Below are 72089 nucleotides of genomic sequence, written 5' to 3'. Positions count from 1 at the left end.
GTCGCGTTTGCTCCTTTTCTTCTTCCACTGCAGTTGCAGCTACCAAGGCTTGTTGGTGCCTCTACCGGACACCGACCACCTAGACACCGACACCTGACGTGGGGCAGCTAGTGCACAGCTCCTGGTCTTTCTCAGCATTGCCTGGTCCGCACATCTGCAATGACAAGGTCCCAGTAAACCTTTCAGAACCTCCCGACATCGGTGGGCATTGTGCTTATAAGCCTCCTGGTCACATCTGAGTTGCATAGACTCTGTCCCCTCTGCTTGAAGGTTCTTCAGTTCCAGAATCCACCATTGTACTTCACTGGGCTCCTTCGACATCTTCATCAGAGCCATCTTCTTTGAGGTATCCCATTGCATGTCTACAGCAGGTTCCAAAGTCCCTTCACCCCTATCTACCCGGCTTCTCTGGTGCAAGTAACCTGGTTTCTTGGGCATTCATGGGTGGGGTGGCTTTCAAAACTGCTGTCTTCCGAAGGATTTCCTCTGGGTCCTCCAGGAAGGGTCCTTCTTTAAACATGCAATCGCAACTTCTCCATTGACTTCTAGAAGGCCCCCAACTGTTTCCCACTCTGCACACAGCCTCCGTGAGGTTCTGGGGTACTTACCATGAGTGGTTCCTTGTGTCCCCAGCTCCTCTGGGTCTTCTGGTCCAAATCCTGTTCTCCCAAGCAGTTCCCATTGCACTTTCTTATTATATAGTTTGGTCTCCCCCTGGAGACCAGTGTATACTTTTACTACTTACCTGATTATTGCAAAGTATTCTTGTGCATTGTGTTGATATCTCCGGGTAAGAGATATACCAATGTGCTAGTGAGTGTTGTGTAATAAATACTTATTTATATGTATACACTGTGTTGTTCTTTTTCGTTTAACCAACACTACATGATTAGATCTGGTTAAACAAGCTGCTTAACACTCCTTCAAGATAAGCCTAAAGGCTGCTCTCCACAGCTACCACTTAGAGAGCTTTCTATGGTTGTCTAAGACCACTAAAATCACCATAAGGGTCATCTGGATTAGTGCAAGGTGCTTCACTTAAATAAGTGTGCACCATCAACTAAACTAGCCTCCTACATTGGTGTGCAGCAGTTGGGATTTAGGGCCAGATGTACGACTATTCCAAATTGGGACTCGCAATTTGCAATTGCTAGTCGCAATTTGGAACGTACAACAGTGTCAGAGACACTGATTGCAATTCCCAATGGGATCGCAAAATGTGAGGCTCATGAATATTAATGAGACACTCACAATTTGCGACCCCATTGGGAACGGCTGGCCCCCCCAGGGATGGTGGCCTGCTGGGCTAAGCAGACCTCCATGTCTAGGACTAAAGCAAGTTTTAGTATTTTTCAATGCAGCCCGTTTTCCTAAAAGGAAAACGGGCGGCATTTAAAAAAAAGAAAACAAAATGTTTTTGTTTAAATTTTTAAGGGCAGGTAGTGGTCCCTGGGACCACTGCCTGCCCTTCAAAAATATTTTTAAAGCCAGTCACAAAGGGGAAAGGGTCCCATGGGGACCCCTTCCCATTTGCGACTTAATCACGCCCTCTTGAAGAGGGCAGTAAATTGAGAGTGTTTTGCAACAACAATTGCGTTCACAAAACATTCATACATGGCTAGAGAGTTGCTATTAGGAAGGTAAAGCCCCTTCCTAATAGTGAGTCGCAAAATAGTGTTTGTACCATGTAGGTTTTTGCGTGCGAAAACATGTCGCTAACCCGTTTGCACACGCAAACTTGTTGTACATCTGGCCCATAAACCTTGTACTGTTTTACCAGCTCATCTAGGTGTGGTTTGATGAACAATCATCACTAGTATTAGGCACACATAAAATACTTTTTGTAAGTAGTAAGTTCTATTGAATTTGTGGATTGGGAGTCAAGGGTCCAACACAACCCTTTCTCCAGTCTTTGGAAGTTTAGTCTCTCTAGGGTAGGTAAGTGCAACACCACACTACACCTAGTTACCCTGTCTTTAATTGGGGGAGCCAATGGGTCCCAACCCTCTAGATACAGTGGTCTTGTGTTCCAGGAACATAGGACCCTGGCTGTAACACAGAGCAACTGTTAGAGATGCTCCTTGAGTATGACCTCCAGTATCCTGAAAGGCCAGAAGAGGAAGATAACTCTGGGCTGAGGGATGCTCCGGAAGAAGGGTCAGGGGTTGCTCAACCCAGTGACCCCAATTCTGAACATGACCAGGAGTCTGAAGACCCCATACTGGTAAATTATGTTTCTCCCAGGGAATGGGTCAGATGACCCAGAGGACGTCCCTAGAGGTACGTTCCCCTTTATTCCTCCTGGGAGGGTGAAAAGAGTTCAGGGGTGGTCTAGGTCCTCTTCTGTCAATTCCAATGCCTCTAACACTTCAATAGAGACCCCCATCTCTAGCAAGTGGGAGGACTCCATAGAAAGGGAATATCAGCTACTCAATTGTGAGAGAGCTGAGCTCAGACTCAAGAAGGAGCAGTTGGCCCTCGATTAGGAAACCCTGGAAGTACAAAAGGTTAGGAACAAAATTGGGACTAGGGTTCCACGGTGGCAGCACTAATGAGCCTAGGGTCAGGGAGAAATCTTTTGATACTAGGAACCTGAGCAGGAAAGTCTCTCCTTACCAGGAGGGGGATGATATCCATAAATGGATCACCGCCTTGGAGAGGGCCTGTAAAGTACTGACGGTCTCTTAAGGGCAGTGGGCATCTATCCTGTGGCTCTACTTTGATAGGAAAGTTAGAGACAGACTCCTCAATGTCAAGGAGAAAGATGCTGACAAAAACTCAGTAATAAAGAGTGCCCTCATAAATGGGCTTGGTTTAACCACTGAACAATACAGGGTTTCGTTTAGTCACACATAGAAGGCACACACCAAATATTAGGTTTACTTTGTAGACAGTGCTCTTAAGGCTCTGGAAGTCTGGCTCCATGCAAGTAATATACATGAATATGAGGGACTGTACAATTTATTGATGAGGGTGCATGAACTGTCCAAATCAGAGGCCGCACCAGTACCTGGTGGACTCTGATCTGACCTCTCCCAAAGAAATGGGAAAGAAAGAATACAAATGGGTCCACACCATGGTCATGCAGAAAAGCAATGGTGGTGGAGATGGCCAGAAGAAGCAAGATTCTTCTAAGGTCCAAGAGAAGGGTGGAAAGAAAGGTAAAGACAGAAAAAAAGTCTTCACAAGATCCCCAAAAATCTCCCTCTGGGGCGGGTCCCAAAACACCTCTTCCTCTGGCAAGAAACCTTGGTGCTACCTACATAGGGAAAAAGGCCACAGAGCAAGGGATGCCAATTGCTCTAAAGCTAACACCAATAAAACTTCTATGGCCTCTAAGGCAACTAGCGATCCTAGCACCAGCACAAGTAGTAGTAGTGCCCCCAAGGGATTAGTAGGATTAACCTTGGGTTCTGGCCTAGTTAGAACACCCACTCAGGCTGTCCTTGTCTGTGACAGTGGCATGGGACATGCCACTTTACTTGTAAGTGCCACTAACTTGGGAAAGTACAGGCAACAGCCTCTGATTAATGGTCAGGAATCTGTGGCATACAGGGACACAGGAGCCAGTGTCACTATGGTGACAGAGAAACTTGTGTTTCCTGACCAGATCATACTTGGTCAACTTTACCAAGTGACCAAATACAAGCAAAGTCATGACTGATCATTCTTTGGTAGTTGTGAATCACTGGAGAGGGATAACTGGCCCTAAAAGAGCTGTGGTTTCCCCAGAAGTACCTGTGGACTGTCTGTTGGGCAATGCCTTACAAACTTCAGCCTGGTCTGAAGTGGAGTTCAGCACACATGCAGAGATGATGGGAATCTCTGGCAGTTCATTTGCTGTTACTAGGAATCAGGCCAAACAGTTAGGCACTGAGGGAGCACTGGATCCTGGAAACATGGGCAGCTAGCTTCTACAAGAAGGAGCAGGAAGGACAATGAATTACCCTCCTCCCAGACTTCCAGTGAGGATCAGTCTCCTGAGGGAGATGTCCTTAACCCCTGCGAAGGAACTGTCCCAGAGAAACTTGGGCCTGACACAGCAGAGTTCATGGGGGCAGGGTGCCCATCCAGGGCACACTGGAGTCTGGAGCAGAAATCCTACCCCTCTCTTGAATAGCTCAGACAGAAATCTTCTGCTGAGGAAGCTGAGAATGTCAGTGGGACCCATAGGCTCTATTGGGATGATGGGCTCCTGTTTTTGGAGTGTAGCGACCCCAAGCCTGGTGCCACCAGGAGGTTGGTTATACCTCAGAAACTCAGGGGTTTTCTCTGTCTCTTGCGCCTGACATTCCCCTTGCAGGAAATTTTGGGCAAGGCAAGACTTGGGACAGGCCTGTCCCTCACTTTCATTGGCCCCACATGTCTGAAGACACCAAGGAGTTTTGTCGCTCCTGTGTCACTTGCAAAGCCATTGGTTAGTCAGGTGGCACTACAAAGGCCCCATTAATTACACTTCCGGTGGTTGGAGTTCCCTTTGATAGTGTAGGGATAGACCTTGTTGGTCCCTTAAACCATCCAAGAGCATCTGGACACAGTTGCATCCTGGTGGTGGTGAACCATGCCACTAGGTATCCAGAGGCTATTCCACTTAGGATTACTAAAGCTCCTGTGGTGGACAGGGCCCTTCTGGGAGCCTTTTCCAGAGTGGGGTTTGCTCAGGAGGTCTTCATGTCTAGCTACGTAACTGCTGTGTGGAAAGAGTGTGGTGTAAACTACAAGTTTACCATACCCTACCATACACAGTACAATGGGCATGTTGAAAGCTTCAACAAGACCCTAAAGGGTATGATCATGGGACTCCCAGGAAAAGCTCAGACGAAAATGGGACGTCTTACTACGTTGCCTTCTCTTTGCCTACAGAGAGTCTCAAGTGGATAGGCTACAGCCTATTTGAACTTCTGTTTGGACACCCAGTTGGGGGTCCACTGTGTATGATTAAGGAAGGCTGGGAGTAGCCTCTCAAACCACCTAAACAGGACATTGTGGACTATGTCCTTGGCTTGTGTTCACATATGGCTGAGTACATGAAGAAGGCCAGTAAAAACATTGAGGCCAGCCAGGCGCTTCAGAAAGCTTGGCATGACAAAAGGCTGTACTGACTGTTTACTAGCCAGGATAGAAAGTGTGGGTTATGGAGCCTATGGCCCTAGCAGCTCTCCAGGAGTAATGGAGTGGACCCCACACTATCCTTGAGAAAAATTGTGAGGTCACCTACTTGGTTGACCTAGGCACTCCAAGAAGTCCTCACAGAGTTCATGTAACCACCCTAAAGCCTTTTATTGACAGGGCTGACATGAGATTGCTCATAGGAACTGATGAGGGAACAGGAGGAAGTGAGTGACCCTCTCCCTAGGTTCCTCTCTCAGGACCCTGTTGATGGGTCAGTTGACGGAGCAGCCTTGGCAGGCAGCTTCAATGACCACCAGCAATCTGATTGTAGGCAAGTCTTCAATCAGTTTCCCCATGTGTTCTCTCTGACTCCTGGTCAAACCACCTGGTATACCCATGAAGTAGGCACAGTGACAGTCTGACTGTGAAGAGTAAAGTCTAGACAGCCTGACCATGTCAGAGACTGCATCAGAACTGAGGTCCAAAGTCCAAAAGATGCTGGAGTTGAGGGTCATGCCTATAGTGCATAATGTCTAGATGATAGTACTGTCTTTAGCTCCACCTGGGAGGATCATCTGGTCCACCTTAGGAATTTTCTGGAGGCCCTGCAAAAGGAAGGCCTCCCTATTAAGGCCACAAAGTGCCAGATAGGGCAGAGAAAGGCTGTGTTACTTGGGCCACCTTATGGGTGGAGGCCAAATTCAACCATTGGAGAGCACAATGCAGACCATAATGGACTGGGTTGCTCCTACTACCCAGACTCAGGCCAAAGCTGTCTTGCCTGACTGGGTACTACAGGAGGTTTGTTAAAGGGTATGGGTCCATAGGTCCTCCCCTTAATGATCTCACCTAAAATAGAATGCCTTAGAAAGTTCAGTGGACAGTTAGCTGTCAGAAGGCATTTGATGACCAAAAGCAGGCCATATGCACAGCTCCCATTCTGCAGAGTCCTGATTACTCCAAAACCTTCATTGTCCGTATAGATGCTTATAAGATAGGGGTAGGCGAGATAGGGGTAGGTGCAGTTCTATCTCAACTTAATGTAGATGGCCAGGATCAACTAGCAGCTTTAATAGCAAAAGGTTGACCCAGGGAGAAGCGTTGGTCAGCTTTTGAGAGGGAGGCCTTTGCTGTGGTTTGGGCCTTGTCGAAGTTGAGGCCATACCTGTTTGGTACTCACTTCATTGTTCAGACAGACCATAAGCCCCTCTTATGGCAAAAACAAACAAAGGGTAAAAATCTCAAACTTTTAAGGTGGTCCATTTTTCTACAGGGGATGGACATTTCTGTGGGACCTAGACCTGGGAGTAACCATGCCAACACAGATGGACTCTCCAGATATTTCCACTTAGAGAATGAAGGCTCAACTGGGCAAGGTTAGTCTCATTGCCTTTCGTTTGGGGGAGGGGGTTGTGTAGGAAAGTAAGATCTGCTTTCATGGTTACCCCTACTTTTTGCTGGTGTCAGTATATTTTTGTGACTAGTCTGACTGAGATCCTGCTAATCAGGACCCCAGTCACTGTGCTTCCTACCTAAATTGACTATGGTAAGTACTTCTGTACCTCCACAATTGGCTATTGGTGTACCCTTATAAGTCTCTAGAGTATGGTACTGAGCTACCCAGGACATAGGTATACCAGGGGTCTCCCATGGACTGCAGCATGTATTGTGCCACCCATGAGGGATCACTCAAACTGTGACTACAGATCTGCCATTGCAGCCTATGTAAGCTAGTGATAGCACCACTTACGACAGATATACGTGTTCTTACTACATTTAAAACCTATAAGTCACCCCTCTGGCAGGCCCTTCAGTCCTGAAGGCAGGGTGCTTGGTTATAGGTGTGAGCAGGACACCCCAACAAACCCAACAGCTGATTCTCCAGGTTTTGTAAGTGCGGTCAGCCATTTTAATACATATAATGGACATCAGTCATTACAAGATGTCTAACTAAATAGTGGCTGCACCCAACCCGGTCATGTTTCATATCAAACATGTTGGAATCATACCTCAACCCCAATTCCAGTGTTGGAAGTATGATCCCATGTACTGGGGGGCTCGAGTTGGGTACCCCCTCTGTACTCCCTGTTACAGCCTTTCAGGGTCTGATAGCAAAATAGTGCTGCTGGCAACCACAGACACAATTCTGCCCTCCGGCTGCTTAGCCAAGATCGAGCAGGGGAATGTAGAACAATAGGTTTCCAGTTGCAGGGACGTGTGACCACCTCCCAGACAGGACTTAGTTGATTGGGCTCTGGTAGGGGCGTTTGCCAGCACCACCAGACTGCTTTGAAGGCACATTTGGTGCCCTCCTTGCATGCTCCAGTTGGAACTAGTTCTGGGAGCCATTGGCTCTCAATATGGTGAGAAACAGGACAAAGGACATTGAGTATCCTCCCCTCTGTCCAGCCTCTCCTCTTGGAGGGAACCCCTGAGTCATCCTAACCTATTTCCTAGGGTATAAAAGGGCTTACCTGTGGGTGGGTCATCAGATTCATCATAGGACAAGACTGACGCCTGAAACCACGTCACTCTTTGACCATCTGGACACTTGGACTTTGTCTGGAACCGAGACTGCATCAAGGAAGACTCCTGCTACTCCTGTTACCACTGTTTTGCAAATTTTCTTTGCCTGTGTCTGTGCTTCTTCCAGGACCTTCAACAGACCTGTGGGCATCAAGGACACCTGAAGTAGTCTCTCTTGGAGTGAAGGAGTCACCCCCCTGCATCTGCAGGCGCTACAACAAAGCTGACCGGTCTGCTGCTCCAGACGTCCCACGGGCTTAGAAAGGCTCAGCAACACAGGTGGTGGTTCTGCAACTCCTTTGAGGTCTGACAATTGATTAATGCCCATTACTTACCTGAATGCTCAGTTGTAGACTTGGTTAATGGAGTAGTGGCCCCTCACACTTCATCTCATAAAATGAAAAGAGATCAAGCCCTAGTAAATATTACAGACTTCCCAATTGTTGATGGTATCCTTTGGGATAAAGTACCATTCTATAACCATGGCCTGACCGAAACTTTACAAATTCCATAAGTATTCCGCGTTTCTTTAGGCGATGTGATGTTGCCTGGAATACACTCTGATAACTGGGATGTTAATGCTGTTTATTCATTGTTTTCTGACTTGAAATATTATACTGCTTTTGACACATTTGTATTTAAATTCTGCAAATTATACAGATTTATTCTGTTACCAACATTATGGCCATGATTTCTTTTTACACAAAACCAATACTCAGAGACCACATTTTGATTATACCCAGTGGGAGCATTGCCCAATCCCATTACAGGGGAGGTCAAAGACCCAACGGAGTAAATTTATGTATTTTACGGGCTACAATCTTTCTGACCCTGAATCCTATTTTTATAAATTGAAGATGCTTGCCCGCACCAAATTTATGCTGACCCATACTAAATCGGTCTATTCCTCGTCCTTAGTAACCGATTTATCCATGAAAGGTTATGATTATTGGAGGGACACGGTTGATTTAAAATCTATTTGGGGGACCAAAGATTGGCAAGTGCAAGGCACTGAATCATTGCATCGCGCATGCTTGATACTGTCTCAGCTCACTACTTGTTTTGGTTTGGCCGCAGCTAAAAATGTAAATACTCCCTCCATTCCGTTATTGGCTGCTTTTGACACATGGCATACACATACCAACTATACGATTGAGGACTTAACGGTCATGTTTCAAAACGGTACATTCAACTCTTCCAAAATTGACCCTTTGGGATGGTTATTGTGGCCAATGTGCTCAAATGTCAATGGCGTTTTTTGAGTTCTACAAAAGGGTTTACAAAGAGTAGACCTGATCCTCGTTTTCCACATTCTCATACAGTTACCACATATTCTGTTGGTAATTTATGTCAGCTATGGTTGGAACATTCTACACTGTCATCTGTGATTTCCCTTTTATCAGGTGAGATTCATCTTGCAGATTTTCTTTTGGGTCCAAAGTCCCCTCGAGTTAAACGTTTTGTTTATGCCGCATATAATGAATTTTGAAAGCTATCGCAGATAAAAGCTGCGGTACGCCTACGTCAAATTGACCAAGATAATTTAGAAAAAGTTCTTGCAGTAGTCAATAACAGTATTAATACACTGTCTTCTTGTGTATATATTCTGGATAATATTGTATCATCTGTAATTGACATTGTTCAAAATGAAGTGTCTGTTTTGTATCATGGTCAAAATCAGCTGCATTCTGTTATGCAATTTGGTTGGACCTTGCAAACACTCAAAAATGGGAAAGTACCATGAGATTACCTGAGTGCTTCCGCACTGTTTTTACCATTTAATTTGAGGGATAAACAGAAATTGATGTCAATGAAAGATGCAACATATACAATGTTACATATTGAAAAACTAGAACAGTTACCATTTTCTGTGGCAGAAACTGGTTTAGCTGTGTGGTTAATATGTTATGTTATGTTAAAAATATTTATAGAGCGCTCGTACACCAAACGGTTTCATGGCGCTAGTGGGAGAGATGCAGCAGAAGTGTAATAGTCATGGCTTACGCATATGCCTGTGTGAATAAAAGGGTTTTAAGAAGGGTTCTAAATCGGGAATAAGAGGTTACTAACCTGAGCTCAGTAGGGAGGGAGTTCCAGAGTTGGGGGGCCAGGAGAGAAAACCTAAGGCCGCCGTGTTTTTTCCGCTTGAAGGGAGGGACGACAAGCAAATTTTAGTGAGAGGAGCGGAGAGCGCGTGAAGGTGTGTAGCGAAGTATCAGAGATGAGATAAAAGCTGGGCCTAGGTCGGCTAGGGCTTTAAAAATAGTACAGCCCAGTTTAAATGCGCAGCGGTTTGCTACTGGAAGCTAGTGGAGGCTCTTCATCAAGGGGCGGACATGTTGATGTCTAGGTTGGTGGAAGATGAGTCTGGCTGCTTGGTTCTGGACCAGTTGTAAGCGGTGAAGCTGGTAAGCCGGAATGCCAACATACAGTGAGTTTGCATAGTCAATACGGGAGATAACTAGGGACAGGAAAACCAAGGTAAGGGCCTCAGTGGTCAAAAATCTAGAGATCTTTCGGATTCTGCGAAGGTGAAAGAAGCAAGATGATACAACGGCGCCGATTTGAGCTTTCATGGACAGGTCTTTACTTATAATGACCCCAAGGCTTTTCACGGAATCAGCAGGTTGGGGAGGGTTGCCTAGGAGAGGGGGCCAATAATTGGTGTTCCAGGGGTTAGAGGTACAACCAGTCAGAACAAGCTCAGTTTTGTCAGGATAGAGTTTCAATTGACTAGCGTTCATCCAGTTACTGATGAGACATAAGGTGGACTGAATACTGGAGACAGACGTGATGGAGGAATCAATTTCAAACACTAGTTGAAGGTCATGGGCGTAGTTAAAAGTGGCCACCTCGCAGTTACGTAGGGAGCGGGGGAGCGGATAAGGGGAAGCATGTACAAATTAAAAAGAAGGGGGGAAATAGAGGATCCCTGAGGGACTCCGCAGGTCAGACTTGCCATCCTAGCTGAAAAAGTGGCCAGGCGGACTGCCTGGACCAATTTTCGAGAAAGGAGGAGATCCATTTCAGGGCGGTTCCCTGGATACCGGCGCTCCCGACACGGTCGACCAGAAGATTATGGTCGACCGTGTCGAACGCGGCAGAGAGATCCAGGAGGATAAGGGCCTGAGGGATGTTGTTATCGGCCCCCTTTCTGAGTTCGTTCATGACTGCAAGTATGACCAGCTCTGTGGAATGAGCTGGTCTGAAGCCAGCCTGCTGGGGATCGAGAAATAGCGAGAGTTCAATAAAGGAACTGAGACATTTGGTGACATGAGCTTCTAAAATCTTACTGAGGTAAGGAAGTAGGGAGATCGGACGAAAGTTGGAGGGAATTGAAGGGTCGGCGTTGGGTTTCTTAAGGATGGGGACAACCTCGGCAACTTTAAAAGAATCGGGAACTAAGCCTAGTTTCAAAGATTTATTGAGAAGTGCTAAAGGGGGATCAGGACAAGTGGAGAATGTGATGTAAGGAGGCAGACCGGTTTATGATTGAAAGGCGATATTTATTACGATGTACAGAGAGCCGTCCCAAGCACCGTCAAGATACTCAGAGCAACTGTCACTCAGCACATTCCACGCTGGTCAGAGAACACATTCTGAATGACCTCACATAACATGAACATTCCAGAGGCTAAAGCACATCACCACACCTCCCCCCTTTTTAACGAGATGAGAAAAACAGAAGAAGAGAAAAGAAGAAGAACGAAAGAGAGCAGGAAAAGCATAGAGTTCAATATAAGCACAAGTTGAATAAACTTTAAACATAATCTTGCAACTTCCGTGGTTTTGCACAAATCCTAGAACGTTTCCTAACACAATGCTTCTTGAAGGAAGTGAGGAGGACAGGGGTCTGTAGGGGAGCCAGATCCACCTTTCTTTACGAGTGCAAGAAATTCCTCTTTCGAGATCAGGGGTATCTGATCTATCACCTGCGGGTTCTTGAACGAGGTCAGGGAGTTTGTAGGGAGAACGGGTGGGGGGATGCTACTTTCGATAGTGGCGATTTTCTTCAAGAAATAGTCATTAAGAGCATCGCATAACAGTTGGGAAGGGAGTGGTTTAACAGTTACTCTGTCAGACAGAGATAGTTCATCCACAATAGCAAATATGTCTTTGGTTTTGGTTGCTGAATTGATGATTTTCAAGGAGAAGTACGTGGATTTGGCCTGAATAATGGATTTTTTATAGTAATTTAAAAGACTAATAAACGTAGTTTTTCTTTCCAAGGAGTAATTACGTCTCCAACTGCGTTCCGCCTGTCTGAGCGCTAATTTTTTTGTTTTCAGGTCATTAGAGAACATGGGGTTATTTCATTGCCTATCTCACTCTTCCAGTTTACGGCCTGCATGAAACATTATCCAGTTGGTAGATATGAACCCCTCGAGAGTAGCTACAGTCATGAATTATGGTCCTTGCCTTTCAAATTTCGGTGTCAATGAGCAGATATGGAGGTTTTCCTTACAGGGGAGGATAGTGATTCTACAGTAGGACACTCCCTAGTCTGTAAACAAGTGAAACTTCACGGTGCTGCAATGTTTCGGCCCCTAATCTGGCTTGTTTATTAAAAGGGACCCTGGTCCTAGCTATTATTCCCGCACTGACTTTGCTTTCTAACGGCAGTTATCTTATCCTAAATAACCACAACTGATGCGTCTTATGGGCAGGCATCCCGTGTATAGTAACAGTTTCACAACGTGTTACATGTTGCAGCAATGTTCTCTTTCCACCCCCACACGGTATTGTAGATAGTTCGCTGTGGCCTTCTATTTCAACTTTGAAATCAGATTTCAATAAGCTAAGCCCTATTGTTTCAACATGAAGTGGCTCTCACATCAGCTCGTGAGACCTTCGAATTGCAGGTGGCGAGAACAGCGAATGAGATTCAGTCACTGCTAAACAAGAATCTCGTCCTACATTTTGGAGAATTAATTCACCAAACATTTAATGAGTCTGATACAGAGTGCCTGGCCCACTTTTTTAATTTTGTGTGATCCGGCCTTGTCACCTCCTTTCAGACTATTTTTGGAGTAATACCAACTTTTATCCATTCTATATTTTCCAGCGCCTTCGGAGGGTTTGCCCTACTGCTACTTATGATTTGCGAAATACTTGTACTTTTACTGCTGCTCTGCAATGGCTGCTCGACCTGTGCAGCTGCCAAGCCGGGTCGAGTTGCAGCTGTACCGTGATCGGTTTTTTGGTTTGATGCCATTAGAAGCTCTTAACATTTACTATTGGTTGACCTTCCATTATGCCCACCTTACCTGCCTGTGTTCTACTGCCTCCAGTGCCCTTTTCAATGGGCCCTGAATGTCTGCCTCTCCAATACGTCACACACTGCCCTGGATTATGAACTGTTGATGGGTCAGTTGATGGCCCATGACCAGGGCCTCGGTCTCTAATATTTTCCGTACTTAGAGTACATATTGAATCAATTATTCGGTCAACTTACTTAGGAATGACATATATTTTACAAAATGATGGTCAGTCACATACTTGGTGACTTTACGTGTATACTAGGACCACTTATAATCAAATGCTGACCGCGAAACTAACACCATTAATAGAAGCTTTAAGAACACTATAGAAGGACCTGTTGACAATACCGGGGGCGGAACAGACATGAGGAAGAGGATGTTATTGCTCTAGTCATTCCAGAGCATTGACGGATAAAATGGTAACTGAAGCGGGAACTTCTGCTTCCGGTTCACAGTAAATTACGCGATCACGGATACCATTGGGAACTGCAAGCGTACTCGCTTACAGGTATGTGACCTAAATACGCCGGGGCGCTTGTGAGGAGGGGTGGACTCTCGGCACTTTGACAGACTAAAGTCTCCATGTCATTTTGTTACATTGACAGGAGATGATAGAAATTTAACAATTCATGGAGTAGCGTCCCACACCAGAATCGGCAGTATGGTGACACGCTAATCTGCACACAGGTAGGACGTGTGGGGTTATGCTGAATGTCTTTAAAATTTGGCTTGGATACTGGACGGAATTGGGCAGTAAGCTATTGGTTTTGATCAACAGGATTTTGATATAAGAAGAATTGCTTAACTTTACCAAGGAAGGACATATATTTATTTATCCAGCCAGGTCGGAAGTAGAACCGGCGGAGAGGTAAGGGACAGGAGAATACATACAAGGCTCTTCATGTGTAGAGCCATTGTTATCTTTAATATACAGTGTATCTCCAATATAATTGAGGAGTTTGGTTATATTCTCAATCCCTATTCTAGGAGAGGAGTGATAAGACAAGGTGACGAGCCTGACAAGTAGGGAGCCATAATAGGCAACAGGACTGGATAGTTGGTGCGAGTCACGGTATTGTCCGGGTTTGATAGCTATTAATGGTGTATTATTGGATGCAAAGTGAGAACCATACGCCTTGCGATACGACGTCACTAGCATGATAAAGGTGGAGATTTTATTCACATGATATGTCAACTCATTTAATTTGGAGAGGATGCACTGACACCACACAATGCAACTATGCCTCCCTAGGTTCACTTCACACGTCACACACTCTAGGGGGTGTGTGCCTCAATGTTTGTCGACGCCTTGATATAGGACCAGAAATTGCATGGGTGTCAACGATATGAAATAATGTATGACAACTGTATTGACACACTATTATCCGGGTTTCCACATAGTGGTGATGTGTATTCACCATGTATCATATGTTGAACTTTGAATTTGTTTTGAAATTGGCGTTATTACATTCTTCTAGCCCTGAAGAAGTTGTGGGGTCTTCCCCTTTCGACGAAATATGTGTTGGCTGGGCATTGTGAAATAAAGACAAAGACAAGAACACAACAAATGTATCTTTCTTACATAATGAAGAAATGTTAATTTTATGTTGAATTTGTGCGTGTGCAGATGATAGCCATTGCTTTTGTGAATGACCTTAGGGTCAGAACAGTGGAGGGTCTAGGGTGTTTGCCCCCCCCCCCCTAGCACCGCTGAGAATCGTAGCATTTCCTAGCGAACAGACGTAACTTTGTGAGTGCCTGCGGGGAGAGCTATTATAAGTAAATAGGATTAGAGTAGAGATAGGTGGTATACAGTGAAAACATTTTACTTTCATTTTAATATATTTCTTTTTGACCTCTCTACTAGTTCATATTTGGGCCTCCGAGGGTAACTGAAGTCCATACTGCATGTGACTTTCGCTCAAGCTCAGTAACCACCAGCCAGAAGCCATGATGCTGTCATTGAAACCCGTCCAAATCCAACTTGTGTCCTGGGAACCTGACGGACATCCTCAGTGCTGAATGGAAGTGAACGCTAAATGTATAAATTGTTGTTGATAAAAATGTGAATACAGGTGGGAAATAAATTAATGGGCGGGAATATTAAACAAAGAACTAAAGAAAATTATTAAACTTAGCATGGTGTGATGATCATCCCCCCTTGCCTGTCCAATCAGAATTAGGAGTTTCATAAAGTCGAAACATTAAGGGGTGGAACATGCCATTAGAAAAGTATAATTGAGGTAGTTTAGTTAGTTAGTTATGCTCATGTTGCTGAGATGCTGAGAGACCAGATGCTGTTAGAGTGCTGAACAAATGCTGAAGAAGAATCGAATTGCAGAACTTAGATCTTAAACTTAATCAGAATTAGAAGAAGATCGCGGAAGAATCGAGGAGGGAAATTAGGCAAAGAAATAGAAGATGATCGCGGAAGAATCAAGGAGGAAGATAGTGTCAGAGAGGGGTGTGAAGCAGGCGTCGGATCTAGAAGAGGTCACTTATCCTGTCCTGTAACCTGTCCTGAAGCTTTGTCACCTGATCTTCCCACTCCTTTGCCAAGGGGTTGGTTTCCACACCATCCTAAGTAACTATATTTCTGTGTAGTATGTCATTTGTATTGCTCTCTTTTTTCTCTCCTCTCCAGGTACTGTCATTGTTGGTAATATTGTTTAAATAGATGATTGACATAATTGATTAAATTGTCTTTCTTCCTTGGAGAAACGAGTTCTTACTGTATATGAATATGCTCTCGTGAAATTAACCAGATAAACATTTAAAACTTTCCCGAGTCTGTGATTATTTCAAACCAGAAAGAAATTAGATTTATGTTATTTCACCATCAACTAGTTCCAACTAAAAGGTCCATTGACCAGAGGAAATAATGTTTTGATCAGTGAAAGATTAGTTAAATTAGCAGGTAACTAATCTAGAGTAATCACAAAAATTGACCCCCAGTGGGATTTACTAGCCTATGTGAATGTGTGTGAGTTTATGGGTCCAGGTGAGTATATGGTAGTTGAGTACCTGAGGTTGGTAACCCGCTGGATCATTGGCCCCACCCTGTGATGCCCATAGAGGTCAGTGCCTCATGCCCTGTGGCTGTGACGTTCTGTCTCCTCAGGACATGATGCACTTTTTAATGTTTTGTAGTTTTTATGATGTTCCTAGAAAGTCTTTTATCATCCCTATTCTTAAAAAGGCTTGTTTTAGGAAGGTGCGATCTACTTTTTTTTTTTTTTACAACGACTTTCAAACGATATTGTATACGCTCAGCTTTTTAAGGGCTGCCATCCGATTTAAGTCAAGCTGTGATTAACTTTGATAGTGGGATTTATTTGTAAACTGTAATTAGATCACACTGGCCACATTGCTTGGTTATTCTGTACATATGTGGAGTTTTATTGATGTTTGTATGACTTTTAAGGTTTTATCTGTAAAAAATGAATAAAGTTCGATTTGATTTGAACTCCACACTTAGAACATTTTTCAAGGAAAAACATTCATTGTACTCCTATGGAGAGAAATGAAGTTACCGGTTAACAGGTAAGCACTTTGTTGTGGGAGTTGGTTTTCTGGGGTTAGAACCAGGGTTCCCCCAGAGTCAAGGATGCACTCTCAAAACACCCTCAGCGGCACTAGGGCGGCCCTGCGCAGAGTGCTGAGGCCCAATGTTTTCCAATGGGAGATAGGGGGCCTCCGGTTGGTAGCTGCTCAAGAGCAGGCCACAAGGTTTTGGGAACAAATCTCCTCGTGTTAGGCTCAGGGCAAAGGGAGATCTGGTTTAGCACACAAAGCGCACCAGCAGCGGCCCTGGCGCATCTGGGTTCAGGGTGCTGTTTTGGCGTCGGGTGCCTTGTTTTCAATGGGAGTTGCCGGTTTTGGATTTTGGCTGTAGGCTCGGTCCAAGAAGACTTACGGGAGAAACCAAAAGATCGGCAGGTAAGTTGGAGGGCTCGGGGACATAGGTGCACTTCAGGTTCTCTTCTCCAGGGTGCAAGGCGGCTCGATGCAGGGGTGTCGTTTGAGGCCAGATTTCATCTTCCCGGACCACCTGTGGATAGGGGGGATATCTCCGTGCAGAGGCTGCAGGCAATGTCGGGGAGTCCTGGAGGGGTCAACGCACTGTGGACTCGGGCTCTGGAGTGCTTGGGGACCTCACTGGGACTGGTGGGCCACCTGGATTTGGCCATAGGCATCGGGTGCAGTGGTGGTTCCAGGCATTGGGTTTCTTTGTCCTCAGCAGGCTCAGAGTCTGTCTTGGTAGTTTCTTTTGAACAGAGCTGCTGTTCACAGGAGATCCGGTCTTTGTTGAAGGCAGTCAGTCCTCACAGGGTTCTGGAGGTCGCTGGCTGCATGACAAAGCAACTTTTGGTGCAGGATCTCTGGAAACTGCAGCTGGGCCGGTAGGGCTGGGGCCAAGTCAGTTCTTCTCTGCTAGGCGTCTCGTTCGTCATTCTTCTTCGTAGGTTGCGGGAATCTGTCATCTTGGTTCAGGGCTGCCCCCTAAATACTGTATTTAGGGGGCATTTTAGGGGCTCGAGGTCAGTAGCCAATGGGCTAATGACCCTAATGACCTTAGGGTCGCTACACCCTTGGTGTACTCACCCCATGTGGGAGATTAGGCACGTTCCCTTATCATGATTGGGGAGTTCCTGTCATCTGCAAGATAGCGGGCACAGAACAGTGGGCTTCACCTCGCTTCCCCGACCTGAGGGATGGGGTTGGCAGAGGTGGCCACACCTTCTGGGATGGCTAATTTTTCCTGCCTGTCTTCCCGCCGAAAAGGAGGGGAGACGGAAAGGGAGCCTGCTCGGGAAAGCAGGAGAGGCTCGGTGTTGCATTACAAGGGAGGCAAGGCCTTTGCAGCTCCCCTGCCACAGATGGCTCTTCCTGACCTGGGGGAGGTGTGAACACCTCCACCCGGGAAAGGCTTTGTTTCTGGGCTCAGTGAAGGAAGGCTTCCACCCCAGGGCTCCAGAAACATGTCTCGTGGTGGCAGGCTTATATGTACCAGTGAGGGAACCCACCAGAGGCTGGCCGTTTTTCAGGGGGCATCTCTAAGATGCCCTCTGAGTGCATTTTTCATTAAATCCCACACTGGCATCAGTGTGGGTTTAATGTGCTCAGAAGTTTGATACCAAACTTCCCAGTTTTCAGTAAAGTCATTATGGTGCTGTGGAGTTCGTAATGACAAACTCCCAGCACCATATACTCTTAATGCATTACTGCACTTACAATGTCTAATAATTGGTCTAGACATTGTAGGGGTACAGGACGCATGCACCTGTGCCCTCACCACTGGTATAGTGCACACAGCTAGAGGGGTGGCTGACATATGCCAGGGCAGTGGGTTGAAGGCATGGCATGCAGGGATGTGTGCCATGTCGACTCTTCACTTTGTTCTGCACCAAAACACATAGCCAGCAAAGTGTGTGTGTGTGTATAAAGGTACAGGGCCTCTAAGGGTGGCACAATAAGTGCCTCAACCCTTAGAGGCCTTCGCTGGCCACAGTGTCCTTGATACCCATGGCACCTCTTACAAAGGACTGACATGAGGCCAGAGAGGTGTCAATTGGGGTTACGAGGTACAGTTTTGGGAAAGAATACAGGCCCTGGGAACCAGGGCACATAGAGTCAAAGAGCATCAGTAGTCTGGCAAAAATGGGGGGAGGCCTGCAACAGAAACCCAGCTTCCTACACTTAACACCAGAGATGAATTACTGAGATGCACTGTGACCGCGAGCAAGGAATCTATCACCTTCCTTGATTTAAGGATATGGTCAGAAGATGACAAGCCGAAAACAGAAGTGTTTTACAAACCAACAGATGTGAACAACCTACTTCACTACGATAGCTCTCACCCAAAAGCACTTAGAGTCAATCTACCAATTTGTCAATCCCTCAGACTGAGGAGGAACTGCACAGAAAGGCCAACTTTCGAGAATCACGCAGCAAAGTTGGTGAGTAAACTTAAAGCGAAATTATACCCCAAACACTTGATCAAAAGAGCGATGAAGAGAGCTAAATACAACCAAAGAGAGTCCCTGTTGGAAACTCATGCCAAACCTCAGAACAACAGACCTGTGTGTGTTACCACATATGTAACACTTGCAAACACATTGAAGAAAATAATCTTACGACACTTGAGGATCCTAAACTTAGCCACTTCAAAACAAGAGAAACCCATGTTTGCCTTCACGAGGGGCCAGGCATTGAGGGACCTCTTGGTACATACACGACACACTACCCCTGTGGTAGCTGCAACATTCATGGGCGGTTCCCTGTAAGCCGGCCTCGTGGAGTCTGGCAGTGAGTGTGCGATGGGAGACGATGTCGAAGGCTGCCGAGAGGTCGAGTAGGATCAGGGCTGCGGTGTGTCCTTGGTCGAGGAGGGTGCAGATGTCATCTGTGGCGGCGAGTAGGGTGGTCTAGGTGCTGTGGTTGCTGCAGAATCTAGATTGGGAGGGGTCGAGGATGGAATTTTCTTCGATTAATTTTATTAGCTGGGCATTGACGATCTTCTCAGTGACTTTGGCTGCGAAGGGGAGGAGGGAGATGGGTTGGTAATTCTTGAGGTTCATCACGTTTGCTGGGGGTTCTTTGAGCAGAGGTCTGACTTCTGCCCATTTCCAGTCATTGGGAAAGGTGCCGGTCTTGAAGGTGGTGTTGATGGTGCGTCGTAGTTCTGGAGCGATAGCGGTGGCGGCCCTATGGTAGATGTGTGGTGGCCAGGGGTTCATGGGGGCCCCTGAATGGGTGCCTTTTATGGTCGAGGTGGTGTCTTCATGGTGACTGGGGTCCAGGAGGAGACAGTGGGCTGGCTGGCGTTGCTGGAGGAGGAGGCGGTTTCGGAGTCAGATGTCTGATTGTTGAGATTGTCGTAGAGGCCCTTGATTTTCAGATGGAAGTAGAATCCGAGCTTGTCGCAGAGGTTTCGCTAGGGGTTTGGATGACGCTGAAGAGTTCCTTGGAGTTGCTGGTGTTGGCGAGGATCTTGTTTTGGATGAAGGTCCTTTTGGTGGATCTAATGCGCTGGTGGTATTCCGTAATGGCGTTCTTGTAGGTGGTGTAATCTGGCATTTTGCTGTTTCTCCAGTTCTTCTCAAGGCGTCTGCAGGTGCATCTGGATTTTTAAAGGTCGGTGGTGAACCAGGTGGCCTTTCTGTATACATTATTACATGTAAGTGCAATTTAAGTTATGTGGGGATGACAACGAGGAAAGTCAGAATGCGCAGTGAGTTATCAGTAATCAATATCTCAAGTTGCCCATGAATAATGCCAGCCAGTATGGGTAAACATCAACTCTGTAGTGTGGATATAGGTAAAGTAATTGAATTTTTAAAAAAACTTCACTTCCCAGCACCCTTGGGAAGGTGCGCCTATGATGTAGTCGTCGGCGACACCAGATAGCGGGAGATTCGGTAAAAGCAGACCGCCGCCCCGATTGCAGACGCCTGGCAGTGGTCTGTGAGGGGACACTAGGTACTTCTACAGTGTCGGATCTTTGACAAAGTCATTCAGTATGGGTGAGAAGAAGAGTGTGAGATGCGGACTTAATATGAATTTTGTGGCATGACCTGCATGAAAGGTAGAAGTTAGAGCAAGTGGGACGCCTGGTGAGATTTTTTGCCCCGTATATCCATAACTTGAAAGCGGGTATTTGTGTATACTTTACTGATTATTACTACCTCTTGTTTTGAACTCCCTGCATATTCGACAGCCCCTGGCGGGAGCTTTATCGAGTTATTAACAACTAAACCCAGAGTGTGGTATGAACCCACAAATGAGGGTAAATCGCGATAATAAGGAACTCCTGCCCATCACAATAGGGACGGTGGCTATAGAAACATTAAATGCAGGACTTGGCCCCTGTCGGAAGCGGCATCGAGGAATGGCTGATAGAGTCTTTTTGAAGTATAACTACAGCTAAAAAACGTTGAGTGCATGACATGGCCCCTGCTGGGAGCACTATCAAAAGCTATTCCACACTGGGCATATAAGGCAGGTTGATACAAACAAATGTACTGTATATCAGTTTTACCTCGAAGGTGGGACTTCCGAGACCGACGCAATCACATTCTTAAAGCATGCAAACGAGAAATGACTAGGTTACACCCAGTAATAAAAAAGTGAGACTGTGTATTACCTAATTACGATGTAACAACAAACACAACCCTCTTTTTTCTTGAAAGAGTGTGACTAAAAGTTGGCACTACTCGTAGGAACCGCATGACCCTCGGCATCTGAAACCAAAGGGTAAGAAGAGCTTGTGAATGTATGGCGCAGAGCACAATATTTCACATAAAGGTGTCTTCGCACAGAATATTGTCCAATAGCATATTAAATACATAGAGACACAGACAGAAAAAGGATTCAGGACTTTATCTGCTTTTATAGATGATTTCACAATCCAATTCACTTGGGAGCACCACAATCACTACTTAAGAGGGTTGAAGATCCAGTGTTTATTTGGCGTTTGTAGGCAGGTGTGGATTAAAATTGTATAACTTCAAGGTAAAAGCATGATCTAGACCACAAGCCTATTTTAGGAAAGTTCACCTAAAGTAGCTACGCTTCTTTTTAAATGACCTTTTCTGTCTTGCGGGAAACCCCTCTGGACAGAAGACTGAGACAGGTGAGAGCACTAGGCCTCACGAGTGTGCATGGAGTGCATGCACATCTGAGCAGGGATACACATAATAAAACCTTGACGATGGCCCCAAACCCGAGTGGGCTCTAGGAGTGGGCCAAAATTTGTTGGCACAGGGGGTACAATTGAATGATTATTTTTTTATTAAACCTTTTTATTGAGTTTTTCAGGTTCAGACATAGTATACAACTTACATCATCATTTGCGATTAATTATCTTTAAGTACATTAAGTTGTCACAATATAGAACAATTAAGTTGGATGAGTGCTTGGGTATGCATTGTCCGGCGCACACATCGTGCGCGTTTGAGAGTGGTCTGGGTCTATAGTAAATTATTTGGTTCTTGAGCTTCATTAGTGTATCTCTGCTATTGTTGTAGCTTATCTGCGAGAGTCATTTTCAACAAATCAACTGAGGGTACAACTTGGGAAGTAGGGTCAGTGGTGGGTTTCAGGGCTTATGGCGCCATGTTATTTTCGCTAGTCTGAGCTTCCCCAGGCACATCTCTCCCGCCCGGGCGCGCGTGGGTCTCGAGTAGGGCTGGGGTGGTATGTCCCTCTCGGGCAGCTGTTTGTGAGGTGTGGGACTCTATGGGGCTTGGCGTCATCTGGGTGTCTGCAGGGGATTCTGTGGGGATTGTATGTGACTGCTTAAAACCATGAAGAACCGTCGCCCACTCCATGGATATAGGGTGACCCCATGTTCTCCTGTGGCTCCCCATTCCATGACGGTCCCCCTTCCATGCTTCTATTGGAGGACCTGTAGGTGAGCGTCAAAGTAATGTGATGCTTCATTTCACCAGGAGTAGGGCCAGTATCACGAATCGGATCTCTATCTTTTTCTGGCGTTTGAATATCCCCAGGGCGCAAGCCTCCCATGTATCGAGGCCTGTCAGGCCAGTGATTGCCTGTATCATGGTGTGTACTTCTGACCAGTAGTTGTGCAGTGTGGGACATGTCCATAGCATATGCTTTGAATGTGGCACTGGGTAGGTGGCAGCGTGGGCATTCAAACTGTGTTGCGGGATAGAATCAAGCGAGCCGCGATGGTGTTCGATACACTTGGTGTAATATGTTGAACTGAATATTTTTGAAACGCTGGTTAAACAAAACTTTCTTATGGTGCTCCAGGGCTGTGAGCCATTCATTATCGTGCAATGCCCAACCAAATTCCTCCTCCCATTTTGATCGGAGCCACGTTAGCAGTGTAGTCATGAGGTCTATGATGGATCTATAGATCCATGTGATGAAGTGGCGCCCTGCGCCAATATTCAGTATCGCGTGCAGTGTGGGGTGAGTTTTTGGCTCTCGGTCTGTCAAGTCCCATGTTTTCTTACAGTCGAATATGAGCTGTCTGTGAAGGAGGAACTGACCAGCGGGGAGCCCGCTTTCTTCCGTCAGGCTTACGAAGGAGGTCAGCCGTCAATCCGTGAACAGCAATTCCACCTCTGTGAGTGCGTATTCTGTCCAGGTTTGCGTGTCCCTGGATGTATAATGATCGCACCCCTTGGGGAGTCTCGCCAGTGGCAATAGCAGAGAGTATAGCGGGGTAACGCGAGAGAGACAATGGAGTCCTAGCATGCAGAATCTGCCCACTGTCACCTGAATGGGATGGGTTGTATTTGGTTTGGTACCCGGGAGAAGGATTCGATGCATCGCTGGGATCGTTAGTGGCCTTGATTGTGTATCTGTTTCTTCCAGGTATCGCCTGGCCATCCAGCGTGATAGCCATTGCAGTTGCGCTGCGAGAAAAGAGGTTTCAAAGGAAGGGGCGCCTAGACCGCCCCTGTCCCTCGGGAGTTGCAGTGACGCTAGAGCCACTCTTTGGCGTTCTCTCCCCCATATCAGTGATACGAGTAGGGAGTTGAACTCTCGGAAGAAGGCTTGTGGAGGAATCACTGGGACATTTGCAAAGTAGTAGAGGAGATGGGGTACCACCACCATCTTTGATAAGGCCACTATCCCTATGGGGGGCTAAGGGCAACGTGTGCCAGAAGTTAATCTGGGTTTTAATGCCTCTTAGGGCTCTGTAGTGGTTGCCCTCGAGGAGATCTCTCGGGGTGTGGTACAGTCCGATTCCCAGGTATCTTGGGCCGTCCCCGTTCCATGTCAGTCTGGCCCCTGCATTTATCTCCCGCAGGGGTGCATACGGGTAAAGAGGGTAGATAGTAGACTTTCCCCTATTCACTCAGTCCTCCCTACCTTCCGAAGTCATCTAGTGTGGCCTAGAGCGGAGTGAGGTCCATGGTGACATCCCTGATATAGATAAGAAGGTCATCCACCTATAAAGATACGCTATGGATGCGACCCTCTAGTGGAATGCCCCAATGTTCACCTCCCTCCCTGAGCCTGATCGCCAGTGGCTCCATTGCAAGGGCGAATAATAGGGGGGATAATGGTCACCCCTGACGCGTCCCGCGGGTCGCCTGGAGAGGGGGTGAGATGTGTCAGCCTATGCGGACCCGGGTCTTGAGGTCAGTATATAGCAGTTTGATGTAAGTCATAAGGTGAGGGCCGATCCCCACCTGCCGCAAAACCGCAAACAGGTACTGCCACGCCAGGGTGTCAAAGGCCTTCTCGAGGTCCAGGACCAGGCACGCGGCGTGCGGGAACCGGCCCCGCTCCCCGTCCTGGACATGGAAGAGTCAGCGGATGTTCTGGCAGGTGTTCCTCCCGTGCACAAACCCGCATTGGTCAGGGTGTATGGGCTGGGGAAGTACCCCCCCCCCAAGAACCTGCCCAATATTTTGCAGTCCGCTGTGAGCAAAGTGATCGTATGATGACCTGAGTAAGGGGTCCCGATCTGGTTTAGGGAATGTCACTAGTATAGATTCATGCATGGACTTATGGAGTGCCCCAGTTTCTGTGACTGCTTTGTAGACTATGTCTAACTTCGGGGCTAGTTGGGAGGAGAATGTACTGTAGTATTCTAATGGAAAGCCGTAATGGCCAGGGGTTTTGTTTTTGGCTAGGTGATAGATCGCACTTTTAATTTCTGTTGGGGTGAGGTGTTAGTCTAGGGAGGACCTGTCGTTGTCCGTCAACTGTGTCATGGTGATGGAGTGTAATACTTTATGGATGTGTTCCTCCCTGTCAGGTGTTGGTTCTCTGTACAATTCTTTGTAGTATTCGTGGAAGGTTTGCATAATCTCCGCCTGAGTGCAGGTGATGGCGCCTGTTTCATTTCTGATTCTGGTGATAGATTGTGTGTCTAGGTTCTGCCTGATAAGCCAGGCTAGCAGGGTACCGTCTCAGTTCCCCTCTCTGTGGACCCTAGCGGTATGGGCGCGGAAGTTGTATCTTCTCAGATCTGCGCAGGCTTCTGCATACTTGGTCTTGGCCTCCGCTAATTGTGTAGGAGGGATCACACATTTGTCTGCTTCTTTAGAAATCTGCGCTAAGCGCTACTCAGCTGTTTGAATCATTTATTCTAGTGTTTTACGCACTCCCATGATTTGCCTAATGCAGGCTCCCCTCATTACCACCTTAAAGGAGTCCCATTCTAGTGCCCTGGAAGCTGTGGTGTTTGCATTGTCTGAGAAATAGTTTTGTATATTTTCCCTTTGTTCGTGTTGGAACACCGGGTCTTCAAGGCAGTCCCGTGGGAGCTGCCTGGTGGGGATTGGTGGTGTGGGCGGGTACCATTTGAAGGTTATAACGTGTGATTGGTGGTCTGAAAGCACCCTACCCAGGTAGTCCGAGTGTTGGATCATGGGAAGAATTGTGTGCGCACACAAGAACCGGTCCAGCTGCACTTGCAGTTCATGGGGAATGGAGTGGGAAGAATAGAGTTTAGTTGTTGGGTGTGCGTACCACCATGCATCTGATAGCGACCAGTGGTTCCCCATGTTCGAAAGCTGGCTGTTTGCACATCGGCGTGTGAGGTCGGGCCGGGAGGGTGGGATCTGCCTAGATTGAGATCTAATGTGCAATTATAGTCCCCTCCCAGGATCCATGGTGAGGTGGTAAATTGGCCAAGCTTTTCGATAAGGTCTCCCAGAATGCTGGATGCTCTGTGTTGGGCGTGTAGATACTGCCTATTAATATAGGTTGGCCATCCAATAGACCTTCTAATAGAGCGTATCTCCCTTCAGTGGCTATCTTTCTGCCTGTCTCTAAAAAGCGAATCCCCGGTCTGAGCCAAATAAGTGCTCCCCATGCATACGCTGAGTAGGTCGTGGCACAGAACGTGCCTCGCCATCGCTTTTGAAGCTTTTTGAGTTTCCACTTTTGTACGGTGTGTTTCCTGTAAAAGTATGACCAGCGCTTGCTGGCGCTTGATGTACATGTGAATAGCATAACGCTTCTGAACTGTGTATATACCCCGTGCATTTAGAGTGAGAAATTTAATGTCAGCCAGGGGGCTCATGGAGTCTTGTGAATCGCACAATGGTGGGGGGGTTTCAGGGCTTATGGCGCCATGTTATTTTCGCTAGTCTGAGCTTCCCCAGGCACATCTCTCCCGCCCGGGCGCGCGTGGGTCTCGAGTAGGGGTGGGGTGGTATGTCCCTCTCGGGCAGCTGTTTGTGAGGTGTGGGACTCTATGGGGCTTGGTGTCATCTGGGTGTCTGCAGGGGATTCTGTGGGGGTTGTATGTGACTGCTTAAAACCATGAAGGAGCGTCGCCCACTCCATGGATATAGGGTGACGCCATGTTCGCGTGTCTCATCTAGCCTGATTGCATCTTCTCCTGTGGCTCCCCATTCCATGACTGTCCCCCGTCCATGCTTCTATTGGAGGACCTGTAGGTGAGCGTCAAAGTAATGTGATGCTTCATTTCACCAGGAGTAGGGCCAGTATCACGAATCGGATCTCTATCGTTTTCTGGCGTTTGAATATCCCCAGGGCGCAAGCCTCCCCTGTATCGAAGCCTGTCATGCCAGTGATTGTCTGTATCATGGTGTGTACTTCTGACCAGTAGGTCTGCAGTGTGGGACATGTCCATAGCATATGCACGAATGTGGCACTGGGTAGGTGGCAGCGTGGGCATTCAAACAGTGTTGCGGGATAGAATCATGCGAGCCGCGATGGTGTTAGATAAACTTGGTGTAATATGTTGAACTGAATATTTTTGAAACGCTGGTTACACAAAACTTTCTTATGGCGCTCCAGGGCTGTGACTTGTATCAAATGTAGGGACTAGGGGTGTTGTTGTTTAGAGAGGTCCAGTGTACATACCCCAGGGAACTCGAAACAAAAAAGGGTACAAAGTTCCTCATGTACAGTAGCGGAGAAGAGAAGGTGAGAGAGTATATCTCCACCAATCAGTGATAGAAGAGACCAATCAGGAGAAAACGGGGGAATTCCCTTGGTTGAACTAGTGCTCTCACACACCCAGCAAGCTAGGTGTCATGCTTCATCATATGAGCACTGCCCCTCGTCAAGTCGGCGCTGCAATCCTTGACGGGCTCCCGAAATCGGGGCTCTTTGTCGGGGATCTTTTGTTCCTGCCGAAGGTGCTTGGGGGTGAGGGGCCTAGTGTGAAATAATGTAGCAGAAAAATGGGTTTAAAAGGGGTCAGTTAGTCCTACTTAATTTTATTCCAAAGGTAAACTGCCCTATTAAAAATGTGTAGAGTGGCTAAGTGCTAGGAGTCAAGTATCTAGACATAAGCTCTACTCTATAAGATCAACATGTTTCTTGCCATGGGAGTCAGAAGGATCAAGGCAATTCATCAGGATCAAATTAAGGCTGTCTACGATACGTGGTAAAGTGACATCTACATACCACTTCCTATGGTCTGTACCTGTTAAGGATGAAGAATTTTTTTTTTATATATAACAATTCTACAAGTCACTCTTCATACTATACATGATGATGCGTAATTGTGTCATCAAAGATCACCGTGCTAAGGGCGTGCATCACACAATTTTATTATATTGCAGTGTCTAAAACGCCATTCGGGGGTGAAGGGTGGGGAAATTAAAAACAATGGTAGTTATGCTATGGATCTATGGAAGGAAAAAGACTCACCTAAAAATGTTGCTACTAATGTTAGCAACGGAGCTGGCGGCTAAAAAGAAGGACACCGATTGGGTCCTGGAAGAACAAAGAAAATGCCAGCAGAATAATCATTACTTGTACCTGTTGTAGTACATAAACAAAAGATCGCCATATATCTGGTGGTGCCGTTGTAGAGGGTAGAGGGCAGCTGGGCGGAGCCACAGAAAACCGTAGCCCTGGCCGATCAAATCATAACGGACCAGAGTCGGGCCAGGGTGTACTGGTCCCGGTACATGGTATCCGAAGGAAGCGATCACGAGGGTTCCGGTAGCCAGTCGGCATATGTAGCTCCACAGGCGTAGTGGGAAGAAAGATAATGATGATAGTACTCACCGACGTGTATTCACGTTCAAGCGAGCGACCTACCCAAACCGCCAGGAACCGGGGTGGTAAGTGTAGGAAGGGAGTACGAGAAGATATACTTCAATACCGGGTGCGTCATCAGGTGCGTGGAGCACGTCATGACGTGTCACGCTTGTTGGATGGAGTCAAATGATAGGTTCCCGGGGAGATGGTGTGTTACGTTGCTAGGTAACGATGTGAAGTATCCTGTGACAGGTGACGTGCCTGAATGCTAGGCTACGGGGTGTGTAATAGCACGTAAACTCCACAAAGCGTCCAAAACTTGTGACGTATGGGCTTGGGAGTCAGGAGGACTGAAAAGTATTAACAACAAGGGACTATTTATCCGAAAAGGGGGCGGTAAACAATGACGGGTAATGCTCTTATCCAGAACACGTTGCATTGTATGGTAAGGGTGTATAAGACCACTCCCGAATGGCGTTAGATGTATAACAAAATATTACCACATGCAAATTCAACCAGTCGTGTGTTGGTAGAAAGAATGTGATTCATCATTGGTAATGTATAAGCCTTACATTGCTCGAGGGCTGTGTCGTGGTGCTGTAAATCTAGTGGTCTGTGTGTCTACAACATGGTGTGTGGTTGGAACAACAATGTTGTTAGTGTCCCTTTACAATCTATCTTCCTGGAGTCACTGTGTGAAAAAAAGGTGCATCGATGATCACACTGTGCAAAGGTTGACACATCGGTATATGAACAACCTTAAGAGAGTGGACCAATAATCGAACTGTTTTTATATATGTCAAACAGTGGATCACAGTGGGAAAACGGGCATCGTGTCCTGCCAATAAGAATATAGATGGCGTTGACTACTGCAAAGGTTGGATCAAAGGTCAAAATAGACTTAGATCAGGAATTTAGGGCATACAATTCCCAGTTTAAGATAGGGTACTCCAAGGTATATCATCATTTAAACCCTCAGTATGGCAAGATAATCTATGTACCCATCTCTGTTCAAGCCTGAATAAGGAGGATTTAGAAATCTGTGCATGGGACTCGAGTATGACCCAGTGTAGTGAGTCGGGAGTATGTTGTGCCTCCAAGTAATGTCTGTACAGTTTTGTGGTTGTGCGTTGGCAGCGTATGTTGCTCCTATGTTCAGTTATACGAATTTTAGCTGGACGCATGGTCATCCCTATGTACTGTAGATCACAGGGACAAGTAATCAGGTAAATGCATTCTTTAGTATTGCAGTTGGTATGTTTTAATATGTTCCATTTAAAATTGGGTCGTAACACAATTTCTTTAGTGACTGTCGTAAATTTGCAAACTGTACACATTCCACAGGGAAAATGTCCTCTGACAGGTGGTAAACCCCAAAGGGTGGTTTGTGATGGGGCAGTGTGTTTCTTGGGTCGTGTGTGGATCAAAATATCTCTCAGGCTACTAGTTCTGGTATAGGCAAACCTAGGTATGGGTATCCGTAGGTCGCCTGTGCTTAGAATGCCCCAATGTTTTAGGATAATCTTCTTGGTCGGGGCAGAGTTTGGTGTAAATGAAGTGACACATGTGATAATGTCCTCAGGTTGTTTTTGGTGTACTTCCAACAAGGACTCCCTAGGACTGTTTAAGGCTCTCTTCATAGAGTCTTTGATCACCTTAGATGGGTATCCCCTGGTTTTGAGGTTTTTGGCTAACGAAGAGGCTTCTGTTTTATAGTCATTGGTGGAAGTACAATTGCGCCTAATACGTAGGAATTGTCCCACGGGAAATTGTCTTTAAGCGCTCTGGGGTGATGGCTCTGGTATAGGAGAAGGCTATTGCGATCTGTGGGTTTTATATAGAGGCCAGTAGAGAGCTGACCACCTGATAACTTGATGTTCAAATCGAGGAATGCAATATTCGTGTCTGAAATGGTATGGGAGAATTTCAGAAAAGGGTTTTGCTGGTTGATCCAATGCACAAATCTGTTGCAGATGTCAAGCGGGCCATGCCAAAAAATCAAAATATCATCAATAAACCGTTTCCAGAGGATAAGATGTTGTTGAAACGGGTTGTTTACAGTATTGATGACTTCTTTTTCAAATGTTGCCATATAAAGACAGGCCAGACTCGGGGCAAAGGTACTCCCCATTGATGTACCCTGGCATTGGTGGTATAATTGCCCTTTATACTCAAAAAAGTTCTCAGTTAACGCTATGGACGCGCAATCCATTATGAATGTTGTTGGGGTAGGTGAATCCCACTCTAATGAGTTCAAGGCTGCTTCTACAACTGTCAAGGTGTCTCCTTGAGGAATGTTAGTATATAAAGCCTCTACATCAAGAGTGATGAGGAGGTCAATACGAGATGGATCCTCTATGGAGTCGATGATTCTGAGGACATCAGTCGTATCCCTGATGAAAGATGGTATATCCCTCACCAAAGGTTGCAAAAAGTGATCCACAAATTTAGAAAGTGGCTCCAATATTGAGCCGATACCCGAAACTATTGGGCGTCCTGGAACTGGTGTTGTGCCTTTGTGTATCTTCGGTAAAGTGTAGAAATAGGGCGTCTTAGGCTCTGTGGCAATCAGGAAATCTGCTTCTTTTTTGTTAATCCACCCATTGGTTAGTGCCTCATTGACTAATATGGAAATAGTGTTAGAGAGGCGAGGGGTGGGGTCAATGGTGATAGGGGCGTAGTATTGGTCATTGTTTAGTTGTCGTTTACACTCTTCATCATAATCATCAATGGACTGAATAACAGTTGCCCCACCTTTATCGGCCTGTTTAATAATTATGGATTCATCTCTTGAGAGAGCATTCGCTGTTCCTGTCTCAGATTTGGACAAATTATGGAAAGGAGTAGGAGACGGTAGTGAGGCTAGGTCTTTCAGAACTGCCTTTTCGAAGGTAAGAATCTCAACCGGGACCATCCCATTGTGAGGAGTGAAGGTGGACGGGTTACTTAGTCCTGAGTCATCCACTTGGATGCTTGGTTTGTCCATGAAATATGAACGTAGTCTTATCTTTCGGAAGAGTTTTTGGATCTCGCAGACATCCCTGAACTTATCAACTTTTGGTGTAGGTACAAAACCTAATCCTTTCTGTAATATTGATATCTCAGGGTCAGTGAGGTCACGTTGTGATAAGTTGACAACTAATTTCTCTTGTTCAGTGTTTTGCTCCTTGTGTCCATCCCAGTGGGGGGGTCTTGCCAGTGAACCTGTTTCCGTGTGCCCCTTCTGTTTCGACCTCTTCCTCTGCCCCCTCTGTCTAAAAAAGTGGGCGGGGGTCCGTTGTTAAAAAACTGAGGAGGTCCCTGTTGAAATGGTGGGTATTGCCAATAGGGAAGTGGCGGTGGGGGTCCTGGAAACATAGGTGGTCCCTGAAAGGTCGGGACATTGTAATTATAGTTAGCGTGTTGGTTGCGGCGGCTATTGTTACTGCCCCAGCTCCCTGTGCTAGAATTACTATCGGCAGAACTTCTTCTGTCGGAGTTATCATCGGAGGAATAGCTATTCTTAACCGATGTATAGTCTGCCTTCAAGTAAGGATATACCTTTTCTTTATCAAATTTGTCGATATCTTTTTGCAGTTTTGTGATTTTTCGTTTCATTAGATATTCTTTATTTTCGGAAATCTCTGCATTAATCTCAGCGAGTTTGTTCTTATAAGCTGTAATTTGTATAGTGGTTTTTAGTGCGCCTTCCGCAATCTGTATCCTAACAAGGAGAGCATCTGCTAGGCGTTTCGCTGTGTTAATGATGAGAACCAGTAGGTCTCTAGTGCATTTCCATGCAATGAGAGACCATTCCTTTTTGAAGGTAGCATCGTCTAGGAAAAGTCTGGGAAAGTTGTTAACAATCAATCCCGTCGGTGCGATATTGGCACGTAAATATTCTGTCATAAGGGCGCCATGAAGTGTGATCTTCAACCACTCCCTTTTCAACAATGTCAGTGAAGTCCAATCATCTGACTGGGAACCTGATGCAGAGTTGCCATCATGACCCAAAAGTGAGGGTGTTCTTTCAAGTATGTCAGACACCACTTCGTCCCCGAAGCTGAGTCCCCAACAACATTCATAATGGATTGCGCGTCCATAGCGTTAACTGAGAACTTTTTTGAGTATAAAGGGCAATTATACCACCAATGCCAGGGTACATCAATGGGGAGTACCTTTGCCCCGAGTCTGGCCTGTCTTTATATGGCAACATTTGAAAAAGAAGTCATCAATACTGTAAACAACCCGTTTCAACACCATCTTATCCTCTGGAAACGGTTTATTGATGATATTTTGATTTTTTGGCATGGCCCGATTGACATCTGCAACAGATTTGTGCATTGGATCAACCAGCAAAACCCTTTTCTGAAATTCTCCCATACCATTTCAGACACGAATATTGCATTCCTCGATTTGAACATCAAGTTATCAGGCGGTCAGCTCTCTACTGGCCTCTATAAAAAACCCACAGATCGCAATAGCCTTCTCCTATACCAGAGCCATCACCCCAGAGCGCTTAAAGACAACCTTCCCGTGGGACAATTCCTACGTATTAGGCGCAATTGTACTTCGATCAATGACTATAAAACAGAAGCCTCTTCGTTAGCCAAAAACCTCAAAACCAGGGGATACCCATCTAAGGTGATCAAAGACTCTATGAAGAGAGCCTTAAACAGTCCTAGGGAGTCCTTGTTGGAAGTACACCAAAAACAACCTGAGGACATTATCACATGTGTCACTTCATTTACACCAAACTCTGCCCCGACCAAGAAGATTATCCTAAAACATTGGGGCATTCTAAGCACAGGCGACCTACGGATACCCATACCTAGGTTTGCCTATACCAGAACTAGTAGCCTGAGAGATATTTTGATCCACACAAGACCCAAGAAACACACTGCCCCATCACAAACCACCCTTTGGGGTTTACCACCTGTCAGAGGACATTTTCCCTGTGGAATGTGTACAGTTTGCAAATTTACGACAGCCACTAAAGAAATTGTGTTACGACCCAATTTTAAATGGAACATATTAAAACATACCAACTGCAATACTAAAGAATGCATTTACCTGATTACTTGTCCCTGTGATCTACAGTACATAGGGATGACCATGCGTCCAGCTAAAATTCGTATAACTGAACATAGGAGCAACATACGCTGCCAACGCACAACCACAAAACTGTACAGACATTACTTGGAGGCACAACATACTCCCGACTCACTACACTGGGTCATACTCGAGTCCCATGCACAGATTTCTAAATCCTCCTTATTCAGGCTTGAACAGAGATGGGTACATAGATTATCTTGCCATACTGAGGGTTTAAATGATGATATACCTTGGAGTACCCTATCTTAAACTGGGAATTTTATGCCCTAAATTCCTGATCTAAGTCTATTTTGACCTTTGATCCAACCTTTGCAGTAGTCAACGCCATCTATATTCTTATTGGCAGGACACGATGCCCGTTTTCCCACTGTGATCCTCTGTTTGTCATATATAAAAACAGTTTGATTATTGGTCCACTCTCTTAAGGTTGTTCATATACCGATGTGTCAACCTTTGCACAGTGTGATCATCGATACACCTTTTTTTCACACAGTGACTCCAGGAAGATAGATTGTAAAGGGACACTAACAAGATTGTTGTTCCAACCACACACCATGTTGTAGACACACAGACCACTAGATTTACAGCACCACGACACAGCCCTCGAGCAATGTAAGGCTTATACATTACCAATGATGAATCACATTCTTTCTACCAACACACGACTGGTTGAATTCGCATGTGGTAATATTTTGTTATACATCTAACGCCATTCGGGAGTGGTCTTATACACCCTTACCATACAATGCAACGTGTTCTGGATAAGAGCATTACCCGTCATTGTTTACCGCCCCCTTTTCGGATAAATAGTCCCTTGTTGTTAATACTTTTCAGTCCTCCTGACTCCCAAGCCCATACGTCACAAGTTTTGGACGCTTTGTGGAGTTTACGTGCTATTCCACACCCCGTAGCCTAGCATTCAGGCACGTCACCTGTCACAGGATACTTCACATCGTTACCTAGCAACGTAACACACCATCTCCCCGGGAACCTATCATTTGACTCCATCCAACAAGCGTGACACGTCATGACGTGCTCCACGCACCTGATGACGCACCCGGTATTGAAGTATATCTTCTCGTACTCCCTTCCTACACTTACCACCCCGGTTCCTGGCGGTTTGGGTAGGTCGCTCGCTTGAACGTGAATACACGTCGGTGAGTACTATCATCATTATCTTTCTTCCCACTACGCCTGTGGAGCTACATATGCCGACCGGCTACCGGAACCCTCGTGATCGCTTCCTTCGGATACCATGTACCGGGACCAGTACACCCTGGCCCGACTCTGGTCCGTTATGATTTGATCGGCCAGGGCTACGGTTTTCTGTGGCTCCGCCCGGCTGCCCTCTACCCTCTACAACGGCACCACCAGATATATGGCGATCTTTTGTTTATGTACTACAACAGGTACAAGTAATGATTATTCTGCTGGCATTTTCTTTGTTCTTCCAGGACCCAATCGGTGTCCTTCTTTTTAGTCGCCAGCTCCGTTGCTAACATTAGTAGCAACATTTTTAGGTGAGTCTTTTTCCTTCCATAGATCCATAGCATAACTACCATTGTTTTTAATTTCCCCACCCTTCACCCCCGAATGGCGTTTTAGACACTGCAATATAATAAAATTGTGTGATGCACGCCCTTAGCACGGTGATCTTTGATGACACAATTACGCATAATCATGTATAGTATGAAGAGTGACTTGTAGAATTGTTATATATAAAAAAAAATTCTTCATCCTTAACAGGTACAGACCATAGGAAGTGGTATGTAGATGTCACTTTACCACGTATCGTAGACAGCCTTAATTTGATCCTGATGAATTGCCTTGATCCTCCTGACTCCCATGGCAAGAAACATGTTGATCTTATAGAGTAGAGCTTATGTCTAGATACTTGACTCCTAGCACTTAGCCACTCTACACATTTTTAATAGGGCAGTTTACCTTTGGAATAAAATTAAGTAGGACTAACTGACCCTTTTAAACCCATTTTTCTGCTACATTATTTCACACTAGGCCCCTCACCCCCAAGCACCTTCGGCAGGAACAAAAGATCCCCGACAAAGAGCCCCGATTTCGGGAGCCCGTCAAGGATTGCAGCGCCGACTTGACGAGGGGCAGTGCTCATATGATGAAGCATGACACCTAGCTTGCTGGGTGTGTGAGAGCACTAGTTCAACCAAGGGAATTCCCCCGTTTTCTCCTGATTGGTCTCTTCTATCACTGATTAGTGGAGATATACTCTCTCACCTTCTCTTCTCCGCTACTGTACATGAGGAACTTTGTACCCTTTTTTGTTTCGAGCTCCAGGGCTGTGAGCCATTCATTATCGTGCAATGCCCAACCAAATTCCTCCTCCCATTTTGATCGGAGCCACGTTAGCAGTGTAGTCATGAGGTCTATGATGGATCTATAGATCCATGTGATGAAGTGGCGCCCTGCGCCAATATTCAGTATCGCGTGCAGTGTGGGGTGAGTTTTTGGCTCTCGGTCTGTCAAGTCCCATGTTTTCTTACAGTCGAATATGAGCTGTCTGTGAAGGAGGAACTGACCAGCGGGGAGCCCGCTTCCTTCCGTCAGGCTTACGAAGGAGGTCAGCCGTCATTCCGTGAACAGCAATTCCACCTCTGTGAGTGCGTATTCTGTCCAGGTTTGCATGTCCCTGGATGTATAATGATCGCACCCCTTGGGGAGTCTCGCCAGTGGCAATAGCAGAGCGTATAGCGGGGTAACGCGAGAGAGACAATGGAATCCTAGCATGCAGAATCTGCCCACTGTCACCTGAATGGGATGGGTTGTATTTGGTTTGGTACCCAGGAGAAGGATTCGATGCATCGCCGGGATCGATAGTGGTCCTGATTGTGTATCTGTTTCTTCCAGGTATCGCCTGGCCATCCAGCATGATAGCCATTGCAGTTGCGCTGCGAGAAAAGAGTCTTCAAAGGAAGGGGCGCCTAGACTGCCCCTGTCCCTCGGGAGTTGCAGTGACGCTAGAGCCACTCTTTGGTGTTCTCTCCCCCATATCAGTGATACGAGTAGGGAGTTGAACTCCCGGAAGAAGGCTTGTGGAGGAATCACTGGGACATTTGCAAAGTAGTAGAGGAGATGGGGTACCACCACCATCTTTGATAAGGCCACTATCCCTATGGGGGGCTAAGGGCAACGTCTGCCAGAAGTTAATCCGGGTTTTAATGCCTCTTAGGGCTCTGTAGTGGTTGCCCTCGAGGAGATCTCTCGGGGTGTGGTACAGTCCGATTCCCAGGTATCTTGGGCCGTCCCCGTTCCATGTCAGTCTGGCCCCTGCATTTATCTCCCGTAGGGGTGCATACGGGTGAAGAGTGTAGATAGTAGACTTTCCCCTATTCACTCAGTCCTCCCTACCTTCCGAAGTCATCTTGTGTGGCCCAGAGCGGAGTGAGGTCCATGGTGACATCCCTGATATAGATAAGAAGGTCATCCACCTATAAAGATACGCTATGGATGCGACCCTCTAGTGGAATGCCCCAATGTTCACCTCCCTCCCTGAGCCTGATCGCCAGCGGGTCCATTGCGAGGGCGAATAATAGGGGGGATAATGGTCACCCCTGACGCGTCCCGCGGGTCGCCTGGAGAGGGGGTGAGATGTGTCAGCCTATGCGGACCCGGGGTCTTGAGGTCAGTATATAGCAGTTTGATTTAAGTCTTAAGGTGAGGGCCGATCCCCACCTGCCGCAAGACCGCAAACAGGTACTGCCACGCCAGGGTGTCGAAGGCCTTCTCGAGGTCCAGGACCAGGCACGCGGCGTGCGGGAACCGGCCCCGCTCCCCGTCCTGGACATGGAAGAGTCAGCGGATGTTCTGGCAGGTGTTCCTCCTGTGCACAAAACCCGCATTGGTCAGGGTGTATGGGCTGGGGAAGTACCCCCCCCCCCCAAGAACCTGCCCAATATTTTCCAGTCCGCTGTGTGCAAAGTGATCGTATGATGACCTGAGTAAGGGGTCCCGATCTGGTTTAGGGAATGTCACTAGTATAGATTCACGCATGGACTAATGGAGTGCCCCAGTTTCTGTGACTGCTTTGTAGACTATGTCTAACTTCGGGGCTAGTTGGGAGGAGAATGTACTGTAGTATTCTAATGGAAAGACGTAATGGCCAGGGGTTTTGTTTTTGGCTAGGTGATGGATCGCACTTTTAATTTCTGTTGGGGTGAGGTGTTAGTCTAGGGAGGACCTGTCGTTGTCCGTCAACTGTGTGATGGTGATGGAGTGTAATACTTTATGGATGTGTTCCTCCCTGTCAGGTGTTGGTTCTCTGTACAATTCTTTGTAGTATTCGTGGAAGGTTTGCATAATCTCCGCCTGAGTGCAGGTGATGGCGCCTGTTTCATTTCTGATTCTGGTGATAGATTGTGTGTCTAGGTTCTGCCTGATAAGCCAGGCTAGCAGGGTACCGTCTTAGTTCCCCTCTCTGTGGGCTCTAGCGGCATGGGCGCGGAAGTTGTATCTTCTCAGATCTGCGCAGGCTTCTGCATACTTGGTCTTGGCCTCTGCTAATTGTGTAGGAGGGATCACGCATTTGTCTGCTTCTTTAGAAAGCTGCACTAAGCGCTGCTCAGCTGTTTGAATCATCTTTTCTAGTGTTTTACGCACTCCCGTGATTTGCCTAATGCAGGCTCCCCTCATGACCATCTTAAAGGCGTCCCATTCTAGTGCCCTGGAAGCTGTGGTGTTTGCATTGTCTGAGAAATAGTTCTGTATATTTTCCCTTTGTTCGTGTTGGAACACCGGGTCTTCAAGGCAGTCCCGTGGGAGCTGCCTGGTGGGGATTGGTGGTGTGGGTAGGCACCATTTGAAGGTTATAACGTGTGCTTCGTGGTCTGAAAGCACCCTACCCAGGTAGTCCGAGTGTTGGATCATGGGAAGAATTGTGTGCGCACACAAGAACCAGTCCAGCTGCACTTGCAGTTCATGGGGAATGGAGTGGGAAGAATTGAGTTTAGTTGTTGGGTGTGCGTACCGCCATGCATCTGATAGCGACCAGTAGTTCCCCATGTTCGAAAGCTGGCTGTTTGCACATCGGCGTGTGAGGTCGGGCCGGGAGGGTGGGATCTGCCTAGATTGAGATCTAATGTGCAATTATAGTCCCCTCCCAGGATCCATGGTGAGGTGCTAAATTGGCCAAGCTTTTCGATAAGGTCTCCCAGAATGCTGGTTGCTCTGTGTTGGGCGTGTAGATACTGCCTATTAATATTGGTTGGCCATCCAATAGACCTTCTAATAGAGCGTATCTCCCTTCAGTGCCTATCTTTCTGCCTGTCTCTAAAAAGCGAATCCCCGGTCTGAGCCAAATAAGTGCTCCCCATGCATACGCTGAGTAGGTCGTGGCACAGAACGTGCCTCGCCATCGCTTTTGAAGCTTTTTGAGTTCCTCCTTTGTAAGGTGGATTTCCTGTAAAAGTATGACCAGCGCTTGCTGGCGCTTGATGTACATGTGAATAGCATAACGCTTCTGAACTGTGTGTATACCCCGTGCATTTAGAGTGAGAAATTTAATGTCGGCCAGGGGGCTCATGGAGTCTTGTGAATCGCACAATGGTGGGGGGGTCCTGGGGGCCCTGATTGGTGTCCCTTGGGTGGGGTCAGATGTGCCCGGTGTGAGGCCTGGGTGTGCCTGCAAGTGCGGTAGCCCTTCCTGTCGGGGTGGGTGTGCCGAGGGTTTGAACCATAACTATTATGGGTTGAAGACCCAATACTTGGGATCTACTGCAACGGACAGCACATCCAAACTGATACTAACGTGTACCCTCTAGTGTTTCGTGAGGGGGGGGTGCGTCTGACTCGCGTGTACCTCCACAAAGAGAGAATGGTGGATCCCATAGGCCTGTGGTCAGGAGGGGGCTTGGGGCGAGTGGATTTGTGGCACAGCAGTCCGTGGCGTGCGACGTGTGTCGGCGGGTAAGGTGGTGAAGCATTACTAGTGTGGAGGTTCAATGTGTGCATCGTTACCAGTGGGCTCTATATGAGTGTGTCTGCTGTTTGCGGGGTGACTGATGGCAAGGTCCCTGAATTCCTGTCGGAGTTGCTTGATTCGTTAGGGTCCTCTTCGGGCGTGAAGATGTGAGGACTGTCTTCATTGTCCAAGGCTGAAAGATTTGCCCCCAGCTCCGCCGCTGCCTGGATAGCCTTTCGACGTTCCGCTATAATTTGTTCTAGATCTGGTAATTTCAGTGTCTTACTCTGCAACTGCTTTCCTGGTTGGTTTCGGGTGCTCTGTTTCCTGCGCCGTGGGGGCCTGGACGCATTCGGCTTGTGTGTTTGGGTATTCCACTGGTTTAAGTAAATTTGTAGGTTCAGCTCCATCCAGTCCACAGCTTCCTGCGGGTCCATAAAGAAGATTGTGGCATCGCTGTGAATGACTTTGAGCCGTGCCGGGAACAGTAGAGAGAATTGCACATTTTGGTTTCTCAGCAGCCTTTTTCACTTCGAGGAATGACGACCTTCTTCTTTGCACTGCCTTGGAGCAGTCGGGGAAGAGCATGACTTGCTTATCTTCCACTGTGATGGGGCTGTTCTGCCCGGCGGCCCGGAGTATGGCATCTCTGTCTCGAAACTGTAGGAGCTTTATCAGCATGGGTCGGGGAGTGAGCCCGGGGTTGGACGCCTTGCTGGCACACGGTGCGCTCTCTCGACCGAGAAAAAAGCGGTGAGTTCCTCGCGTGGTGTAAAGGATCAGAGCCATGTTTCTGTGTATTCGATGGGATCTTTCGTTTCCACTCCCACCAGGTAGAATCAAAATGCGCAGGTTGCTTCGCCTGGAGCGCCCTTCCAGGTCATTTGTTTTTTCCTCCAATATCGCTAGGTGGGCCTGCAAATCTTTCATGGAGCCTTGTTGTGCTTTGGCCTGGGGTTCCAGTGTGGACAAGGCTTTTTTACTATCCTCTACTTTGTCCGCTAGTTTCCAGTGCTCATCCTGCAACAGGTTGAAATCCGTGGCTAGGGTGCAGAATCACTCCTCCATTGTGACACAGGAGTGCTCTTTGGCCGCTAGAACCCTGTCGAGCTTGTCTGACATGGCAGCGTTGGAGTCTGGGTTTGTGTACTGGGCCTCTTGGGTTGGGGACTTCGATCTTGTCTGATTGGGGGCTGTAGTCCCCTGGTTGCTTTTGGGCATCCCATGGCTGTGCGCTGGTTACGTGTCGCCGTTCCCCCCTATATTCTGTGGTCTTAGGGTGTCTACAGCGTTCTGTTAGCAATCCAGCACAGGTGAGGACGGGTTACTGACATTCCCCAATCGATTTCCTGGTTGGCTTGTGCCCCCCAGGCAGCTCGTTCCAGCGACTGTGGGTGGGGGGAGCCCCCTTCCTTCTCCAACTCCTCCGCGGGCGCACCACTGGGCCACCCCCGCGCCACACCTGCACCCTCATCAGTCCCGCTCACGTTCCCCCCTCCATCGGGTGCAGGTGTAGATTGCACCCCTTCAGTGCGTGAGCACTGTTATTTTAGGGGGGGAAGGCAAGGGGGGAAGGTGTAGCATCTGTTCTGAGCTGCCTTCTGTTTATACGTGTTCCTGTCCAAGGGCCCTGCGTATCTGGGCCACCTCGATTCTGTGAATGGGCGCTGGGATCATGATCGGTTAGTTGTAGGCTCTTGTTACTCGCCCTGTTGGCCTGTTTGCAATGTGAGAAGTTGGCCTGGTATATGCTGTCCACTAATTATAGTGGGCACCCTGTACCAGTCCAAACAACCCCTTATTGATGATAGGTTAAAGACAACCTTTATTGAAAGCTATCCTAGTGGTAGCTATGGAGAGCAGCCTTCAGGCTAAGTCTTGAAAGAACGTAAAGCAGCTTGTTTTACCAGTCTATAATCTCCTGAATGACCAAATGAAAGGCAACCACACCAGGTGTATATATAAAATATATGTATTTATTGAGGCTAGAGGTCTAAACACATAAGTTACACTTCAAATAGTACAGTAAAATAGCACAAATACACGTGAGGCCCCAGGGGTGAGCCAAACCATATACTAAAATAGTGGTATAAGAACCATGATTTAATTAGGCACAAGGCCTAGAGCCTGTAGAATCGCTGAGACCCCAAGGAACCACCCAAGGTAGTGACACAGGGGACCCATGAGGGCCGTGTGTAGTGTGAGAAAACAGCCGCGAGCTCCCGTTAGCTTCTATGGGGAAAGTCGCGGTTACATTTTTAAAGATTAGGGACACTTAGAAATGAGTCAGGACCAAACCCTTTGGGGCTTAGGAAGTCTAAGGTCAACACCCACGGGAGCACCGGAGTACTCGTGTTACCTCACCCAGGGAAGCCGGGTGCATAGGTGTCAAATGGTGTCGGGTCGCGTCGTCGATTTCAATGGGAGCTGGCAAAGAAGTGCTGCTGCCGGGAAGATGCAAAGTGTCTGAAGAGATCCAAGCCTGGATCGAAGTCGAGAAGAACCTGAAAGCAGAGGGGACAGAGTCTGGGTCACTAGCCAGTGACCAGGAGGATGATAGGCGGATGCCCACCAATGTCGGGTGATTTCAGGTGAAGAAGGTGAAGCTTGACTCTTCAGCCACGAGGACCAGGAGGCGTCGAGGATGACCAGGAGATGGATTTGAGCTGTTCCACAAAGGATGTCGAGTGCTGCAGTGTCGGTGCCCTGATTGGACACAACAAGCCTTGGCAACAGCAACCCACGCAGAAAGATGCTTTGGTGCAGACCAGCAAGGTCTGAGGGACTCACCACTTGGTAGGGAGTCAGGGCACATCTGCAGCAACCAGGGAAGCCCAAGGAAAATCAAATTTACCTTTACAGGGACCCACCAGTCGACGGACCAGGGATCGCGAAGGGGCCTCGAGAGGAAACACAAAATGGCGGCCCACGGGTCTCTCGGGGTGACTAGGCTGACAATCTTCGGTGGATTCTCTGCTCGAGGGAGGGGCTACAAGTAACCCCAAGCACGACTTCAAGAGACGTCGAGAAGTCAATGCACTTGCAAAAGTGCACGGTGACCAGGAGTTCCGGTTCCACTCTACTCACGAGGGCTGCGGGTCTCAGCTTTGCTGGAGACTCGGGTCAGCCTCTGAGATGTCTGGAAATCCTCTTCCTGGGCTGCAAATACTTCGGAGTCTGGCGGGGGCTTCGGAGATGCAGACCGGCAAAATGCTTCGTTGGTGCCTGCCAAGCAGGGGAGTTACTCCTTGACCCCAAGGAAGATTTCTTCAGTCCTCTAGTCTTTAGTAGAGCGTCGACGTTCCAGGATTCAGCTTCAGAGTTTCATCCAGGGATATCTAAAGTCCTGTTGCCAGGGGATCCTTACTTATACCTAAGGAAGGGGTTGGACTGACTCTAGGGACCCACCTATGGGAGGGTTTGGAAAGAGGGGTGGCTACACCCATTTCCTTTGTTCAGTTTCACGCCAGAGCAGGGGCTGGAAGCCCCTGAACCGGTTTGAGCTGGACTATGCACAGGGACACCAAATGTGCCCCCAGTGCAGGACTTCAAAGCACTCTGAGAGTGCTCCCACCCAGCCCCAATACACATAAGCCTGTCTGTAACCACCTCCCTGTGACAGGAAACCTATTGTCCAGGCCTCCCCTGCCGGAGTTTCGGTCAGCAGCAGGAGGCCAGACCCGTGTCTGTGGCTGCAGCATCCATTTTTTTTTTTTTTTTTTTTTTTTGCGAAAACCTTTATTGCACATAAAAACTCAATACAAACATGGGCCTACAACCACCAGGGCCGGCCGCTAATATATACATGTTCGACAACATCAAGGAAGCAATAGGCCCCCTGGGGCTCAGCCGAATTAACAAAATACTGAGTGCACCTCAGAGGTTATCAGGATACATACATTTTTGAAATACAAACAAAGAAAGAAAAATAAAATAACACCAAAAAGCAAGGCGGAAACCATCGAAAAAGGGGCGTCTAACCACGGCCGGGGGACCACACAGTACCTACTCCACCCTCGGGTGGTCAATGAGGATGATCAAGGGGGAGGTGGGGGCGACGGGAGAGCCACAACCATCTACAGGTGAAATGTAATAGTCCGGGAACCTCAGGATCAGGGGGACAAGGCAGCATCAGATGTGTCCACGAGGGGGGGTGTGCAGATGTTCCCTCGGTACGCGTTCCACTGGCCCCAAATTCTACCCCACGCCCCCGGCTTACCCCGAGCCACATACACAGTCTTCTCTCTGCACATGCACCAATCCATGTTCTCCTTCCATACTGACACGGTGGGAGGCCGCCGGGAACCCCAAAGCTGTGCGATGTCCCTCTTAGCAACCATGTTCCCAAGGGCCGCCCACCGAGTCTGAGCCGCATTATAGTCATTAGGCTCCCACACGTTCAGCAAACATCGACGAACCTCAGGCAACAGGGCGACCCCAGTGACACATTCCATGACAGCATGCACCCGGCGCCAATACTCCGCCACCTCACAGCACTCCCAGAGAACATGGAGAAAAGTGGCGCTGAGCCCACAGCCGCGCCTACAGAGCCCGTCTTCAGAAAAACCCATCAAAACTAAACGAGGGCCCGTCACGTAGACACGGTGGAGAATTTTAAGCTGGACAAGACGGAGACGTGCGGGTACGGCCACCTCCTTAGGGGAGGACAGCGCAGACCGCCAGTCCTCGTCGTCCAGTTCCACCCCATCCCCGATCCACGCCTCCCGAAGACGCACGAGGAGATCCGCCCGAATGTTTATTAGTTTTTTATAGATAAGGGAAATAGTACTGTCGGGCAAGTGACCGTCGAGTATGCGGTCCTCGAGTGGCGAAGACACAGGGACTGCAGTCTCAGCCCCGATGGCCGAGAGCAAAGCGTGCCGAACCTGAACGTACCGAAAGAACTCCCTCTCACTCAATTCGTATTCACTCTGCAGCGCAGCGAAGGATTTAACCGCACCCTTCACCCAAAGGTCACCTACTCTGCTGATGCCAATCGTGTCCCAACGCTCGAATCCCTTCGTCGTCCAAAGGCTTCCCAATCTTTCAGACGCAAACAAGGGGGTCGCACCCGTCAAGCGATCATTCCAGCCCATGGCCACATTTGCAGCCTTCCACAAGCGTACTGCAATCTTAGTGGGACCGGTTAAGTTCCTCCCAGCCGATCGAGAGTAAAGCGCTCTGTTAAAGTTGCCGCCAGGCAACAAAAATCTATCCATTTCGAAAGCCGGATTCGGACCAGGTGCGTACGTTGCATGGTTAATAGCAGATAGCTGGGAAGCCCAATAGTACCTCCTGATGTCCGGGAGCGCGATGGCCCCGTCGTACCAGGGGAGAGTCAGTTTTGCAAGAGCAATACGTGCACGACCGTCCCAAACAAGTCTCCTTTGTAAGCACTCCACTTCCCGGAAGTAGGCCGCCGGAATAATATCAAAGGAGTTCTGAAGTGCGTAAAGGAATCGGGGAAGAGACATCATTTAAAAAAGTGCCGCACAACCGAGGGGAGACAAGGGAAGCTTACGCCAACGGGCCACGTCTAACCTCAATCTCCGAAGTGGAGAGAGGAGATTATGCTCGTAGCGGACAGCCGGGTCCAATGAGACGTACACCCCCAGGTACGTAAAGCCGGAGTGGGACGCCTTAATGGGAAAACGAGAAGGCAAGAGAGGAAAGCCACCGGATATAGCATAGACACAAGATTTGGACCAGTTAATGATCAAACCAGAGTTCTTGCCGAAGGAAGTGAGGATGTCAAAGAGCACATTGAGTGACTTACGTGGTGAGGTGAGGTACAAGAGAATGTCATCCGCGTACAACGAAACACGATCCTCGAAGCCAGGGGCCCACTGGATCCCTCTTATCGACGGTTCCCAACGAAGCCAAGCAGCGAGCGGTTCCAAAGCCAACGCGAAGAGCAGGGGAGACAACGGACACCCCTGCCTAGTGCTCCTCCCAAGACCGAAAGGCCGGGAAACCCTCCCGTTAACGACAACCTGTGCCAGCGGGGCAGCGTATAGGAGTTTAACCCAACTAATAAATCCCGCCCCGAAGCCAAACTTTGCCAGGGCGGCCCAAAGATACGGCCATTCTATCGTATCAAAGGCCATCGTGGCGTCCAGGGAAACCAAGATGGCCGGCTCTGAAAGATATTCCGCCCTTGCAAGTACGCCATGGAGGCGCCGCAAGTTAAGGGCCGTATTCCGGTGCGGGATAAAACCGGATTGGTCCGGATGCACCAGATCGCAAATAACAGTAAGCAGGCGGTTCGCAAGAACCTTGGCAAGGATTTTCGGCTCGGCGTTCAACAGAGAAATAGGCCTGTATGAGGCGCAGCGGTCCCGAGGCTTACGACTATAGTGGCCAGACGTTGGTCATCAGGGAGAGAACCGAGTTCAAGCGACTCCGAGAACATACGACGGAGAAATGGCGCAATTTTATCCGGTTGCAGTTTATAGAGTTCAATCGGGAGTCCGTTGGGGCCCATAGCCTTGCCTGAGCGAAGGGAACGAATCGCGGTAGCAATCTCGTCGACCGATAGTGGGGCATCCATCTGCTCACGCTCATCCACCGACAGGCAGGGCAAAGCAATATCCTTCAACAAGTGACTTGAGTCAGCCTCATCTCTAGCAGACACCGGGGAGTACACAGCACAGAAGTAGTCCGCAAAACACTCCACAATCTCACCAGGGTCAGTCACACTTACTCCCTCCGACGTCTGAAGCACGGGGACCACTCGATTCACTCTCTCCTTCTTATCAAGCCAAGCAATCAATCAGCATCCATTTTGTGATGCCAGGGCTCTGTTAAGTTTCTACCGGGTATACCACTATTGCCATGTCTCTCCCTCTAGAAGGGTGGTGTTAGACCTGGCACCATTGGTGTGAGTCTCCCTTCCATTCTTTCACTGTGCCTCCTCTGTTTTTCTGGTGATAGATGCTCTGGGCGCTGCGCCACTGCCATCCAGTGCCGCAGCGCGGATGCTCCCTGTATAATGATGACATATGAATTGGTGTAGCCCTGATTGGCTTATTTGGTCTACCTGTTAGTCCCTAGTAACGTGGCCAGTGTGTGCCCAGGGCTGGTAACCCAAATGCTGCTGGTGGGCCTGCAGCGCTGATTTGCGCCACCCACAGAAGCAGCTTGTAAAGTGTGTCTCAGACCTGCCACTGCAGTGTCTGTGTGCAGTCTAGAACTGCCATCTTGGTTGTGAAGTGCACCCACTTCCCAGCCCCTGAACCTTCCCTTGGCATCATGTGAGCCACCCCTATGGTACGGTGCATTGTATGTGTAAGGTAGGACATGCCCTGATGTGTGTAGCATGTCCTGGTAGTGAATTACACCCAATTTCGTTTTTCACTACTGTAAGGCTACCTGTTCTCCATAGGCCAGAATGGGAGGTTTGGCTATTACATTCTATAGTCCTAACTGACCCATAGAACATGGTAGAAAAACGAATTTAGTATGCCTGAGCTCAGAATATTAAAATACATCTTTTAGTGAAGGTTATTTTTATATTCTGTGTTTGAAAGTACCACTTTTAGAATGTAGGTACTTTCTTGCCTAAGCCTTCCAGTGTGCTCTGCTGTTATGTGTATTGGCTGTCTGGTTTTGGAGGGACAGGGCAGGCTGAGTCAGACCTAGGTTGAATAGAGAGATCTGCCTTGGAGTGAGGGGAGGGGTAGCTCCTGCACTTGAATAGGGCTGTGCCTGGCAAGGTGAATGCTGGCTCCACCTCCCACTGTGCGTCTGATGGTAGAGCCCCTCTTTCTGAAAGGAAGGATGCAGCCTGGTAAACAAAGTGCTGGGCAGAACTGGTTCTGGCTGGGTTCAGTGACTTGTAGCTTCTGAGAACAAAGACTTTTGGGGTATAAATATCTGTGCTGAAACCCCTACAATTTGTATTGCCCTAGATTTCAAGACCAACCTCTGTCCGTGGAACTGAAGAAAGCTGCAGGAGAGGACTGTCCTGGTGTTGAGTGCTGTTCCCTGGATTGGCCTGCAGTAGTTTTCATTGGACTGGAAAAAGGAGGGAAAATGAGCTGTAAGAGAACTTTTTAATCTTGACCCTGCAATCACCCAAGGGCTAGAGAGAGAACTAGCCCCCTGACTGAAGTCTCAGGACCAGTAGACTTAATTTTCGTCGCTAAGGCCTGTTAGCGAGCCGCCGCAGCAGAGGAGCGTGAAGAAAATCGTCGCATCGCTGACGCTGGGGGCCCGCTGGCCTGATCATCGCCCCGCACGCTTGCGGCCCAAAATTCATCGCTACAGCTGCTGAGTGTCCGGAAGATCGCCGCTAACCCCCGTTAGCGAGCGGCCGTGACCAGAGCGTGGGGAAAAACATCGCCAACCCGCCGGAGCGACATTTCTTGTGGATTATTTGCCAACATCTCAGAACTGTGAGCAGAGGGGTCGCAGAGACCACTGTCCTGAACGGAACTTTACCTTACCCATTGGAACTATTTTTGCAGCATCCAGAGAGAACTATTTTTGTACAGTATTGTGATTCCCACGTTATTTGGTCTTGTGATAAGTCTCTATAAATATAACTATTTTCTTTGATAACCACCTGTGTTGTGTCCCTTTGTAGTGTTCCTCACAGTATTTACTGTGTATGATTATCAACGCTTTACACACTGCCTCTGAGATTAGCCTAACTGCTCATGCTACGTTACCACAGGGTGGAGCAGGGGTTGTCAAGGGGGTGCAGCCCTTCACTCTGACTTAGAAAGAAGGGTCCCTGCTTGGACAGTGGCCATCCACTGCCAACCAGAGACCCCCATTTCTAACAGGTGGGATCATATTCTCACATCAGGAATTGATGTGGGGGTATGATCCCAAGGTGTTTGACACCAAACACGACATGTATCCGTGCAGCCAGTCCAAAGTTAGCATTAACCGTTTTAGATATAATGCACTTAAGAGTATATGGTTAGGCTGCCCTACTGACAACTCCGGAGAAGAGATTCCGAAGGTTGCAGAGGGGCTCAGCTCATGCCTGGGCACCCGCTCACATATAACCAAGCACCCTGCGTTCAGGATTGATAAGGCCTGCCATAGGGGTGACTGATAGGTTTCTATGTGCAGTGATAGGTGAGATATAGTGAACCTATATCTCAGTAAGGGGTGCATGCACCACCTTACCCAGGCTGCAGTAGCAGACCTGTGGTGTTATTTTGGAGGGCTTTCGAGGGGTGGCATAATATATGCTTCAGTCCCTGTTAGGCCACTGGGGTACCAATGCCCTAGGTACATAGTATACCATATTCTAGGGACTTATAAGGGCGCCTCACAATCCAATCTGTGAGGTACCTATTGTACATGGAATCAATTTAGAGAGGAAGCAGCTAGGCTGGGGCCCTGAATAGCAGGGTCCCAGCCAGACTAAAGTCGAAAAACAGTGAAACACCAGCAAAAGGTGGGGGTACCATGTGAAGCAGATCCTACTCTCCTACACCCAACAGCAATGGTGTACGGGTCTCTCCTAGCTCAGTGCCTGCTGTTGCGCGCTCCTGGTTAGGGGGGTCCAGCATCTCTAGCGCGGCCCAGCATTTAGGGGTGAGTGTCCAGGTTGTGGTCTTTTACCGGAGGGCCCGTTTCCTTTGTTGCGCCATTCCTTACTTGATGTTGGTGGCCATCTGGGGTCTCCGGATTGTATGGTTCCCATCCCCTTCGTACTTGCCAATTGCTGGTGGTTGCAGTCCTGCCTCCCAGGGCAGATCGTGGGCACTGGGTATGGGTCGCCGAGGGTCTCGCTCTCTGCCTCTCTCCTCACCCCGTCCCTGTGAGCACCCCCCCTTCCCCCGGTGTCCCCCCCGCCTATTTTTTTATTATTATTGGGCTTCAAGTGTTTATAGTGCCCAAGTTCGTGGGGAGAGGGGGGGGGGGGTTTGTAGTAGGGCCCACCGGAGAGGCGTCCGGAGAAGTGTTGGGGCTCACCGGTAGCTTGCTGGCCGAGCAGTCTCGTTGCTCCCTGGACCTGGATCCGGAGGAGCCACCTTTGCCTAGGTCAGTGTGTATTTGGGGCCTCCAGGCCTCTCGACGCCACACGCACTCCCCCCTCCACTGCTGGGGCCCCTCTCGGCCATGCCTTCAATTAGTGCTCAATAACATCAACCATGGGCAGTGGTTCAGTCGCTGGATATGGTGCAGCTACAATGGCCCCCGGTGACAGGGTCAATAGCCTGATGTCGTCACCCGAAGCACTAGTCAGGACTGCCCCCCTTCTCGTTGCCCTTTATATGAAGCCATTTGCAGAACAAATCCGCAAAAGTCTTACTGTCACAGGTATAACCATGGGATGGAGGGTGGGAGAGAACACAAGTTTGCCCTGTATGTGGATGATGTTAGGATAGCCCTCACACACCAGATTAATTCTGTACCCCCACTGATGAGAGTTAAGAGTTGGAAAGGCTGCGCCCTCTCCTGGCTCGCAGCAGTTAAAACGACCCTGCTGCCCAAGATACTCGACGCCATTCAGATGCTGCCATTGCAGCCGACCCCGCACACTGAGCAAATGGCAGCACCTTATCGAGGATTACATCTGGGTGGGTGAGAAGGCCCTCGTGGCAAACAAAACACAGGCATGCCTGGCTCCAGCAGACGGTGGACTGGGCATTCCGCATCTCACTCCATACTATCAGGCCGCCCAGCTCTGTTATTTAGTGGAGTGGGCTAGACCCCACAGAAGCACTGGTGCTTTAGAGATCATGCAGTAGCTGAAATCCATATCTGACGGTGCCATGGCTGACCAAAGCCCATAGGCCACCCGGGGTGTATATTTACTTTGGGGAGGTCCCTAGATATGGAGGACACTAGGGCAGTGATGCAGGGCTGAAGTTTCCAGGGGGTCACATGACCTTTGGTTCCACTGATACAATGCCACATTCCATGTACCTGTGTGAGTTATTTTATGTCATTTATAAGTATTTGTTTAATCGGAGGGTGATCCATTGTGCCTGTGCAGGAACGGTGCTCATGATGTTAAGAGGGTTTGATGTTTTCCACATTACCATGTTCTAGGCATCTCTGTCTGTTATTCAATATCACTTATGAGGATTTATTGAAGTAATAAAGCACGCACCACTCTTGACTTTCTTCTCAGTTGAGGAAGTATCTTGGTCTAACATGTATGTATGAATCAGAAATACAAGAAAAGGCTGGACTTTTGAGTTTATTTTCGCAATAGTTTGTCCTTTCTTACCCCTACTGAGGAAGTGTTTCCTCTTTCCCTGTATGCACATGATAAAAACTTGAATGTCTCTTGAAATTTGGGGGGCTATCTTTCCAGCTTCTATCTACGTTCTCTCATCTCTTTTAGTGTGCCCCCACTTATTTACATGTGGAATTTATTTTTTAATAATACGCCTTATATAGACGGCATGTGTTTCTGAAGGAATGCTAAAGACCATAACTGTTGACGGATACTGTGGAGTGGTTGGGAGTCGCAAGTTATGTAGGCAACGGTTTATACGGTTTGAGTTAGAGACATTTGGGGTGTAGATTGGCTCAGGACTCCGTTTTGGAGAAGTCGCCTAGTTTCACGAACGGGCTGAAATGCAACATCACATGTGCACTAAACAATGAGATGTCTCCGCCCAACTGGACTTCTGAAATAGCTGGAAATGTCACAGATATGTAATGGGTGGAACACTGGAACATGCGCTTTAGTAAGTTTGGGTATGTGTTCTAGAAGTTCTTGGGGGCGTAGTCTGGTACTACTTAAGGTTGATGCATAAGGGGCTTGGTTTGCTACTACGGTTCGTGAGACGGTCTTTGCCTTACACAACCAGTACGCTAATTTGGGGTTCATGCACACCGGACACAACTGTCGAGCTAACAGTTTTGGACAGTATGGCCATTTTTATTCCGCATGTGGGAGGTGGCAGTTGTTATCTCTCCTGGTTTCCACAGTACATGCCCAGAAACAGACACGCGTGACAGGGTATGTTTGTGGTCGTCAGCAGGCGTTTATCACAGGCTAAGTCGCACGTACGCTTGAAAGATTTACATTAGATGAGTCCTTAATTGTCTACTGGGTACCTTTGATGCCGTAGGGAGCTGTGATATTTCGTTTTTTGCCTTCCTCTTAGAAACAGTGTTCAGTGGGTACTCCTCGAACCTGTAAAATGTAGTGATGTCAAGCCACTCAAGTGCGCGAGCTTGTGACCTGGGATTGGCCGTTTACATATTCATTAGGTATTTTCCTACCGTTGTAAAGTGTCATATTAAATTTGTAGGTCTCTCCTGGCGTTAGCAGCACGCATGCGCTGCTCTCGCCATGTGAGGGCTTCTTGGAATCAATACGGATTCCGAAGCTGTGTCTCAGCTCCGCCTGAAAATTCGATTGGTATGCTTCGTTTGTCGTCACTTATTATTCTGATCCGACTTTGCTGATTGTCCCGGACGGTTTGTAGCCCCCCCTGGTTGCCACCCTGTCCTTTTTAGGCCACGCCCAGCGGGATTTGATCTTTTACTGTCGGCGTGACACAGTAGGCTTAATAATAACTTGCTGCACTTTTTTTTTTTAACTGTTGCATGCGTTTCCATGTGGAATGCATTGTATGCTTGTTTTTGTTTCGCTGTCTCTCTCGCTTTTCTCACCCTCTGCCTCCTATTTCTCCTCTTTTCTGTCATCGTCGTTTTTGTAGTGTTCACGTTAACTTTTTTGGGGGTTGCATTTAGAGGCGCGAAGCTTTTGAGGCGAATGTTTACGTTCAGAAGGTTGCATGTGTAGGCTTGCGTTCTTGTATTGTGTATGTTCACTTTCGTTTACATTTATTTCTTTCATTTGGAAGCACATATGTTTTTTTTCTAGTGCTTGCTTGTGGCATGCACTAGTGGCGCGTGCGGCTTCTGCTGTTTTATTAAGTGGAATATGCCATATACTAACTGTATTATTATGTGGGTTGGCGTACGTTTTTGTAGTTTTCACGTTAAATATTTTTGGCCTCGCATTAGGAGGGTTTTCTTTGATGTCACGGCCAGGCGGGAGGCTTGACGCTGTTTCGGTTGTGCTCCGTGCGCTGCTACGCTACATTTGTGACGGTGAGTGCACTAAGCCCCCCCCTTCCCGATCTCCCGGTCTCAGGGACAGTTCCCGGGCGGGCCATGGCGCGGGCTGCCATGGGTGGGGGTGGGAGCTCTTGGTTGCGCCAGGCACGCCGTCACTGGTCGACTCAGGGTCTGCGTCGGGTTTTTGTATCAGCAATCGGCTGCTGCTGCGGTGAGTTTGGCCCGTTTGGGCAGTTTCTGTTGTCTCCTGGAGACGCTCTCTTGGGACTTGATGCCTCTGCCAATAGGCGAGTAAAATCAAAGCTCACCGTTGCCCCCCCCCTTTCTGAAAAGGGGATAGCAGAGGGAGCAACGTGCCGAAACGTGCAGAGTCGAATGTGGCCACGGTTCACTGCACTGTGCGACCAGCGGCGGTGGCATTACAGCACAGCACAGGATGCCTGTGTCATGGGTTAAGGGCCCGCATCCTGGTCTTGTACGGCGTACAGCAAACTTTTCTTTGCAGCTGATTTTGTTTTATTTATGGCCAAGATAAGGCAGCTTTTACATGCCTGTGCTTCCACATCTGCATTTTATTTTTAATGAGCAAGTTAGAAGAGTTTCAGGTTTACTTCAAATAATCCTTTCCTTCAGGGACAGCGTGCGTGTTATAAGAAGCATAATACGAAATGGAGTTTTTAATGCTATATGTATTGAACAGCGGTTCATCTCTACACGTCCCTTTTCCCCTGCTTTCCGAGATATAAATCACAAAAGAGGTTAGTGATGTCCCTTTACAAAGCACCTTAGTGCCTCTCATTTTTTCTGCTGCTTTTGGCCAGAGTCTGGCACCCTCTCTGGGATCACTTGAGACCCCCTAGGGGAGCCAGCACCCCCAGTTTGAAGACCCCTGCTCTAGAGCATGTTTCGTTTGACTGCCCTTCATTGCATAATCACTGTTGTCTGTTAAAAACACTGCTTTTGAAACATGAGTTTCGCGCGATGAAATGAACTCCCTCCATGTGGCCACTGACCACAGCAGTTCAGTCGTGATACTGACGGCGTACCACAACCACGTGCGTCTGTGTCACATGTTGCACCTTAAGCCTGTCCGGGAGTCTTGGGCAGCGACAGTGTGCATCCTGGTACTTGTAGTTCCACTTTTCCTTCACACTTGTAGGATTCCTCAAGGTCACACTGGGCGGAGAAGGCTGCAGGGTCCAGATGCGCTGTGGTGTTGGCTGAAGTGCAGACCTGTCTGCGGTGTCCCGGGCCTCTCGGCATCTGTGAAGGGCCCTCTCTTCTCTGAGAGGCACTGTGGCTACTGCACACCCTCCTTCCTGGCTGTGATCTGTGTGCGTGCATCTCACCACTCCACTTTAGGAAGCATGTACCCCACCCCCGCGTGCCTCCTTGCTGTGATGTACAACTGCCACGTAGCCTGTTGTGCAGTCAGTGCACAGATATATATGTCTGACAAAGCCATGGGATTTTATAAGCCACTAGCTGTGCAGTCTCTGTGTATTTCTGACAAATCGTTGTCATTTACACCCACACAATGTGTAGTGCTGCCTCGCTGTATATTTCTCACAAAGCACTATGTTATTATATGATACTGTGCTTTGAAGTCATCACAAAGCAATATGGACTATGGAGCCTTCAAAGTGCCACGTTTAAATTGCGTGTATATAGCCAGTGCTTGAAGTGGAAAAATAGAAGTGCAGGTACTCTGTAGCAGAGTACCTGCTTGTTTCTGAAAAGTGACGATACTCTCCAATGAAAAGTATTATTTCTCTCTTGAGAAGTGCCGGTACTCCCCCCTCTCAAAATAAATAAAAAGTGCCGGTACCCTGTACCGGCCCATCTCAAGCACTGTATATAGCGCTAACTACCCCAGGCAGGTCAGGTGCACTGCAGAGCTGTGTATTTCTGCCAAAGTCCTGTGGGCAGATGTCTGTCCAGTGGCTGCAAACTGTGGAACAACTTTTCTTGTGATCTGCCTTTTATCTTGTGATACGACACATGCAGCTCAAGGTTGCATCGTAAAATGCCCATGTGCAGCGGGTCACAGAGTGCAGTGGCTACCTATAGTTTAAGAAGGTAATGCGAAGTTTGTGAACCCCTGGTGATTGGCTGCCGATGTAGGGATGGTGGCTTGCAAGGGACTGCAGACCTTGAGCCCTGCATTCGCGTTCCCAATTGCATCACCGGCACTTCTCAGGAGCAAGCGGGTACTCTAAATAGCGAGTCCCTGCACTGCTATAGTTCACTTTGAAGCACCGGGTGCGTGAATAAATGATTTAAAAAATCATCCAACCTAGGAGACACGTTCATAAGAATGAATGAATGTCTTTCGATATGTTGATCCTGCAGGCGTCCTTTAATGAACACCTTTGAAAGCATTAGCAAACCGCTTTAATAAAATACGATATTTAGCTGCGAGGATCTCCCTGCTGGTGGTCTTCAACTCATCGGTCATTGCTTAGGATTCGATAGTCTTTCCATAAACAAGCATTGAAAATGCAATAGGTCTCGCCTTTCATTAAGTTAAAGCCATTTGCTTGGCTATAGAATACCATTAGCAAAGCAAATGGCTTTAACTTAATCAAAGGCGAGATTTATTGCATTTTCAATGCTTGTTCTTTCTGGTCTTTCTCTCTAATACAGCGTTTGGTGGAAACTTTCTGAATATGCGGCGTACTGAGCCTGTTGATTGAAAATAAGGACAGTAGCGCTACAGAATTAGATATTGGACACAGGTATGTATCGATGGCATGCTTACACGCGTGCTGTGATGTAAGGTTATGTCACGATATAATCTGGGCGAGGTTCGGGGATTTGTAAAGAGGCTGTTGTTCCCAACGGATTCGGATCCTTCACGGTGTTTAAATGGTATGGTGTGACCTATGCTATAGATTGTATCATAGAAAGGGGACTCGTTTGTCTAATCGACTGTAACGGGGGCAGTCGGTGTTCGCGTGTGTAGCACAACACTCAGATTGTGCTGGTTTCTTTACAATTCGGTCACATAATAATCGATGGCCAGATTCGTGCAACACCAAAGGGGTGGACGAAAACAATATACAATCCATCGTAGGACGTCGGTAAGAATTTGTTTTGTATGTTGATGTCTTACTGTGGGCTGTAATGGGACACGCCCTGGTGATGTTTGGCCAAATATCAGACTGGAATGAGTTCACCTCTGTGTTTTCAGTGCCCCCTCTATTGTTGGGATATTCACGATAGTGTTGAACTCCCTTTTGTTGCACACTTTTTAGACCTATAGCTCCTAGATGGCGAGCCTATGGGTATCATGATGTGGGAGGCCACGACCTGGGTTTACTGGCCCCCTAAACTAGAGTTAGTGAGTAATCTTCAGGGACTTTGGTCCTGATGATTGTTGTGAATTTTCTGGTCTGTGTGATCTGTCTCGTCTCACAGTTATCTGTTCCTTCCTCTCTTTTCTTCACCCACGTACTTCGGCTGTTGATGTAGTCCATAGTTAGTGGGTGTATATTCTTGTGTCTATTGGTTTTGCCCTCGTTGTGTCGGTTACAAGTGATGGATAAACTGTTTGGAATATGTTTTTTAAAAAAGACTGATTATTTTAAGGGATTTAGAAAACCTGTAGATGTTATGTTCAAATACTTGTGATTATGTGTGGAGTCCCTAGCTATTTTTCTGTCTTGTTGTATATGACATCTGATGTGCGCTTGCTGAAAAGGAACGGCATTAAAGAGAAATTACAAAGAGCGACCCGATTCGACCGGTTTCTTTTAGTACCGTGCTTGAATTGTTGCCTGTTACATTGAGGGTTATAGTTGCCTCTCATTTCATGTTCTAAAAGTCTGTTAAGTATGACCAATTGGTAGCTGGTGATTTTGAGGTGGACAACTGTGGTTTGATAAATTGATTAACACTTCAAGTGCTGCTGCAAGAGATCCCCTGGCTGCCATTATCTGTTCTAATCTGTATATTTTCCCTGTGCTCAGGGTGACAATGGGTCTGTGGGAGAGGGTGCAAAAATCAACAAAACTATCTACCCGCATCTTGCCCCAAGCCCCGATAATGGGAAACCCTGAATTTCCAACTCTATATGAGAGAAAGACATTCACACAATGGCAACAGGCTAACTGTAAAGGAATAGGTGACCTCTTTGATCCGGATGGGCTGATGGACTTTGCCCACATTCACCTAAGCTACGATATTCCCACTCACCGCACACTGACAATATGTAGCGATCCACCATTGGGTTACACAAACCGTCTGTACACCCACAAACTAATTGACCACTACTGACATTCGGAAATTGGCTACTTACCCAGCACACAGAAAAGCGTCTTCTCTCCGACATCTACACCTTCCTCAATGCCCCAAATGTAAATAAAATGTATATGTAAATCCATATTTGTACAGCACAAACTACTCACCCTTACGGGTCTTAAGGCGCCTGGGGGGCCGTTGTGGAAATTAAGTGAGCTATTGCCCAGAGTCACATGATGCTGAGCTGCCGCCGGGGATCGAACCATGAGCCCTGTGCTCCGAAGTCAGCTGCCCTGGCCGCTGCACCTCACCTCTCCCACACCAAATCACCAGCACAGCAATGTTGGAAAATGGAATATAAATGTCCTTTAACCCCCAAAAGAATGGTCAGACATTTTGTGAAGAGCCCACCCTTCTGCTCCCCTTGTCTCAGTAAAGAGACACAAGCTTGTACATTACTAGCATTACACCCTAGCTTGAATGGCTAAGTGGAAGCATGACTGGGATGCAAACTGTTGGAGAGAATACGGACAGACAGGCTGCATCAATACTGGGCTAAGGTCCTATCTACTATTAAGAAGATCTGCTGCCAATCACTAGAAAGGGGAACTGTTCCAGAAGCCTGGAAGCAGGCAGTGGTGACCCCGCTGCTTAAGAAACCTTCACTTGACCCTCAATGTCCATCGAGCTTTAGACCTATCTCCCTTCTGCCATACCCAGTAAAAATTCTGGAGCGGGCAGTCAGTAAATCCCTGTCCCTCTATTTAGAAGAAAACCACCTGTTAGACAAGGCTCAATTTGGTTTTCGACCAGGACACAGAACAGAAACGGCCCTAGTGACAGTACTTGATAACCTAAGAATGCGAGCCAACAATGGTAATCCGACCGCATTAGCGTTATTGGATATGTCGTCGCATTTGATACGGAGAATCATAGTATTCTGCAGAAAAGACTAGAGAACATCGGAGTGAAAGGACGGGCACTGAAGTGGCTGCAATCATATCTGATGGGCAGACAACAGGCGGTAACAATTCCACCATTTACATCCCCTAAGACCCCTGTGCAGCATGGGATCAGCAATAAGCACAATCTTATTTAATATCTATTTGCGCCCTCTGATCCCTATTATCAAGTCCTTTGGCATTGATCTAGTCAGCTATGCAGATGACACACAACTGGTGTTCTCTTTAGAAGGAAACCAGGCAGTTTCCATAGATAAATTCCTCTAGTACATGCATAATACCTCTAAATGGCTCAGAAAAAACTCCTTACAATTCAATGGAGACAAAACAGAGATAGTATACTGCTCCATGGCCAAAATTGCACGTCCCTTTCCCTCCGATTTCAGACTCACCCCTATGGATAAACCACTGATTCCAGCTAGAACAGTGCGTAACCTGTGGGTTTTAATAGAAGATAACCTTCAATTGGAGTCACAAGTTAATAAAACAGTTGGTATTTGTTTCTTCTTGATAAGAGCACTACGTCAGATCCTTCCATTACTGCCTGCTACTACCAGATCTCAAGTAGTGAGGAGTATAATATTGAGCAGGCTGGATTATTGTAACTCATTGTATTTGGGAGCACCAAACTCAGTGATACTGAAGCTACAGAGGATCCAGTTCTATAGCAGCCAAATTGGCTTTAAATAGGCAGTGCAGGTCCTCAACGACTTTAGCTTTCAAGGACCGTCACTGGTTACCAATTAATGAGAGAACTCACTTCAAATCCCTCTGTATTGTGTTCAGAGCAGTACATGGTTTAGGTCCAATATCCATGCAGGAAAAAATTACTTTGTACACTCCTGAGAGAAATCTCCGTTCATCAAGCGCAAATCTGGTAATCACCACAAGATTCAAGAAGACTAAGACGGGTGGCAGAGCTTTCGGTGTAGCAGCCTCACAACTCTGGAATGATCATCCCTTTAATATTTGACAAATCAAATCTCTGCTTCCATTTAGGAAAGGCGTAAAGACATGGCTCTTCCCAAGGGAATAGTAATAGAAGCTACTCAACATCTGCGAACAGGTTATTTTTATGTACACTGACAACAGGGTAAGTCTCAGCGCCAGGATACTCGTAGGGTGACAGTTTTTGTGCTATATAAGTTCAAGTTACATTACATAAGATGTATGATACTGATATCCCCAGGTTTCCCAGCTATATACTCCAGCCCGCCCACCCCCCGTCAGGAAAGGAAGTGGTAAGCTATAAAAAGAATGCAAAAACCTTGGCGCAGAAGGACAGGATGGAATTCTGATTGCACTAATGAAAAAGGATCCAGCTGCATGGGTGATTTTTTAGAGCCACTGTTCAGTTATTGTTTTTTTAAGAATAAAATCCACTCCTTATGGAAGGGGAGCATTATGGTCCCTCTGTATAAAAAGGGACTAAAAACTCTGCCAGCTAGTTTTAGACAGATTGCCCAGCTGGATGCCTCAGGCAAATTATTCGCAAAAAGTATATTATGTCATATACAACATTGGGCGTATGATCAGAACATTCTATCACCAGAACAAGCTGGTTTCAGAAAGAATCATGGCACCCTGGCCAATATAGAAGTCGTTCAGACTATTGTGGAGAAATAAGATTTCTCACGAGGTATGTCAGTGTATACTGCTTTTATCGATTTCTCCATGGCGTTTGACAAAGTGGATCGCCAAACGCTGTGGAGAAAGCTCCTCTTGCTTGGCATACCATATCACCTTCTGGGCCTAATTATGGAATTGCATACAGATACTTGGTGCTAAGTTCTGATGGGAGGTTCACGGATGTTATGTAAAATTAGAACATACAATGGGCTTAAGCAGGGTTGCTTATTAGCACCTCTTTTGTTTTCCTTGTATATTGCGGATTTCCCCGGCGCTTTGAACTCTGTGAGGGGGGGATGCCCCCACAATCGGTACAATGTCCATTGGCTTTCTATTATACGCAGATGATGTTGCAATATTCAATCTAACGCCCATTGGCCTGCAACGTCGTCTGGATGCCCTAAGTAAATATGGAGAGTACCATTTTCTGAAAATAAATATTGCAAAAAGCAAGATTCTGGTCTTCCGCAAGAAGAGGGTTAGAATTAAGAAATGTCTAAAATGGATGCTTGGTTCTGAAAAACTGGAACTGGTCAACTCGTACCTATATTTGGGGAAGGTTTTTCCCAAAACAGGCCGAGAATTGGAGCGCATCAAACATTGTGTTAGTAAGGCTGTCTCCCAGGCAAGTGCATTAAACATATTTTACAAAACTTGTGGTAGACGCCATTTTGGCCATGTTTTAGCAGTTCTTAAGGTTAAAATCCCTCCTTCACTAACATATGCTGCTGAGGTATTAGTTATGAACTATTGGCTCTCCTTTCATAAGGCGGAAGGACAAATTCTGCGCCAAATTTGTAATCTAAACTCTTTGGCTGCCCCACATGTGCTAGGTCTCGAATTTGGTTTAGCGTCATTCTTCATCTTATCCTTGGCAGCGGTTCTGCGGTGGGCTAACTCCCTCTTTTGGGGGGAGGAAGTTACACTTAAGGCTGACCTGAGAAGAAATGCGTTACTTACCTGTAACAGCAGTTATCCAGTATTGGTGTCTTTCATAGATTCACATGCCTGAATCATTCCCCGTCGTCGAGACGGGAGCCTCCGGTACATAAAAAAGTAATGTCCTATAGACATACATAGAGAAAAATAGGCCTAAGGGCCTCTCCTTAGTGGCCTATCCTTGTCCTTGTGTAAAAAGGACCAAACTCTCAGAGCCAGCCAATCAGCCATCACCTCCCTCTAGAACCTTCCTGACAGGAGCCTCAGTCCCTCAGATTTTCGTACGCACTAAGCTAGGTAGGCGTAATAAAGTTAGAGAGAGACGTGAGTCCTTCCAGGGGAGGCGGGAGGGTTGCATGTGAATCTATGAAAGACACCAATACTGGATAACTGCTGTTACAGGTAAGTAACGCATTTCTTATCCAGTATTAGGGGTGTCTTTCATAGATTCACATGCCTGAATCAGAGTAGTAAGCAATACATCATGCACATTTCTGATGTGATCATGCCATATAGTCATTTTAGATAATACACCTATTACCATACAAGTTTGAAACATTGGCATACATCAATACATTATATCAGCAAGAGATGTGCATACCAGGATGGCGGGATGTTGGAAGGCTCTCCTCACTGGAATAGATGGCGAAGCACCGCCTGGCCCACTGCCGCATCCTTCATAAGTTCAGCATCCAGGCAGTAGTGTCTGGAGAAGGTGTGCGGTGACTTCCACGTCGCCGCTCTACATATGTCCAAAATCGGCACTCCAGCGAACAGCGCTGCTGATGTGGACATCGCTCTGTTGGAATGCGCTTCCACCCTGGCTCTCAAAGGCCGTCCGGCCCCGTCATGGCAGAATGCTATTGTCGAGGAGATCCACCGTGAGATGCTCTGTTTCGATAGAGGCATACCCATCCTTGGCCTACTGTAGGCCATAAATAGCTGTGATGACTTCCTGAAGCTCTTTGTTTTGTCTATGTAAAACTTTAGACACCTCTTGAGGTCCAAAGAGTGGAGCGTCCTTTCTGCTGCGGTGGTAGGGTTTGGAAAGAAGGAACGTAGAACCACCGGTTCATGGAGGTGAAAGTCTGAAGGCACTTTCGGTATGAACTTGCGATTTGTCCTCAGCACCACCCTGTCCTGTTTGAACTGCATGAAGGGTTCCTGAATGGAGAGAGCCTGTAGCTCGCTGACTCTCCTGGCAGATGTTAGAGCGAGCAGCAGAGCCGTTTTCCATGAGATGTACTTGATGGAAGCTCGATGAATGGGCTCAAAAGGGTGCTTCATGAGTTGGTTAAGGACCAAATTGAGGTGTCACGTCGGTGGGACCCGTCTAGGTCTTGGGAAGGACCTATATAGTCCCTTTAGGAACTGCTTGATAAGCCTACTGGACCAGAGAGACGGTCCTTTGTAGGTCCTGGTGAAACGTGAAATGGCCGCCAGATGCACCTTTATGGATGCGTGCGCCAATCCTGACTGTGCCAAGTGTAGTAGATATGGCAATATCTGTTCGGGTGTGATATGGAGTGGTCTCAGGCCTTTCTCTAAACACCATGCGCAGAAACGTTTCCATTTTAGAGAGTAGGTTTTGTTGGTACTGTCCGCTCTCACTTTTGCCAGCACGTCCCTGCATTCCTGCGGGATGTTTAAATGACAGAACTCTCTGTGCTCAGGAGCCAGGCCGATAACCCGAGCGATTGCAGGTTTGGGTATTGCACTTGCCCGTTGGACATTGTCAGCAGGTTCGGGTGCTGCCTCAGACGAATCGGTGTCCTGATGGAGAGGCGATGAAGATCCGAGAACCAGTGCTGCCTCGGCCAGAACGGGGCAATTAGGATCAGGGTACAGGGCTCCGCCTTCATCTTCCTGAGGACCCTGGAAATCATCGGAAACGGCGGAAAAGCGTACGCAAATACGCTGAACCAACCTATGGAAAAGGCATTTCCGAGTGACCTTGGTTGGGGACGCCAGCTTGCGTAGTTTAGGCATTTGGCGTTCTCCTTGGTGGCAAACAGGTCGATTCCTGGGACTCCCCATTCTGAGAATATGTGAGCCAGCGTATTCTCGTCAAGCTCCCATTCGTGGGAGAGGGATTTCTGTCTGCTTAGGGCGTCCGCAATGGTGTTGTCCTTGCCCGGGACATAGTCCGCCCTGAGTGTGATCCCATGGAGTACAAGCCAGTTCCAGATCTTTTGCGATTCGCGTGATAGAGTGAGCGAACGCGTTCCTCCCTGTTTGTTGAGATAGTGCATCGTCGTGGTGTTGTCCGTTCTGACGAGCACCTGGGAGTTCTGGATGCGTGGTAAAAAAGCTTGCAACGCCAGATACACAGCCCTCAATTCCAGAAGATTGATATGGAGATGTTTCTCCTGATCAGTCCATTTGCCGCTTACTTGGAAGTCCAATAGGACGGCTACCCAGCCTTCCAGAGATGCATCGGTGGTGATCACCAGCGGTGTTGCTGGAAGCAGGAATGGCAGTCCTATAGACAAATTCCTGTGATTTCTCCACCATTCCAGGCTCTTGGATATTTGCGGTGTGATCCTCACAATGTCTTCGAACGAACCTGTACTCTGAGTCCATTGGTTCGTGAGAGCTTCTTGCAATGGACGCATCCAGAGTCTGCAGTGAGGGATGAGGAGTATACAAGAAGACATCATTCCTAGGAGTGATTTGTAGGTTCGAACTCTTAGGGACTTTCTTGATGCCACAGCCGTAGCCAGAGATATTATCTTGTTTTTCCTTTCCTCTGAAGGAAATGCCCTTGCGCATTCCGTGTTCAAGGTCGCCCCGAGGAAAGTGATGCTTCTTGTTGGGGACATGTAGGATTTCTCGTGATTGAGAGTCAATCCTAGATGTTAAAAAAGATTGGTGCAGGCGTTGGAGGATTCGGTCGCGCCTGCAGCTGAAGGTGCCTTTACCAGCCAGTCGTCGAGGTAGGGGAAGACTTGGTGACCCATTTGACGCAGGAAAGCTGCCACAGGTGAAAGGCACTTGGTGAAAATCCGCGGAGCGGATTTGAGGCCAAACGGTAGGACCTTGAATTGGCAGTGCTGTCCTGCCACCTCGAATCGTAGAAACTTTCTGTGCCCCCTGAGTATCGGGATGTGATAGTAGGCATCCTGAAGATCCAAAGATGTCATGAAATCTCCTTTTTCTAGAATGCCTAGAATTTCTTGGATCGTCACCATCCTGAACGACTGACTCTTCAGGAAAGAGTTGAGTGCCCTGAGGTCTAGAATGGGCCTCCACTTTTTCTCCTTCTTGCGTATAAGAAAGAAGCGGGTATAGAATCCTTTCTCCCTTTGAGACGATGGAACTCGCTCGATCGCTCCTTTCTTCAACATCGCAGATATTTCTCGGAGTAGCAGTCGCAGATGATTGTGTGGAAACCTGCGGGGAGGGGTTGCAGGTGGGATGGTGGTGAATTCCAGGGAATGGCCGAATCTTATTAATTGAAGTACCCAGCGGTCTGTGGTGATGAGATGCCAATTTTCTAGGAAATGGGTCAATTTTCCTCCAATCTTTGATGAGGGAAATAGTCGCTGGACTGGCTGGAGTAACTGATCACTGGCGTCCGCCCGTGCCCCTCTTCTGGTTTTTACCCCTGAAGTTTGATCTCCCATAAGAAGTCTGACGACCTTGTTGTTGCTTCTGTTGGTACTGGGATTTATTCTGGTAGGAATACGAGGACCTATTCTGATAGGATCCCCTGTAGGAGGACTGGCCTCTGGATTTGTTGCCTCGAAAGGACTGATTCCTTGCCTGGAAAGTACCAAGCGCTCTAGCAGTATCAGTGTCTTTCTTGATTGCTTGGAGCGCGTCGTCAATCTTATCCCCGAAAAGGTGTTGGCCGTCGAAGGGCATGTCCAGCACTTTCGTCTGCACTTCCTGCCTGAATGATGTTGCCTTAAGCCATCCCTGACGGCGCAGGACTGCAGCCCCAGCCAGTTGCAGAAAGCCTGTCATGGCCACATCTATGGCACAATCAATGATCTCGGCTGCCGAGGTTTGGCCCTCAGTAAGTAGTGCCTTGACCTCCTCCTGAACTGCGCTTGGCAGCTCCGCTATATATGGGGCTATATCTTCCCAAAGCTGGCGGTTATAACGCCCTAACAGGGCTATGGAGTTGGCCACCTTGATGGTCATTGCTGATGTTGTAGAAAACCTTTTACCTATCGTGTCCAACTTCCTGCCTTCCTTGTCCGGTGGGGCTGACAGAGGAGAGGAAGGGTTGCGAGAATTCTTCTGGGCCGCCTGGGTTACGACCGAATCCGGTTTCGGGTGCCCATTAAGGCAAGCTGGGGCCGTGGTTGGAGCCTAGTACTTTTTATCCAGGCGTGGAACAACCGCAGGTACAGAGGCCGGCGTCCGCATCAGTTTCTTTCCCTGGTCCCAGAGAAAGTCAATAATTGGGATCGACTTCGTTGTCTTCTTCGTTTGCTCCTTGAAGTCATGCAAGAAGCACTCAGTCTCAGTCGATTCCATCACCATATGGAACCGCGTCGCTGCTCTTTCGACTATCCTATGGAAACCGCCAATATCCACTGGCGGTGAATCTGCTTGGCGCGGTTGCGGTGAAGCTGGGGAGGATGCCACATACTCTTCCTCCTCATCGTGATCCGTCTGGTCTTCCTGGACTTCCCCCTCTTCCATTTCTTCGGCCTCCTCATCTGATGATTCTATCACCTGAGGTGGCACTTTCTCCTGGCGGACATGAGTAGTTGGCCGTGTCTGTTTTGGGGCTGCCGCTGGTGGATTTGTAGTAGGCGTCGGGCCCTCTGTCTCAAGTGCCGGTGATTCCAGGAAACGTTGTTTGTAGTCCCGGATAAGGTATTTGAGGTCATTGACAATTGACAGGGGAAGGCATACCATCGGGGTGACCTCCGTGCGAACCTGATCCCAGAAAGGGTGTTCCTGGCAGCTCATCTCCTCCTGTTCTTCGTCCGTGCTCTGACATTTGACGTGCAGCTCTGAAGGGGAAGTAGCCTGATCCAGGAGTTCCTCTTCAGACTCCTCACTCTGAAGAATCTCCATAGGCAAATGAGTTTGCACTTTACTTGGAGACGTTGTTTCTGGTGTAATCTGCTTCCTGGTCAGTTTGCCAGATCCAGAACCCTGTGCAGGATCCCCTGCCGTCGTCCGTGGTGTTGTCGACGGTGGTAGGGTCATAGACGACGTTTCTATGAGCTTGGATTTCTTCCATGGCTCAGCAATCCCTATGGTCGACGACGATTCCTCCGTCGACGATACCCTCGTCGACGGCATGGCCTTCGTCGACGGTGTCCCCGTCGACGAGGTTTTCTTCGTCGACGATGCCTTCGTCGACGATGCGCTATTCGACGATTCATTTGTCGTCGACGCCTTCGTCGTCGAAGTATGCGTCGTCGACCCTCCCGTCGACGGGGGGCTCCTCATCGACGATGTCGTCGTCGACGGGACAATCTTCGTCATCGACGAGGTCTTGGACGTCGACGACGGCTTTAGCAGAAATACAGATGAAATAGGTGTACCTGCTGACGACGATGAAGGAGTGGTCGTCGTCGATGAGAAGACTGACGACGCTGTTGTCGTTGACACAGTTGTCGTCGCTGCGGAGACATAACCTGGCGCCCCAACTCTTTTTTGCGCTGAGGAGGTTGTCGCAAATTTGGTGGCCGACTGGGTAGGCTTCTTAAAAGTCTGAGAATCCTTGTCAGACACTGAAGATTTTGAAGATCTTGCCTCTGAAGACTTCTTGTGTGCCTTCATAGGAGGAGTGTCTGAGGGGCCAGGAGATGTCACTCTTGGCCTCTTCAGGGAGACTTCAGAGGTCCTTGAAAAGCTTTCCTCTGAGGATACCACACTCTCCCTGTCCTTAAGCCTGTCCAGCCAGATGAGCAGACGACCTTCTCTGTCCCTCAAGGTCTTGTGAGGGAAAGACCTACATATTTTACAGTCCTTAGGTACGTGGTCAGGATAAAGGCAATATAGGCAGAGGTCATGCTTGTCGTCCACATGTAGCCTTTTCTTCCCACATGAAGAGCAGGCCCTGAAAAGGGCTTTCTTCTGGGATTCAGACATGCCCGAATTTAGAAGAAATAAATCACTCACTGCAGTGATAAGTGGCTTGAAGCAATCTCTGTTCAAGTCCTTGAAGAAATAAGTCACTTTAAAAGTGAACAAGTTGGTTTTAAAGAAATCCTGAGGAGAACTCAGGCTGGAGACTCCCTAGCACAACGTGCGGTAGAAAATCTGAGGGACTGAGGCTCCTGTCAGGAAGGTTCTAGAGGGAGGTGATGGCTGATTGGCTGGCTCTGAGAGTTTGGTCCTTTTTACATAAGGACAAGGATAGGCCACTAAGGAGAGGCCCTTAGGCCTATTTTTCTCTATGTATGTCTATAGGACATTACTTTTTTATGTACCGGAGGCTCCCGTCTCGACGACGGGGAATGATTCAGGCATGTGAATCTATGAAAGACACCCCTAATACTGGATAATAGAAAGTTTTGACACACAAAAAATAAATAAATCAATCAACTTTTTTTAAGTCCTTTGTCTATGCAAATGAAACAATTGGCCTTAGTCTGAACCCCGCTATCCCTATGCCTAAGTTTGTACTGAAACAGCTTTTAAAGAAGTCCATACCTTCCATCAGTCTGGTGAGAGATGCTGCCTCAAGTCAGTCCAGGTCCAGTAATGAGGTAGTCAGTGGGAGTGCCTTGGGGAATGAACCACAGCCTTATTTATCTTGGAATATCCCTCACGGAATCAGAAGGCTGATACTCCTACTGAGACTTAATTTTCTCCCTCTTAGGGAAGTCACTGGTATCTGGGATAAACTACCAAGAGAGAAAAGAATGTGCGAAATGTGCCTGTTACAAATTCAAGATCTAAATCATGTTTTATTTGTATGCACAAAGCTGCTAGGTGTGTGTTCTTAAAGCCATTTTTTATTAAATGTAATATTCACTCTGCCCAGGAGGCCTGATCTTTGGTTCTGTCTCCTCCGAATGAAATAGTTATAAGATATATCACTTTTTTAAAACATTTGTCTATTTATTAGGAAATTTTAATAGCAATTTTACTCTTATGTCTTTATATGTGTTGGCTGGATATCCGATTGTTTCATGTATTTATTGCACTATTTGCACTTGTACAGTACGCATGATATAAGAAATCCCCTTAGGAGGCAACGATGTATAAAGGAAGAATTTTTTTGTATTGCATGTAAAGTCTGTATTTTTTAACCTGTTGGTGTGTTTTTGTGGACCTCCGGAGTTCCATACCAAAATAAATAAAAATGAAATGAAAAATTATTGTTTTTTGTACATATGTATTCGTGTTATATGTTTTTTACATGTTTGCAGCCCTGAGTAAGCCTATGTTTAGGCAAAACACATTGGCTGCGCTTGCTGAAAAGGAACGGCATTAAAGAGAAATTACAAAGAGCGACCCGATTCAAACGGTTTCTTTTAGTACCGTGCTTGAATTGTAGCCTGTTACATTGAGGGTTATAGTTGCCTCTCATTTCATGTTCTAAAAGTCTGTTAAGTATGACCAATTGGTAGCTGGTGATTTTGAGGTGGACAACTGTGGTTTGATAAATTGATTAACACTTCAAGTGCTGCTGCAAGAGATCCCCTGGCTGCCATTATCTGTTCTAATCTGTATATTTTCCCTGTGCTCAGGGTGACAATGGGTCTGTGGGAGAGGGTGCAAGCATCAACAAAACTATCTACCCGCATCTTGACCCAAACCCCGATAATAGGAAACCCTGAATTTCCAACTCTATATGAGAGAAAGACATTTGCACAATGACAACAGGCTAACTGTAAAGGAATAGGCAACATCTATGATCAGGATGGGCTGATGGACTTTGCGCACATTCGCCTTAGCTACAATATTCCCCCTCACCGCACACGGACCATAAGTAGAGATCCACCATGGGGTTACACAACTGTCTGTACACCCACAAGCTAATTGACCACTCCGGACATTCAGAAATTGGCTACTTACCCCTTCACACAGAAAAGCATTTTCTCTCTAACATCTACACCTTCCTCAATGCCCCACACAAAATCACCAGCACAGCAATGATGGGAAATGGAATGTGAATGTCCTTTTACCCTAAAAGAATGGTCAGACATTTTGAGAAGAGCCCACCCTTCTGCTCGCCTTGTCTCGGTAAAGAGACACTTTAGCTTGTACACTACTAGCATTACACCCCAGTTTGAATGGCTAAGTGGAAGCATGACTGGGATGCAAACTGTTGGAGAGAATGCAGACAGACAGGCTGCATCAATACTGGGCTAAGGTCCTATCTACTATTAATAAGATGTATGATACGGATATCCCCAGGTTTCCCAGCTATATACTCCTAGGCCTTCCTAACGCCTTGACCTACCCCTTGAGATCAGCAAAGGGACGGGTTATTACCTTGGCCCTTTGTGCAGCCAAAAAAGTCATACTGTTGCATTGGGGAAGGGCAAAAACACCTACACAACTAGACTCGCTATATAAGTAATGGAAATTCCCTACCATGGACGTACTGACTGCAGTTGTTGCCTGGAAGATGACACAATTTGATAAGGTCTAGGGCCCATGGGTACAGTTATTCTCTCACAAATTCAGGGAATTAACATGCCCACATACTACGTCTCACTTAAACAGAGCAAAGTGCTGACAGACATCGCTGTGCGGACTTCTTGCCTGCCTCTAACTCACGGTCCAGGCATTGTGAACGCCTTCTTTACTGGGGGTTAATGATGAGACTACCTGCCCTCTGGATTCCCTCTCCCTATGTATTCTTTCCGTCCCTTTCTTCCTCCCTCCTCTTCTTGCATCCTATTGTCCCTCACCAGCCAATGGATGTAGGTGACATGTTGTAATGTTTTCTTTTTAAAATTAAAAAAATAGACTTAAACCTAAAGCACCCAAAGCAGAGCCCTGCTGGACAAGAGAAAGAATAAAGAGAAGGAACTGAGAGATAAGGAGAAAAAGGGTCAACCTGTTCCTCTGCACACCATGCCGCAAACTTAACCCAATGGCAGGAGTGTACCGTCATGGTAGAGGGGCGCCTGCCTGCCAAGATATTGCAAATTTAGGGTACAAGGTCAAACGATGTTTACTGTCACCGCTCAATCTCTAGGCATGAAGACAAAGTGTTGACAGGTTTGTGTCCTATGGTCATGCTTAACAACTTGGGATAACATACTCTCAGAGCCCAGTCTGGAACCACAAGGATGTGTTAGGCCCGGTCATTCCTGATCTTGAGAACTCTTGGCAGGAGAGTTATGGCAGAAAGGAGTACAGGAGCCTTAGCTTCACTCGAGATGGAGAATCTCAGAGCGAGAGCAGTCTTGAAAATTCTAGCACACAAAACTGCTGACATTGCGCATTCTCGGCTGTGGCAAACAATTCAAACCAAGGCTCTCCCCACTGCTGAAAGGCCGTGCACCACGCTCCAGGTGAAGATACCATTCATGATCCGCTAGAAATCTTGGGCTGAGTTCATCTGCCCTGGCATTCCAGAGCTCACCATGTGTTGAATTATCAGGGAAATGCCCTGGCATTCCTGTCATGTCCAGATACATAGAGCCTATTGACTAAGAGTCCACGGCCCCAGCCCACGCGGTTAGTTACACTACCACACAGCAGTGGTAGTTTCCTGAACTCCTGCACCACCCTTCCCTTAAACAAAGGAAGAAAGGCTGTCAATACCAAGCAAACTGCCCAAACCTCCAACAGGTAGATGTGGAGCTCTGACTCCACAGGAGACTAGAGTCCTCTGACCTCCACCTCTCCCAGATAGGTCACTTCTGGGAAGGGGAGGAGCTATCTGTCACCAGAGTCAGCTCTGGCTGGTGAAGGGAGAGGGATCTGCCAATGATCCAATTGTGGTTCGTCAGCCACCACTACAGATTTTCGAAGTTTCCTCAATGATCTGGACCATGTCAGATTCCCCTAATGCTGCGCACACTGGGACTTCAGGTCCCACTACAGAGCTCACATATGCCAAAGGCCAGGTGTTGCCAGCGTGACGCAGGGGGCCATGAGGCCCAACAACCTCAGGGTCATTCGCAGCAACATCTAGAATAGAGGCTGAAAGATTGGTATTAATACCTGAAAAGCCTGGCCTCGCTGCTCAGGAGGATAGGCTCGAAACTGCAGTGTGTCCAGAACAGCTCTGATGAAAAGGAGGGTCACATTGAGGCATGTGCGACTTCGGCACATTGATAGTTAACCCCAGAGAGTGCAGAAGGTTGGCCGTAGTCTGGAGGAGGGAGACTTCTACTTGGGGAAAGCCTGTCTTCTACCGCCCATCGTTGAGGTATGGGAAGGATGGAAGCCCTGTCCTCCACAGATGAGCTGCAACCACCGCTATGACTCTAGTGAACACCCGAGGAGCGCTGGTTAGGCCACAGGGAACACTGCAAACTGAAAGTGCTCTTGGACCACAGTTAACTGCAGGTGAGGTCTGTGGGCTGGCAGGACGGGGATGTGGAAATAAGTGTCCTGCAAGTCCCCGATCCAGGGCAGGCAAACTTGTGCAAGCATTTTTAATTTCTCTTGGTTTCTGGAAGAGAATGAGATGGTGCAGGTCTAGGATAGGTCACCATCCTCCGTCCTTGGGCACCAGAAAGCAGTGGGAATATCAACCCCAACCTATTTCTGATGCTGGCACCTTCTCTATGGCTCCCTTGGCCAACAGAGCCAGCACTTACTGATGGAGCAGGGAGCGGTGGCTCACTCTCAGCTGGCCATAAGTGGGTGGCAAGGGTGTTCACAAAGGGAAGAGAGTAGCCCCTTGTAGGAAGCTGGTTCTGTATATACTATACCATTGGGAGGTATAGTGTGCACAGAGTCCATTGGAACCCTAAAGGTAGGCAGAGGTAAAAGTAGATAGCACCTTACTCTCTATATGCGGTAGTGAGGGCGAGCGGTAAGGCTTTATCAGAGGGTAGTGTTAAGCATTTGTTATACACACTCAATCAGCAAATGATTGTCACACACTCAAAGACTGAACTCAGACCGATGTTTGTATAAAAAATATTTTTAGTTATTTTATTTCCTAGAACCAAGCAAGCCTGGTACAGGTAAGTGATTGATACTTTGCAGTAATAATGCAGTCTGAATTGCAATTGTATATATACATTGGCTTGGTTACAGTAGAAGTACTGGTGTGCAATGCTTTGAAATATTGTACATATACTTTGTATTGGCTTTTCAATAGAATGTCAAGTAGATAACTTTACAGATTACTTTTCTTACACAGTGTAGTATACCTGGATACTACACTGTGACATTTCCTTTAAACTGGTAAGTAAAAGCGTTTTTGTTATTTGGTAACAGTTTTAAAGACTTATAGATTTTCCAACTCCACACTTCAAAACTTTTTCATAGAAAACAGTCAATGTTATCATATGGGAGAAAATAGTGTTATCGGTTCAGAGGTAAGTACTTTGTTGTGGAAGTTGGGTTTCTGAAGTTAGACTCAGGGGTCCCCCAGGATCAAGGATGCACTCTTGTTACACCCTCAGCAGCACTAGGGCGGCCGGGTACAGAGTGCTGAGGTCCAATGTTATCCAATGGGGGATTGGGGGCCTCTGGTTGGTGGCTGCTTACAAGCAGGCCACAAGGTTGTGGGAGAAAAGCTCCTGGACTTAGGCTCAGGGCAAATGGGGGTTCAAGATAGCACCAAAGGTACACCTTCAGCAGCACTAGGGCTGCCGGGTGCAGGGTTGTTGTTGTCGAAGCCTTGTTACTTTCAATGGGGAGTCTCCAGTTTGCAAACACAATGCAGGCTCAGGGACGAAGGTCTTCTGGGTGCGACCACCACTTGGAGAGGTAAGTTGAGATGTTGGGGTTTGGTTAGGCACCTTTGGTTGGGCCCCCCCCAAGGCTGTGGGGCGTTGGGTGCAGGGGTGTCTTTTAGGGTTGGATCTTCTTTCCAGCTCCTGGTCGCGGTTGGGGGGGGTGGCTTCAGGTTTGAGGCTCCAGGCGTCAGCTGGAGGCTTGAGGCAGGTCAGGTATCACTGGCTCTCAGGTCAGACTCGTCAGGGAGACCACCTCATGGTGTTGAGTCACTCAAACTCGGGCCGCGGGTGCAGAATGGTGCAGGTTCGAGGTGGGACAGGCCGGTAGGGATGGGGACAGGCTGGTAGGGATGGGGGCAAGTAAAGGGGTGTCGTCCTCTTCTTAGGTTCAGCACAGCTGTTCAGTCCTTTTCTTCTTGTGGTTTCTATTCTGAGGAGGCAAGGTTCAGGGGTGCCCCTAAATACTAGATTTAGGGTGCGTTACAGATAAGTAAAAGGTTGGGACCAATCGGTCCCTTCCTTGGAGTGGGTACATCCCCCATTATGCCACCCTCCAGTTGGAGGGGGGCATATGCCTCACTGTGGTTGGCTGGTTCCCCCAACCTGCAAGATGGCAGGGACTGAGAGC

The sequence above is a fragment of the Triturus cristatus genome, chromosome 7 (assembly GCF_964204655.1).
Source record: "Triturus cristatus chromosome 7, aTriCri1.1, whole genome shotgun sequence".
NCBI classification, from domain to species: domain Eukaryota; kingdom Metazoa; phylum Chordata; class Amphibia; order Caudata; family Salamandridae; genus Triturus; species Triturus cristatus.
The sequence above is the reverse complement of the archived record's forward strand: the minus strand, read 5'-3'. Positions refer to the sequence as shown.